Genomic DNA, 67,500 nt, shown 5'->3' with positions numbered 1-67,500 from the left:
AAAACATTAAAGACTTCAAAAATAAATGGATAAGAGCTACCAAGAAAGTCCAGCTGAAGACTGTGCAAAAGCTGATGTCAAGTGTAAAATGCAAAGTGCGTGCGTTCTCACGAAAAAAATTTAACAAAATTTCTTAAGTGAAATTTAAGAATATTAATATATGTACTTTCAAAATTTATATAACATTTAATATCGAAATACCGAAATACAATAGTTAAATAAATATCATCTAAAATGTCCGCGCAGATTTTTTCTGGTACATGTCTTAGTCGCAGAAAAGGATGAGATTTAATTAAATGACGAGTAACACAAGATTGAATTTTAGTAGATGGCACAAGAGACGCTAGCTCTTTAGAGCAGTTTATTGACTAATTGTTTTGTTCCTGATATTTCGTATGGTTCCTAGTATTTTAGAAAGTTATTTTACTTTGTGTATTTTATGTAGCTTCTGGTATTTAGTTATTAAGATTTTTACTTTTTTTTTTTACCCCCCCCCCCCCCCTAAGGTTGAGGAGACCACTACAGCAAAGAGACTACAAATTTTTTGTTGTTGTTGCTTACTTTACTTATTTACTTGACTGATTTATTTACTTTTTCCCTAGTATTTTGTACTGTTCTTGATGCTTCATATAGTTTCTGACATTTTGTATTTTTGTTTATTTTACAATATAGTTTCTAATATCTTTTTATCAGGTTTTAGGTCAGGTCAAGATCAGGATTATTATAATCAACCTGTGTAATATATAATACAGTATAACCTGGTAATATGTAATTTAATAGAACCTGCCACATTTCCTACTATCTTGCAAAACTCACATTTAAGCGAAGGCTAGCAGTAGTTAACCTTGACTGAAAATACTACCTTGTCTTAAAGCTCTTAGTTAAGTAAAAGCTACAGTATCTAAAAAAAAACACTTGAATGTAAACTGCATCCAACTACTATTTTATGGAAGCCTTGTAGCTGAAGACTTTAGGGTTAAGCTTAAAAATTTCTCTTGAGCAGCCTCGCATCTCTTAATCATCTAATAGACTTGTATAGATGTTTGTATAGATGTTTTGTATAGAAGTTTTTGCAGGCCTTGTTACGAGATTTCGCTGCGTAGAGAAAACGCGTAACGCATTTCTAAGTAACTCAACTCATCAAATATATTTTGCATCGTAGAAGTTATATTGTGTCACTCGCGTCTTTTCAAGTACCGCATTGTAATTAAAGTTATTTTATTAACGCGTTAAAAATCAGACAAACAGTTTGTTTTTTTCTCACTATAACAAAAGTTACAAATAAAATCTAAGTTCTTATTTAAAAATCATTTTTATTATTTTTTTCAAGTATGAACTAAATTTTATTTTGATAATAATATTTTTTTTCATGAAACGTAAAATAATGTTTGTTTATTTTCTTATGATTTTACAGTTGGTTTTTGGTTATTTTATTAACTGTTAATAAATTTTTTCTTATTTAATATGTGAACTCATTTTAATGTTTTTAAACAAGAAAGAGTTTTTTTTTGTTGTTTATCAGTTACCGATAACATATTCGTGATCATAATTTATTTTCATAAATTAAACGAACGTCATTAAATCTTTACGTTATTGAATTAACAATAAACAAAATATCTTATTAATAAAATATTTACATCAAAATAAATCGTGCATTTTTTAAACTATTATGACTAAAAATAAATTTTATATTTAAAAGAAATTTATATATTTAATTCCTTAAGATTCCTTAAAACACTTTATATATTTACAAACAATTTTATATATTTACAAACACTTTATACATTTACAAAAACTTTATATATTTACACATTTACAACTTTATACATTTACAAAAACTTTATATATTTACAAACAATTTATATATTTAATTCCTTAAGATTCCTTAAAACACTTAATTTTTTTTAACTAATTTTTAACAACAACAAAAAAATTATTTAACAAAACTGTTTCTTTAACAAAAAATATATTAGTTTACAATTGCGGTTAAATGCTTTTACTTACGACTTTATTTCTTCTGAATAAACTTCACGTTAACGACAATCAAAAGATAATTTAAATATTCTAAAAGATATAAGTTTTTGCGTAGCGCAAAACTGCTGAACGCGTAGGCAAATCGCCTTTTCGCAAGCAAAATGCGAGCTGCGTAACGCTTCTTAACAAGGCCTGTTTTTGTATAGAAGTTTTTATATAGATGTTTGTATAGATGTTTTTCAAGTTTCGTGTTTTGGAGTTATAGAGTTGAGAAAGGGTTGTAACCACAACTAAAAGAAGCCTCCTTGACTGTAGTGGCCTTCATTGCCTTGGGAAAGTGAAATGAAATAAAATTTAAAAAAAAAGATGTAAACCAATGCAACTGTTTCAATTATCTTCAAATAAAAGTACCTCTCTAAAATTTATTATAATGATTCCGAATCAAGTCAAGCCCAGCCCTCTATAATAAATAAAATCATATTTATATTACCTACAAATATTAAACATAAAAAGTAATCATTACCATTTTAAAATTACCACCAAAATTTTAAATTTACCTTTTATTGGGTGAGCGCAAAAACAACTAGACACTTGAGTTTTTAATATTTCAATAAAAAATTAGACTGTTTACACACAAAGAAAGGATGCTCTATGAAAAGAACACTTTGGGCTTAGAGACAAAAGAAAATTTAGATAAGCTTTGAGACTAGCGTCATTTAAGTCTTACACAACTTTTCTAATCAGATGCAAAAAAACACTTTTTGCAATATTATGTGGAATGTCTTTTCCACATAATATTGTAAAAAGTGCATTTTTTTGATGGAGACTATTATAACGAAAACAACCATGAGAATTTGTTTCCTCATAAACTTTTGTTATATTTATTATAGTAAAGAATAACAGAATCATCTAAAAAATTTATTATAAAAATTTTATTTTTCAATGATTTTTATACCGTGTAAAGCTAATTGATAATCTGGTGCAAAACTTGTGACCATGGTAATGTAATTTGTTGAAAGAATTGCCAAATCGTTCAGGTATTGAATCTTTAATTTATTCAACCTAGAACTTCAATACTTTTAAATCAAGATTGTGGGAAACAGTAGTGTAAAGAATACCAATTTAAATTTAAAAATTGTTTAGCTTGATAGCATGAATACTTTTCAAGCAACAGTTATTTTTCATAACTCACTTTTTTGAATTTTTAAATTGACTTTTGGATGATGTCTTTGTTTCTCTTTTGGATTTAGGGATGGAAGCTTTTATTCTTTTTCTTCTCTTTCAGGTAGAGACTTGTTCTACTTTAGATTTTCCTCTTCTTGCACAGCTGCTTCTTTAATAGCAATCATTTCTTTTATTATTTCACTGGAACAAGGGGAAAACCTTGTATAGTGTCATTAACAAAAGCAAGTCTAACATTTTATCTCTCATAAATTGCTCTTGACATATATTATATTTAAAATAAAATCAGGCATGGTGGTCTAGTTTGTAAACTCTTTTCATATAGGTATCATTCTAAAATAATATTTGTTCAAAATCAAATAAAGCTTAGGGAAACCCTAAGCTTTATTTGATTTTGAACTCTATAATAATCCCTATTAGTAAATACTATGATCTACTACCAATAACTACTATTAGTAAATACTATGATCTACACCACAAAAAAATCGCACAAAGAAAAGATTAAACAACTCTAAAATGTTTAACTCAAAACCAAAGTATGAGATTTATAATAAAAAACAGAGATTAAGGAGCAGCAAACAAACTGTATAAAAATGCTTTAATTTTTGAAATTTAAATATTACAACAATTACAAGCATACATCACAAAAAAAAGAAAAAACAAAAAAACACAGTAATCTCTTAATTATTGATATATTTCTATTATTTGGTTTTTGTATATATCAGACTCTACTTGCAGCTCAAATGCTACTCACCCATAAACTCAGTTTCAGAAAATTTAAAAAAAAGTTACTCAAAGCTTCACACATAAATATTCAATTTCAATCAATTAAAAAAAATGTAACACAAAAATAACTATGAACTTTAAACAAAAAACTTTAAACCTCATTTAATAAAAAAATTTATCATACTTGGGTTCAATAGAAGGTTGTTTGGTTTTTTTTACAGCATTAGGTGAAGTTGGTGCACTCGTAGAATTGAATGACTTTGATCTTTTTACAGTAGCAGAGCCATTTTTTTGCTTTAATTTACGTTCAACAGCTGAAAGTTGAACTGGAGTCGGCATTTTTAGAAATATTAGTACACTAAATACTTTATTAGAGTATAAAAAAAATATTAGTACACTAAATACTTTATTAGAGTATAAAAAAAATATTAGTACACTAAATACTTTATTAGAGTATAAAAAAAATATTAGTACACTAAATACTTTATTAGAGTATAAAAAAAATATTAGTACACTAAATACTTTATTAGAGTATAAAAAAAATATTAGTACACTAAATACTTTATTAGAGTATAAAAAAAATATTAGTACACTAAATACTTTATTAGAGTATAAAAAAAATATTAGTACACTAAATACTTTATTAGAGTATAAAAAAAATATTAGTACACTAAATTCTTTATTAGAGTATAAAAAAACAAATCAATAATAAGTAGTATTAAAAATTTAAACACAAACAAAATAATTTTTTATTGCAAATTCTATTGCAAAACACTTTAGAACAATTTGAAAAAAGCATTCACAACAAAAATGATAACTAAATAAAACTTCAACAAATATTAGGACATTAACAAACCAATTAATAAGTAAACATTAATAATTAAAATTTTTAAAAAAAACATATTTTTTTACAAATATATAAAGTAATTTAATGCATATACATAATGATTACAACACTATGATGTAATATAATAAATAATTTTAATAAATTGTAAATTTAATAAAATTATTTATTAACATAATGCAATGTGGCATATGCATTAAATAAATCAATATAAATATATCATAAATAGTTCTGATGTTTTAATTAGGCCTACACATTAACATTTTATTTGACACATGAAAAAATTAACATTTTGAATATTTAAACTTATGAACAACTGACTTCAAAAGGGTTTGAGTCAGGATCTCTGACAGAAAAAACTCCTCTAGTTTTTGTTCCAGAGGGGATAAAAATCAACTCAGAAGTTTATGTTGCATTTTTGAGTGAGCATTTGCTTCTCTTTCAAGTTCAAGCAAAAGCTTGAACATATCCTTCCAATATAATGTCGACCCTATTCTGATTTTTTATAATTTTTAACTTGTCTTGATGTTTAGTGCACCCTTGTATATATATATATATATATATATATATATATATATATATATATATATATATATATATATATATATATATATATATATATATATATATATATATATACCCATTTATTAAAGGCAAAACCCAAAACTTTGCAAGTTTTTTCATGCTGCATGTTGGTTATCCAAATATTTTGAATGGATTTATATCTAGTAAATTTCTAGACCATGAAAGATTTGAAATACTTTTTACAAAGGTTATCACTGACTTAATCATAAGACAGAGTTCTATAATATTACTAATTTTATTATAAATATTACTAATTTTAAAACTCAATCTAATTTCTAAAGATCTTGGTTGCATCTGTGAAAATATGACCAAAGATCAACAACCCAATAAAATGTGTACAATAAAATAATTTTATACACCTTCATTCACTGCAAGCAAAAACTGCTGTTTGGAGTGTAAAAATCTAATGGCAGTCTTTAGCCTATTAGAGAAAGATGGCTTTTTGATTTTCATTTAGCAGTGGCTTCTTGTTTAGATCCAAAAAAAAAATCTGATTTTTGATTTTCTTACATTAAATTAACTAAAATAGTATTGCAGATGCTATTATGACCAATTTTTCAACTAAAAGCCAAGCATTAAATTTTAGTCTTACAAAATTTTTGGGATGGTATAAACTGGTTACTGACTGTTACTTAATCGACAAACTTTATCTGAGAAAACTTTAACTTGACCTATAACTCAATATTAACTAGGGCATTGACATTGTTTATAAAAGAGTACTTGTTCTATACATCACATAAAACATCTATCTAAAATACAAATAAAAATGTACAAAGTGTTTTTATGTTGCTTGCCACACACATAATTTCCTATAATCATTAAACCAATCTAAGTACGAATAAAACTTGCCAAAATATAAGTACGAATAAAACTTCACCAAGCCATACTCAAGCCTCGGCAGGAGTAAGTGAGCATAAGAGTGGAGACAAGTTCTCCTAAAACGAACATGGCAAGCCATGCGAGCTGCTCCTCTAAACAGCTTCTTACAAGAGCTTTTGGTTTTTGCACAATCTGTCTGGTTATTCATTAAAAAAATTGCTTATTAAATACAAAATTTGGTTTTATACTTGTTACAAGTATATGTTAATAAAGTTAATATATGCTACATAATATATACAATATACATACAGCATTACCACTAAAAAAATGAGGGTAAAAATAAGGGTTTTAAGGAGATTAAAGGAGAAATTTCCCCAATTTTTAAGGAAATTTAACCCTAAACAGCAAAACTGTCAGTATAGCACAAAAATGCCATAACTTTTTGTAGAATTGTTTAATTTTGATAACTTATTCACCTTTAAAATACTATTAAAAACCTTTCCAATGATATATAACAATCTAGTGTTTGATTAATTTAAAAATTTCATGTCATGTACCTATATATATAGTTTAAAATTTTCTAAAACTTATGCATTATTTATCACCATTGTGATTAATAATGCATATGATCAACATCAATAATATTATCAATATCATCTATATACATCAATAATATCACCAATATATATATATATATATATATATATATATATATATATATATATATATATATATAATATATATATATACATATATATATATATATATATATTATATATATATATATATATATATTTATATATATATATTCATACATACATACATTTATATTCATACATACATACATTCATACATACATACATTTATATATATATATTCATACATACATACATACATACACATTATTGCTTCATACATGTTGAAAATATAGCATATTAAATGCTATTATTATGTGTATTAAAAACATAAGTTTTCATAAAAAATTCAAAATAAAATTATAAGCTTCCAAAAGAAAAAATTACCATAAAGCTATATTTGAAAATGTTAGTTATAACTGATGTAAACTTTTTTTTAATTAAGATTTAAAAACTGACATGTGTAGATGTAAAAGCTTTTGGCAATATAAACTCCCACTGGTCTTGACATATTTGTGAATCTTTTGTTTGTGTTGTTATGCCAACAATTCAAATTTAATACAAACATTAGATGCTTCTAACAATCACAGTTTGGACTAGAAGCTTATAGATTAAAAATTTGTTTCAAAATGCATTATTTTTTTTTTTGCTTTGCTTCATTGTTATGATTTCCGATATTTATTTATGAAAAAGTAATTACCAACTTTTTAAATTTTACTTGTTTTATTTACTTAACTTTACTTATTTATCAAATTTAACAGTCATGTGTTTATATATACACACATGTATATATATATATATAATATATATATATATATATATATATATATATATATATATATATATATATATATATATATATATATATATATACATATATATATATATATATATATATATATATATATATATATATATATATATATATATATATATATATATATATATATATATATATATATATATATATATATACATATATATATATATATATATATATATATATATATATATATATATATATATATAATATATTATATATTTTTAATTTACACACACTAATGAATTCTGATAAATATAATATAAACACTTTAAAGCTAAAAAAAATTATTATTAAGACCAATATGTAGACTTTAATAACAATTGGTTTTTAGAAAAGCTTTTTTTAAAGAACAATTATCAATTATAAAATAAAAAATCATTTTAAAATTATTATTATTTATGCTAGTATATTCAATAAATACAACTGTTCTTGTAATATTTGTAATTTATAATGATGCATATTGTATGTTAACAATGATGCATATTGATTTAAAAAATTAATTAACTGTTATAAATTATTAAAATAAATAACTATTTACATTAATAATTTAAATAAATTAGTATTAACAGCAAAATTTATTTATAAAAAAAATACAAACGAATAAAAAATATGTGGTTATCAAATCTTTTTTATTAATTACCTTTTTTTTATTTCTATCATCGATTAATTATACTATAAATTTATTTAAACAACGTGATTATTTCATTTGTGAAGCATAATCACTAAGTAACTCGAATGCTTTTTAGCAATATTGCATCAAGTATAAGAACTTTTAATTTGCATTAAATTATTGTTACATTCAAAATATTTTGTTTTTTTGTTAATAATTTATATTATATTATATGTAGTATTTAGTTATAATGTATTTAGCGAAACAAAAAAATTAGAATAATAAAACCATATAGACAAAACAGGCGAATCGCCAACTGACTTTCTTGAAAATATAATTGTATATAGTTATAAAAAAACGCTTTAACACTATAAATAACTCATTCTTTTATTTAATCCCGTCTATCGTAAAGACCCGGTTTCCTAAATCTTAAAGTATATAAAAACCTGGTTTCCTAACAGAGCTTTTTTAATGTATCTTGTAATTTTATATTCTAAACTATCAACAGTAATTATTATTAAAAGCATAAAAATTTTAATAATAAACAGTAGTTAATTATTACCGTTTTTATTTACTTGCTTATAATATAATTGGAGTAAATCTGATTTTTTTAGAGATTGGAAAATTTAATTTAGATTTCCCAGTAAGTATAAGACGTGTTTTAAGCGTCTAAAAAACGTATTAATATGTTTAAATACGTGTTTTAAACGTCTTTAATACTTTTTGTGCACACTGGGTTGGACCTACTTTAATCAGCATTTAATTTTCAAAAGTAGGTAATCTGGAGTATCTCTAGAAAATAAAAACACTGCAAAACTTGAACAGTCTAAGTACAGTTAATAAACTTTGCACAGAGTTTGGCCGATGAAAACTAATGATTTTTTCGTAAAAGTGAGATTTGACCGATAAAAACTTATGAAGTTTTCGTAAAAGCCAGAGTAAATCTGGCTTTTACGAAAACACCATTAGTTTTTATCTGCCAAACTTTGTGCAAGGTTTATTCAAGGCTGTTCAAGATTTTGCAGTTTTTTTTTAAATATGTCAAAATAGATATTTAGTAGTTAGATTAGAATGGATTTATTTTATTAATACCAAAAACTTTATACATTATAACTAACTTTATACATTATAACTGCCTAGCGCATAAAGATTAGTGTTGAAAAAATGCTGAGATAATTTTCTTGTCCAATCTCATATTTTTCCTTCTATCGGCCATATTAAATTACTACCATACATAAAAAGCTTGTCCAGGCACCTTACTAACACGCCCAACTTTAACAACGCTATATACTCAGGTGGCGGAGGAGGTCCATATTTTTTTATTATGATATTGATAGCATTGATACTATTAGTATTAAATCTTTAATTGACAGTCTTTCATTAAAGGCTTTCAATGATAATCAATGACAAGTTTTTGGCATTATTGAAGTCTCATTGAAGGTTTCAGGCGTGGACTGGCCCACGGGGAAACCGGGAAATTTCCCGGTGCGCCTCGCCATCCTTGATGCCCCCTCCACGCCATAATGTTATTACCATATGCTATATATAAATAATCACTATAAAACTATTTAGTGTTATCGCTCCAAGTGCAAATTTGAGATCCTTCAATTTCTGACAACGCAATTAAAGCATCACGTATATAAGGGGCGGATCCAGAAATATTATAGGGGATGGGGTCTCAATAATTTTTGAATATTTTTTGACTTATAACAAATACTCACGTGAATCTGTTTTTCTCATGCTGTTTACATTACTAAATGATAGTTGAAACTAGACCAAAAAAGAAACTTTATTATGTGCAAAATTAAAAATTTGAAAAAATTAATATTAGGAAAAGTTTGAGTGGAGTCTCAAGACCTTTAGAACCCCCAACCTCCCTAAATCCGCCCCTAATGTATATCCCAAACTTGATAGCAAACGCCTATGACACTTCTTATTTTTGATTCCAATGCGTGTCACAGAGTTTCTTAAAATGCAAAATTGCTGATTTTATTTGCATTAATTTGAATAGTTTGAAGCAAACTATAATGCACCGATGACGCTACAAAAAATATTGGAAAATCCTGCTCTAATTATATTATAAAGAAAATCTTATAATTATTTAAAAATCTAATGATTTTTAAGTATTTGCGGTCCTTCAAGCCAAAGAACTTTGTGTACATACACAACCTGAAGTATCCATTAAAGTCAATGACTGAAAATGTTGGGCGCCAATAGGAACAAGTTGTACTTAGTTCCTCAACATTTTCAGTCATTGACTTGAATGGATATTTCAGGTTGTATACGTACACAAAGTCCATGGGTCCCGTGAAATAGTTAATTTTTTACTTATTAGTCCGTTTTTAAAAGGGTTTTTTTTTAAAGTTTTTTTTGTATATTGATTTAAATTTGCAATTACATAATTGCGACGTGTGAAATAACAACATTTTCCGCAATTTACTTGCCGCCCACTTCTCTCTCTCTCTCTCTCTCTCTCTCTCTCTCTCTCTCTCTCTCTCTCTCTCTCTTTCTCTCTCTCTCTCTCTCTCTCTCTCTCCCTCTCTCTACATATATATATATATATATATATATATATATATATATATATATATATATATATATATACATATATATATATATATATATACATATATATATATATATATATATATATATATATATATATATATATATTTATATATATATATATATATATATATATATATATATATATATATGTATATATATATATATATATATGTGTATACATATATATATATTTATATATACCCCCAACCATATATATATTTTTATACGGTTGGGGGGGGGGGTTATTGCCTCCTCTGCCCTATTTCTACGCCAGTGTGTATATATTAGCAACCAGACAATCTCTAATGGACTTATTATAAAAGGACAAAAATAGACTTCGACAAAGCACTAATTGCAACAATTTTAATTACAACTATCAAAAATGAATTGTCTATAAAAAATGTTTGTCTTTCTAGACAATCATTTTAAAAACGGACACTAAATGAACAATCTCGATTTTTTAATGAGGTATAGAAGATCTATTTAATATATAATTTGGACTTATAACGAGTAATTAAATTTTCACTGCAGCATCGTTTCAAAAACTGAAAACGAGCACAAAATTAAAAATACAATTTTTCTAACAGAAGTTCATTTTTTAATTTTTTGTCCAGCGTGTGCTGTTGATTAAAAAGTTAATGTCTATTTAAAAACCTCAAAATGGGCTATTTTGTGCTCAATTGAAGTTCATTAATTACTCAGTTCAGTTGTTTTTCAATTCTCAGTGAATGTGCGTGAATATTTATTTTTAAAATGCCCTCTCCAGTTTGGGATTACTTCAAAAAAGTTAAAGGTAAGTTTATCATTTAAAAAATTTTCCTTAGTCACTAAAATCTTTATCACCTTCAATAAAATTATTTTAAAAATATGTGATCAAGGAGTTTTTTTGTTTCTAAGGGATTTTTTGGGTAATTTAGATTTTATTGGCAAAAATCAATATTTCTGGTTTTATGAAATCAAGTAAATTTAGACAAAATCATAGACACCAAATAGACAAAAAATTATGCTTTGTAGACTTATGAAGTGAAAATTATTTTTTAACTGAGCAATCTTAGGACACCATCAAAAATTTGATAGACACAACAAGGACAAAAAATTAAACATTTGTTGTGTCCATTACAACATACAGAATTGTCTATGCCTGTGTTGTAAGTCTATCCATAGACTAGTCTGGTTACTAGTATATATACAGTGGAATCCCATTAACTCGTTCCCTGGATAAGTCGGACGGATTTTTAATTCCCTTTGAACTTTCTCTATAAACTTACTATAAAATCATTTGCTTAAGTCTTTGTTGAAGTTGAACTATTCGCTTACTCAAACTGTTTTTTAGGGTTCTTTCGGAAAAAACTTCGCCTAACTAGAACTTTTACCTTGAGTTGCATACAAGTGCGTATAATTACAAAACTTTTAATACTGAAATAAATATTCTAAACTTTAAACGCTCAAAAATAAAGTACTTTTGCGTCAAATATAATTAAACATTTTCACCGATATCTTCGATTCTGTAAAGCTTCGGTTAAAATCTATTTGTAAATGACTAATATATTACAAATTCTCAAACATTAATTAAAATTAGATAAGTCTTAAAAATAGATAAGTCTCAAGTTCTCGATAAGTCCGACATTTTCAAAAAGTCCGATATAGCGAGAGCTTCGCATAATTCGGCCATATGCTAAGATAATATATACATACCCCTTAAGAGTCCGATTTAACGGGATTTTACTGTATATATAATCATTAAATATATCTATGTTACTAAAAGCTTACAAAATTTATGAATAATTAATTACTAACTGTTAGTGATAGTGATTTCATTGTACAATATGCAAGTTGCTTTAAAAACTTTGTTCGGAACTTCCCAGCAAGCAAATTCTTCAATGTCTAATAAACAGAAGACGGCCGCTGCAAAATCTGACACAAAACTATGTAAGGCTAAAAGAAAGTCTAACAGTGCCCATAGAGGACAAGAAAAGAAGAAGCGTGATTTGCTTCAATCAGGCCGTGATCCTAATCAACGCAAGCAGCTGTTAATTATAAACGTATTAATAATGTTGATGAAGAAGCAACTGTTCCCGAGTCAAACCCAGTGTTAATTGAGAAAAATGCTTTTTTTGTGGAATAGTACCGTGTCAATTACAGTGTCTTACAGTCTTCAACAACATAAGGAATTAGATTTTACCATTAGCAAATTGCCCGTAAAAACTATAACAGACTGTACGTCAGAACCTGCTGCAATAGTTACTGAAGAAAGTATATAAGATGTATATATAGGATTAAGAGCAGATATGCTAATTCAAATTGTCTCAACCATAAACATCAGTGTACCGAAACAACTAAATTGATTTATGAACGGCTTCCTGACAGTGCACCGCATAACCGAAGAATAGCATTAGTAAATAATAACATAATTCAGCTAAACCACACAGATGTAAAGCACTCGCCGTATTATCCAAAATGAGTGTACCAACAATTGATTTCAGATAATAAGTATTTACAAAGACGTAGGATAACCGCAAGAGTTGAAGACAATCAAATCGTGGCACTTTACTGTAATGCATTTATGGCATTTTCGAGAGAAGATTCTAGTTTTACTCTTGGGTTTAAAAAGTTCTACCACATATATCAAAGAATCAAACATCATGAAGAATCTAAATCACATAACGCTGCTGTAATTGCTCTATTATGTTGTAAAGCAAGGAAAGATATAATCCCAGTGGGCACAGGACCTAAATAAGACGTCTTTTGAACGTTCAAAAGACGTCCAAAACGTTCAAAAGAAGTTTAAAAGACGTCTTTTTTATGTCCTGTGCCCACTGGGAAGCTCTTTAATCAAAAAAAGTCTATTGGAAAAGCACAAGGCTCAAGTGAAAATAAAAAACATAGAAGTGTAACTAAATTTTAACATCAAAAATTATTATTGTTATTAAGAAGTAAATAAATACTATATCAGGTTTGCTATGTATAATATTTTAGTTAACAAGTTAGTATATTTTATTATTATTTATAACAACTTTTAATAATCAAATAACTAGATTAACAAGTTTTTTTTTCATAACTCGCAAATATTTATTCACTATTATCTTTAGCAATTTTAAATGAGAAAAAGTAAAACCCCCATAAATGCACTTTTATAGGGGTTTTGCACATTTATTGACAATAGCGCAATAGAAACTTTTTAAAAAAACCTTTTAAAGAAACAGTATTTTTTAAAAAACGTATCTTTAAAAATTTTTTTAAAAAGTTTCAATTGTGCTATTATCAATAAATGTGCAAAACCCCCATAAATGTGCTTTTATGGGGGTTTTGCTTTATCCTATTTAAAGTTGCTACAACTAATAGTTTATATACAATAAATTTTTGATCTACTTTAAGAAAGTTTAACTCTTTTGAAGTAGATCGAAATTTGTTGACAATTGATATTGCAATATTATATATACTTATGATTAAGTATAGATTGTAGGTTTGAGACAAATATTATTTTTAAACGCTTGAAGATTTTATTATGAAATTTGAAATCTTTTAATAAATTTTCTCTTATTTTAAAATCCCTACGGGCATCTTTTTTTAAAATTACATTCTAAATGTCTTTTAAACATTTATTAAAGTCTTCGAAATGTTCTTAACGTTAAAAAGACTTCAAAAGAAATTTGAAACGTAACTTTCAAAACAAATGGCCGATAGGACAGTTTAAAGACTTTTCTTAAAAACTTATGTTTTCTAACGGCGGTTGGGTTTTCTTTGTTTTAAGGCTTCAGCTTACCATAATTTGCACACACACACACTTCTATACCTCATTTATTTTAATTTGGTAATGCAAAAAAGTTCAAACAAATAGATCGTTAGCAAAACAATTTAATGAAAATAATTCGGTTTGTTTATGATGAATATCAAATAATTTGATTTTATTAGCGAATTTTTGAAAAGGAACAAAATGACATTTAAAAATCCAAATATTTTTTTTAATGAAGTTTTCTGTTTTAAAATACAGAAGTGCAAACATTTTTAAATATCATGACCATCTTTATACTAGCAGGCCGTGTAAACGGACAAAATTTCCAATACACTGGGGGCCATTAAAGAATATAGCTGTTTATGTCTTATATTTAATAAACATTTTCAATAAGTTTTTTTGAATGGGAAAACACCGATTTATCATTAGGGGAAAGTGGGGCACCATGACACACTTTTGGTTTTTGCTTCGTAACAATTTTTTTAGTCCGCCTTTTTTTTAGGCAATTGGTATAGCTTGTAGAAGAAATTTACGAAATTAAATTTATAAATTACAAAAATATAACAGGTTAAACTTGTGAAAATATTTAAAGAAAAATTAAAAGTTTGTTTCAAGGTACCCAATCCATGGGGTACTTTGATACACTCTATGAGCATCATTAAAAAAGTAAATAAAAAGTATAAAACATAGAGAAAAGACAGACTTTTACTTGAAATATAAACAAATTAATAATTATAACCCAAATAATGCATCCAATGGTCCAAATCACATTTCAAAAGACTAGATAATATGTCGTTTTAAGTGTCATACTTAAGCGTCATTAAATAATGGCTTTGTATCGGAATGGGATCTCCTTGTATTATATTAACATAAATCTTTTTAAAATTGACTATAAATATTAAAAAAAATGATTTTTAGATTTGTTTATGACACATTGAAATACTATTCTACAGTCTTATGGCCCCCCAAAAATGCTGTATTAAATTACCCCTTATTTGTTAATAGAAAATAATAGCTTTATTTTTAGTATCAGCTTGTTTTTTCAATGATTTTGTTTAATGAAGTAAAGAGCTTATGGACTGTAGTTTAAAAAATAATGTTACTTACCAATAGACACATTTAAAAAGATACGTTAAAACTTATGAGCTTTAAAAACTAATAAATTACTTTGTCATCAAAAAAGTACAAATTTTGACCCCTCGCAGGCCTGATGATATAAAATGATATAATTTTTTATTCAAAACTCAGCTATAGTAGTAACTGTTTCACTATATGAAAGTGGTTGTCACAACTCTTAAGATGCCTTCAGAATTACAATCTTTCATGGTGCCCCATGTATCATGGTCCCTTTCTCCAAACTTAGTAAAAACTACTGGTCCCCAACTTTAGTAAAAACTACGGTTTTTCGCCGATAGACAAAACTTAAGAAAAATTCGCAAATTCACTTTCCGTAACGAATTATACAAAAAAAAAAAAATATTAATAATTCCGTAATAACGCTTTACGAAAAGAAATTCGAGAAAAAAATCATTTCGAAACAATACTCGCGAAACTGTTCCTTACGGAATGAGCATTTCGGAATGTGCGTTTACGGAAAAGACTCGAAAGCATTCAGTAAGCTGTTATAAAAAAAAGAAAAATGTTATTATTTAAATAAGAATAATATTGTAAAATGATTTTTCAATAACTTATAAATATATATCTGGTATACATACATACATACATACATACATACATACATACATACATACATACATACATACATACATACATACATACATACATACATACATACATACATACATACATACATACATACATACATACATACATACATACATACATATATACCTGTATGTATGTATATATACATATATATATATATATATATATATATATATATATTATATATATATATATATATATATATATATATATAAATATATATATATACATATATATATATATATATATATGTATATATATATATATATATAAATTTTTTTTAAATATGCTTGTTGTTATTAAGGTAATAAAAGCGAAAGCTCATATAACAGAGCACCTCAAAATTAAATAAAATGAAACTGACTAAACATAAAATCATTCTAATTGAAAACAAGTGAAAGCTATTTTAATATATAATTAAGTTTTTGTATTCGTTACTTAAACTAGGTCTTTTTTATGATTTCAACAAAGACATTGTTTCCCGATTACGCGATTGCATTCTGATGTTAACGCTGTTCAAGTTATCTTCATTATTTAATTCTTATTCATAAAATGGCATTTTAAAAAGTATATTTTATGAAATTCTTGGTTTATTTATAAAAGTTTACATTTGAAACTTATCAATATCATATAATAACTAGTATTTTAGTTACTTAGTTAATTATACGCATTTGGTTCATAAAAGGTAGTTAAAATATTTATTAAGTTTTTTTTCCGCATTTCGTAATTTTTTTTCCGTAAAGAACTGTTTCGCAAGTTGTCGTGCGAAATAGTTTCGTTTCAAAAGAAACTTGGTTTTTTATCATTATTTCAAAAAATAAAACCGTAAAATGTTACTATGTTGCAATACTGAAAATAAAATTTTATTATAAACATTTTGGTAATTGAGAATTTTATTTTTTCTCAATTATTTCCGTTTGGCCAACAAACTTTCTTTACAGACTTCAAAACGTCGTTTAGCAAAAGAGCTCGCTTTGCCAGCGCGACTTCGGTAAGGGAAAGAATTTTATTTTTACGCAATTTTACGAAATCTTCCGGTTAACAACTCTTGTAAAAACTAAGTTTATAAAACCGTAATTGGCAATAAATACTTTTAATCTGCGAAGTAAATAGCTATTAAACAAAATATTACACAAAATTACTCCAAATTTCTTTGTCATCCTGAAACCATAAAAATCAGATATTGACATAAATATACTACATAATGAGTTTTGACATACTTTAAAAGTAAATGGATGAAATATGATATAACAAAACATGGTCCACTGACAGGCATTGTTGAACGGTATGTTGAGACCTCCACAATTAATCTCTTTAGCACCCCATATTTTCATAATAAAATTTTATTCCTGCGTCTGTTTAAGTTTTTGTAACATACCCAGAAATGAAAACTTGGACTATTTAACATTTGTATTATGCCTATAAAAATCTCTCTTATGTATTCAAAATTGTCAAGAAAAGAATTAATTTTTGATGTAATTTTTTGAAGAAGTGAAATACTTGGAAGTTGGTAGTCTTGTCTCAGTCTGTCATATAGCAATCTAGATAAAGAATAATACTCAAAACCACTAATAGTTATTTCAACATCTTTTTTTTTTTCTAATCATAAAAGGGCTCATTGCATCAAAATGTTCCTGAAGTACATTAACTTTGTTGCTTTTATCAAAGTATTAAGGTATTTCCTACATTCTTCAAGTTGTGAATATGATTTAAAGTTAGTTACTCTGTTTTTTGATAAACTTTGGATTGTATACTTTATGCCACAAGTAAAATCCTCCAAAAGTCAAATCTTTCTAAATTTTTATCAAATTTCTAGGTATTGATGCATTTTTTTCAAAATCAGTAGACTGTATGTATAATATATTGTTGTTAAAGTACTAAACAGAGTGGATCAAAAGTCAAGACTGCCAGTTTTAACCTTATTTTTTTAAAATTCTCATAATTAGCTACTTTATCTTGTTGATTGAAAAGATGAAGTTCATCTGGAACTTAATTGCGCACTTTAGACAAAGTTTTATTTGTTCGAGATGGACCAGGTTTTGTAGAAACAAGACTTGGCTTCACACAAGAAAATAGTGAAGGTGGGTCACGAGGACTCTTTGTACCATGCTCAATTATTGTAATATAATTGGGTGGAAAATTGGGTGACTCTCACATACAACAGTATTGTCACTATCACCCGGTGGGTATGCGTCGTCCGGAGCGTGCTTCAGACAACTCGCGGACTTCCAGACGGACGTCCCCCATACAACGCACGCCCACTGGGCAGGTATATTATCTCATGGTATTATAGAAATCCATCAAGCACGTCTTTTTTATCAGTTGGTAACCAAAACACATTATATTTTTATTGAAAAGAATTTTCTACCTCTGCAATAATTTTGTAATTGAGTAATAGTCAAAAGTAAATAGTAGTTTTCCTTTTCTTAAATATATAATAGTTAACTCCAACCTGTTAATTACTCGGTAAAGAAGGTATTAGGTAAACAAAATCCAAAATTCGCTTCACATAAAAACTTTATTCTATTTTAAATTAATCGTGTTTTGCATTTTTCTCGTAAAATGATTTGGTCCATTTAAGTTTTATTTTTATTACAAATTGAAATATAAAAATAAACGCAAACAAAGATAGCGACGAAAATTGTTTGTGTTCATTTAAACTTTTTAAGTTTTTAAGAATTTTAATAAAACCGTATACTCTTCGTATTTTACCATTTATTTTTATAATTTAAGTTTGTAGTTGACTAGTTTGTAAAAAAAGATATTCTTTAGTTTTTTTGAAAAATACACACACGCATATATACATATATATATATATATATATATATATATATATATATATATATATATATATATATATATATATATATATATATATATATATATATATATATATATATATATATATATATATATATATATATATATATATATATATATATATATATATATATATATGTATATATATATATATATATATATATATATATATATATATATATATATACATATATATATATATATATATATATATATATATATATATATATATATATATATATATATATATATATTAGGGTGGCCCTAAAAACAATTTTTTTGAAAAAAATCTGCTCCCACCCTTTAAATGTGTTCTATATAATACAAAAACACTAGGTTTAAAATTTTGTTGAATAAAAAATATTTTTAGAGGTCCCCCAAAACCCTTTAATATTTAACGGGTCCCTAATATTTAAAAAAAAAAAGTTTCTCGAAAATAGGTCAACCTGGTACTCAAATGAAACGAAATTATATAAAAATTTCAAAAATAACATTCATTTTAAAATAATAAAGTTATTTTAGGTTTTACTACGTAAAAATCTTGTTATTTAGCAAAAAATGAAATAAGTGAATTTTTCATGATAATTGTGATAAATAAGTTTAAACTTCAAATTTATTTTTCAAAATGAATAATATTTTTGAAATTTTTATATAATTGCGCTTCATTTGAGTACCAGGTTGACCTATTTTTGAGCAACTTTTTTTTTGAAAATATTAGGGACCCGTTAAATATAAAATGGTCTTGGGGGACCTCTATAAATATGTTTTTTTCAAAAAAAATTTAAACCTAGTGTTTTCGTATTATATAGAACACATTTAAGGGGTGGGAGCAGATTTTTTTAAAAAAAGTTGTTTTAAGGACCACCCTAATATATATATATATATATATATATATATATATATATATATATATATATATATATATATATATATATATATATATATATATATATATATATATATATATATATATGCTTGCTTACTACAATAAAACCTCGCATTTGGACAACGCGGCAACATCATTTTTTTTTTTTTTTGCCGCGTAAATATATACAATCCGTAATTTACTAACAAGATATATAGGTAGCAGAGGCGAAAATAAGAATAATATGTCTTGTCACCAAGCCCCTTTATAAATTCCGTAAATATAAAGTTTAATTAAAAAATAAGCAATTCCATTAACTATATAAAATAAACAAACGTAAAATCGGTAAAGAAATATCTAAAAGCACTGAGATATTTAATTTTTATTTATTTAAAAAGTATGAATTAATTATTATTTTTATAAATTAAACTTCAGAACCCAAGGCAAAAGTCTAAGAATCAAAAAATATAAAGAATAACAACACATATTAAACAACAAAGACATAAATAAATTTTAAAAGTTACCAAACGCATTTAACTCAATCTTTTCTTAAATTAATTTATTTTTCATTTATTTTCGATTTTTTTTTATTTATTTCAATTTAAAATATGTTTTTAATAAGGGAGTATTTAACTATTTTAACGCTTTTGTAACGTATCTCAACACTAGGTTGTAATTTTTGATTTAGGGTGTTTTACTTTGAGACAAGGTGAAAAAGCAGGAAACTTTATTACTTGCAGTAGACGCTTTTAGGTTCCTGAGGAAGAAAGAAAACATAGTTTTAACGATAATTTTTTAGTGGTACAATACACTGGTAAACAGTAAACCATGACAGTAAAAATCTTTTAAACTAGTTGAACAGACTAATAACCATACCATTAAAAGGGCGCTTTTTTATTTTTTTGTATGGTTATTAAGGTGCTCCCAGTAGTCCTTACGGTCTTATCACAAAGCAGCGCAAAAGTGGAGGGAACCAGGAATCAGGAATTTTGTGCCATCTTTCTTACCAATGTCGTTTATTGGGCTAGAACCAGCGTCAAACCTCAAACCTCTTGGTTCTGAACCAGTACTCTAACCACTGCGCCGCTGCTGCACAATCTAATGATTAATAAAATATTATATTTAATAGAATAGAATAAACAAAAAAAAAAGACAAAACATCAAAAACTAACTTTACAATGATAGATTCTCATATCTTTCATTGTAAAGTTTTTTACAATGAAAGATATTAGAATCTATCATTGAAAAGATTTTTTGCAGCGAGCAAAGAAATAGTTTCTCTCTCTCTCTCTCTCTCTCTCTCTCTCTCTCTCTCTCTCTCTCTCTATTTGATATTGTGTAAAAAGAAAAAGAGAAATGCAAAGGGTTGAAATTCACGCAACACTAACACGTATAGGCCAGATAAGGAATTAAGAAATGTTAGTTTGGTCTGGTCAAGGTAACACTGTCCCAGAAACGACACCTTCCCTACATATTTTAAACAAATAACCTTTTATAGGACTCTAAAATTCAAGATATTACACAAAATCACTTTTTTTATGTAATGAATTTATACTTTTTAATTTTTTTAGTTTCACTTTGAAAAAAATTAAATTGCACTAACATCATTAAATGAAATTAATTAAAATGTTTTTTAAATACGCTTACTGTTAATTAATAAAATCTTTTTCTACTGAGTATCAAATAGAGGAGAAAAAAATGGTCCATTGCAAATTGTGAAGAAATCATAAACGACGGCATGTAATGACAAAACTATTTCGAAATATACAACTGTAACGGTAACTGAACTGCAAACAAAAACGTCAAAAAAATAAATAAATAAATAAAAAGATTTCGTTTTTAGGTATTTTTGGTATGTCAGAGACTTCAAATTCATGTCACCGGCAATATACAAACATATTTTTCTTTATTTGCACTTTTTTTTTTAAAAACGCTTATAAAAATTTCAATTTTACCACTCCACCAACACATTCTGTTACAATGTTTTTTGTTTTTGTTTTCTGTCAGAATTAAAAGTCTATTTATTATTACAATGAATAGACTCTCATAATCCTAATTTTGATGAACATAATTTATTTTTTATTTTCTATGCATTTTTTTCTAAAAAATATACACCCAATATGTTTTATCTATTTCCTGGCAATCGACTAATTAATTTATAATTAGTGAAATTGTAATTAAAATTAGAATCAAATGAATTTTCTTGCCAAGTCTCAGAAAGAATGTATGACGTCATATCATATGACGTCAAACGTGTAATTAATTATATTTGAAAGAACTTTAAACTTTTAATATTAACATTTAAAATAAAAGAAAGACTTGATTTCTTTTGTTCCTTTAAGCTCATAAGGATCAAAATGCGGCGTGTTCGTTCAAGGAAGTATTTTGAAATTATTTTTCCATAATCTCCATTGAGTTTCTTGGAAAATGTTTGTGTTTGTAAAAAAATGTTTTCAAACAATGTCGTCAAAAGAGTCAAAACTTTAAATATGTATATAAATTGTTGATCTTAAGGCATTAAATTTGACATGTTTTCAGAGTTATATTTTTGGAACTTATCAACAAATAAGAAGCTTTTTAAACAAATTAGTGTATTATACATAACTTTAGATATAAATCATTTTTCTATGATTTTTTGTTTGCGAAAATAACTTTTTTCAATTTTGTTAGTAGCGTTGCATTAACTGTTGTAGCAGTTCTAAGAAAATACAAAAAGAGTTATTTTCTCAAACGAATTATAAACTTTATTAATAAAAATACCTTTTGTGTTCGATTCATTATCCTTTATTTTTTTATTTTACCATTCTTTTTCATCGTAGGTCTCGTTACTGAGAGCTAACTGCAGTTAATACATTAATACACAAGTTATTTTCTTTTTATTCGATTCACTAGGTCAACAAAATTTTCCTTGTATTTCTTTTTTCTTGTATCTTCAATTTCTTTAATAATCGTTTACAATTTCAATCTTTTTGTCGCAGGCATCAGTAAGAAATTTCAAGCCTGTTCGATCAAGCCATCGAGATCATTTTTAATGTCATAATTTTTTTTATTATTGATTCAATTTTTATATTAATATGTTAAGTGCTACTATAAAAAATAGTTTTCTTTTTGTAGGTTTAGAAGTTTTCTCAATATTGAAACAATTTTAACTTGGCTCATTTTTTTATTCAATAACTTTTTTATTTGACAAATTAAAACTTTTTGTAAAACAATTGTTTTTTTAATGACCGAGCGCTGAATAAACGCGTCTGATTGCTAATATTATAACATAATTTGTTGTAACTCATGGCTGTGACGTCTGTAATTAAGAGATTCGTCGGGACATTCTGCAGAATGTAATATTGACGAATTACCAGGAGATCTCCAAAGTATTAAGGCGCTTATTTGCGGAGCCAAAATTTCAACGAACGCGACCTTGCTTCTTTAAACGTTTAGTAATCAATTTCAAAGCGCACTACCCAATTGAGCAACCCCGCCATAACTTTAACGTTCGGCTCTATTTTTTGAAAGTTTTATTGATTATTATTATTTATTTCCATCATGAAAATAAAAATATTATTTTTAGTTTTTAACAGCATGTTGATTTGTTGTAAGGCTATATGAATTAGGCTGGAGCTATTTGAAAAATAGTTTCAGTTGCCTGAGTTAAGAGATCCTTATCTTTTAGTAAAAACAAAATCTTATTTTTTTATTTTTAAACGAGTTCATGGGGTTCTTCTAGAACCCAACTATTTTATGAGTCGTGTGAAATTTATTTTTCCAAACTGGGTCATCCTTGGTTTCTAAAGACTCGGAACAAAACTCTTGTTTTAAAAATATTGATTTTATTTAATAAAATTTTTTGATATAAAAAGTAGTGAAAATATACTTAAAAAACTTGCTTTTTTTTTAAATTTATTTATTAATATATTTTAGGTGCCCCAAGAAATTCTTACGATTTTTATCACAGAGCTCCGTGGAAGAGCATTTGAAAGGAAGTTCACGCCTTCTCCTTACCGATGTTATAAAATATAGTGGTTTTTTTCGCCAAAAACGTCTGCTTTTGGCGAAAAAAACCACTATATTTTAATGACTTTATTTTCCAATGAAATCAACATTATTTTCAAAATTAGTAAACAATTCTGCTTCTTTTGAGTCTCATTTGAGTTGATATTTTGAAAGAACCGCTCAAAATGCTTATATAGGTTCACTGCTAATCTACTTCAAAAATGTTTGCTGCCCAACAAACATTTTTGTTTGGGATTTGCATTAGACCTATTTTGGGTTAGGACCTGTCAAAATTGTAAGTTGTTATAGGAACCTCAAAAATTCATTTATCATAATCAAAAATAGTAGTTTATTACTTCCTAACATCAATTAAAAACAAACTGATAATACTTTGCTGAGTTGCGATTTTGTTTAGCGATTCCAACTCCGCTAAAAATGTCGCGATACCGACTCCACGACTCCGACTTCACAGCCCTGGTCACTCAGAGAAATTATAAAGAAACACACTAAAGCAATATAATTTTTAATTAAATTCTGTTGAGTAATAAGCAATCAGCAAGGAGATATTTTTCTCCAGACCTTTTATTTATTACAGGAATATACTAGTTCCATTGGGAGATATATTGGTGCTTTGTCGAAAACTTACCATATTTAATTGTATTGAAAAAAGAAAAGTAAAGATTGCATTTTCTGTTTTTTTGATGTAACATTTATATAATACATTTGTTTTAACTAAAAAACTAAATTAAGAGTTGGGTAGTTTATTTTAGTGCTTTAAATAAAAATAACATTTCATGACTATATATTTTACGTCTTTTTTTTATATTAATGGTTATAATTTAAAGTTTGTGTTGGTTTTGGTTTAAAGTTAGTTTCAAATTAAGTTTTTAGTTTAATATACTTTTTGTTGTTGTTGTTGCTGTTATTGTTGTTGTTGTTGTTGTTGTTGTTGGTATCGTTGTTGTTGTTGTTGTTGTTGTTGTTATTACAGTGTTAGCTTAAGTCCTTAAGGTTTTATCACAGAGCACTGCGGAAGAGCATTTAATTAGGAAGATCACGCCTCCTTCTTTACGAATGTCGCTTATTAGGCTAGAGTCTGTATTGAATCTTTCCGTTTCCGAAACAAGTTCCGTGTAAGACGTTTTAAAGTCTCATGCTTGTTACTAAAAAGTTACTTTAAAAAGGAACTTGTTACTAAAAAGTTAAAATGTTGTGACGTAGGAGGAGGGGAGGGGGAGGGGAGGGGAGGGGGATGGACGTGATGGCAAGACGAAAATTGTGGACGACCCCTTAAACTGAAAGTTTTATTTATTTATATTAGTTAAAAGTTAAAAATAAAAATGATATTGCAAATTAAAGCCGAATACTTTATTGAACTGTGTACTGCTACTTTAATTGAACAAGTGTACAACTATTGTAATTTGCGGTGCTCTGTGATAAGACCGTAAGGACTTCTTGGGGCACCTAAAAATACAATAATAAAAAAAATTAATAAGCAAATAAATATTTGTTACTTAAAGAAAAACAATTCTTGATTGTACTTATAAACAGTTACAGCAGTAGCTACTGAAGTGCAAAAAAATTTGTCACAAGTTCAGACACCGTGAATTTGTCATTGATGATAAGTTGTATTTTACTTTTAAAGAAATTTTTTTTGATTCTTGTGTGATTTAAAATATCCCCACGTGGAATCTGAAAAAAGAAAAGTAAAGATTGTGTTATTTACGCGCGTGTTAAGCATCAAAAATAACTTAAATTACAAATTTGGATTTCGATTTTGCCATGCATTTAAAAATATATATATTTTAGGGGCACCAAAGATGCGTATTACACACACGTATTTATGTTATTTGCGTTTACAAAGACTAAGGTTCTTCAAACCAAAACGTGCATATATACTAATTACAATAAAAAATTTCAATACCGTATATAATAATTATTAACTTATCTTACTTCTATAAACAAAACAAAAAATACAAAATATCATAACAAGAAAGCTTTAATTCTTTATTAATAAAGAACGGCAAGATAGTTTTAGTTCTTTATTAATAAAAAATTAAAACTATCTTGCCGTAATAAAGTATTTATTCTTGCCGAATTAAAACTTTCTTAGCCGTAATATATTACGGCTAATTTTTGGGGTAGCGGTTTTGCATTTATATTTTTTGAAACTTTCAAATTTGTATTTTTTGAAACTAATGTTTGATATTTTTGGATTACTTCTAGTGAAAAGATGTTAGTACTGGTTCATTATAACATTCTTTCTAACGTTATCTCTGCTGTATGGTTGAATAAAGCTTTGAGAAATTCCTTATTCAGAGCCAATAGTTAGTTAGCCTGAGTAGTAACAAATAGGGAGTTCAAGTGCCTTAGATATCTGCACCCAAGTTTCAAAAGTTTATTAACAGTTGGAGAAGTCACATACCAATAGTAATAGTAGTAATCTTTGAGTATACTGGCTATAACTTTCAGAGTTTAACTCATTATAGGTGCATACTAAATGTCTTAGAATTGTCTTCAACCAGATAATTTATCTGTCAGCTTTCTCAAATGCTTTCAAATTCCAAAACCTGCTTGGGCATATCAACTATAAGATTTATTAACCCTCTGGTAAACTTTTTTTCTGTCTTATACTGATGCTTTTATAGCAAAGGATTTGGCAAAGTTTTTTTAAATGTCCATCTTGTATCCTAAATGTTAAATATTCTCAAAAGATCTGTGCTAGTAATTCAAAGTAGAAAGCTTCAAAGATATAGCTTTTTTAATGACTAGGTTAGATCTGATCAATGCTTAATTATTAGATTTACTGGGCTAGCTCTATAAACATTACATGATTGATGATAATGATGATTGGGAAGACAGAGTGTTAGTGAGAGCATCCATCACGTTACCATCTGTCGTGGTTAAATCTAGTTTGAATTTAAATGTGATGCATCACGTTTGTTTTCTGCTACTTCTAACTTTACCTCAAACTTGACCAGTCTATTTATTCCTGCTTTAAGACGTTCAGCTTCAATTCTTCTTAGTTCTTTTGTTTCCTTTAGATATTGGAGATGTATAGGTCTACCGTAATGTGTACTAGAGGGCATCTTAATTAATCGTACATTTTCCTTCTTGATGGGTAATTTAAGTGAAACAATAGCTGTTAGAAAAAGACTTTATTACTGATACGATGATTGACCTTGCCAATACTTGTACCAGTATACCTTTGTTTATTCATACGTTGACTGGAGGCACCAGCAAAACCACCTTTATAGTGAACTATACCTTTAAACCTTTCCCCACCCTCAGCAAATATTCTCAAATAGTCTTGGCAGTTAGAGTTAATATCCTTGTTAGAGTATTATTAAACATGCTCAATAGAGACGTTGAAGCAGATGTTTCTTTCACAATTGCAACTTAGGATAGCATTTCTCTCTTTTATCATTAATTTCATAAAGTAAAAGAGAATTATCTACATTCTGTAATACTGATGATTTTTAATTTTTTTTTTTTTTTACTTTTATTTTCGGTCTTTTACAATTCAAATTCGTAGTATAAAAAACTTATATTCAAAATTAAACAAATTATATATATGTGAGCAATAAGAAGTGTACCGTATAAAAGTTACAAATTTTCATAAAATAACAGTGTTGTTGCTTAAAAATAAGCACGGGAAACTTGAAGAAGACAGAAGAAAATGTCTTATCATCAAGAACCGCTGTGTGGCGTTCTTGTTTTTACAATTTTAAGTTATTTACAACGATGTTAAAAACAAAAGTTAAAAAAGTTAGAATATGAGCGTAATATAAAATAAATAGTATTAGGAACAAAAAAACTCTCAAAGTTGTAACTAAAATGAAAAAAAAAAGTAATTAAAAAAAATCATTAATGAGATTTGTATGCTCTAAATTATTCTTTTTAATTAATTTTTGAAAGCAATTTATATTTTCTACACCTCTTATAAAATTATCTTATTATTCCAAGATTTTGCAATGTAATTGAGAATGGTAAATTTTTACCATTCTCAATGTAATTGAGAATGGTAAAAATTTGCATTAATACGACTCTTAACATAAACTGCTACGCCCCCTACACGACCATGGTCGTGGAAGACTATAACTACGACATCATTTTTATCACTAAAACTTGGTTTAATGAATTCTTAGTACCTGCTCTTTCAAACTACAACGTATATAGAAAAGATCAAAATGCTCCTTTACTTAACATTTTCGCTTTCTCTTGAGATTTTGATAACTATTTTTGTTCTTTCAAAAAGTTTTTCATAAGAATTTCTCAGTTTCCGGCGGCTTAGCGTTGTAATGCTAAAAGAATTTAGTGATAATCGTAGAAAATTACACATTGACGGAAATAAACACATTAACATACGAAAAAAAAACGCCTTTACAACTCTTGTTTTATTGTGTTAATAAGATAATAATTATGGATATAAATAAAAAAACTGAAGAAATTTAGAAAAAAAATGCTGGAATAGCAAAAAATATTATATTAAAGGAGACCTAGAGACTTCTCAAAGAACAAGAAAAAAATTTCGCAAGAATAATAAGCGCAAATGTAAAGATTTTTACTGAAAGGTTGGATAAATTAGAAATTGATCTATCTACAAACAAAACAAAAACTTCTAATATTGAAAACGATCAAGAAGGTATAAAAGAGAGTCTAAACTTCCAAGAAGAGATAACTAAACGAAAGATTACAGAAATGAATAAACGAACAGAAAGTGAAATTAAACATCTTTATAAGTAGAAACGTTTCGAATCTATAAAAAAAAACAAATACCATTAAAAACATAATTGAGAAACTGGTTAATTTTGAAAATCGGTCACAAAGGAACAACCTGAATATTGAAGGTGTAAATGAATTACCTTGTGAAACCTGGAATGACTGTGAAAAAGTTGTGAAAGACATCTTTTCAAAAAATCTGAAAATCTCGATTAAAATAATAATTGAACAAGCTCATCAATCAGGTCCAATAAGTAGTATAAGTAGATAAACACCGAACAATCTTCATAAAACTATTAAATTACGGGGGAATTTTTTCTCAGGAGGATTTTATCCCAGGGGATTTTTTCCTGGAAGATGTTTTTCTAAAACCTAAATTATAACGATAAAAGAAGAATTCTCGTAAACAGTAAAAGTTTACGTAGAACCAGTATTTTTATCAATGATGATTTTGCTAAAGAAACAATCGAAATGCGAAAAAGACTCTGGGGTGAAGTACTAAACTTTCGTAAAAAAGGTAAGTATGCTATTTTAAAGTTTGATAAGATCTATTGCAGAGAACTCAACAAATAAGCTTTTATCAAAAGAAATTCTTCTATATGTGCACTTGTTAAAAATGAACGACATTAATAATTTTGAAAACCAAATTTTAAATTTTTTAAAAATAGATTGCATCTCAAATGAATTTTCATATCTTAACACTAACTATTGTTGTGATTTGCTTAGTGATTGTTGCTTAGTGATTGCTCATATCATTATCCAAGTGAACTACCAGAGTTTCTTTTGAAGGATAATTTTAAAGCAAGCGATAAAATTAAAATCCTTCACGTAAATATTAGAAGCTTAAATCGCAATTTTGAAAATCTACTTAATCTATAGGAAGAAACTAAAAATGTTTTTGATATACTTTGCTTAACAGAAATATGGATAACTAACCTAATAAATAGGTATGGATAAATGACCTAAAAAATAGTTCAAATTTTAACCGTCCACATTTTAAATTAAGATCTCGAGAAAGGCAAACTAATAATCGTGGCGGTGGAGTTTTTATTTACGTGAAAAAGAATATAATGCATTACGTTATGAATAATTCATGACAAATCATTTTCTGACAAAGATAATGAAATTTTAACGATTGAAATTGTAAACAATCAAACAAAAAACATTTTATTAAGCTGCTGTTATCGACCACCTGATAGCCTAAGTAAAAACTTGAGCATTTTTTTTTTACAAAACATATTCAAAAAAAGGCATAAAAGAAAAAGTTTTTGTTATTATATCACTGGAGAAAATGTTGTTTGTTGAGACTTCAACTTAAATACTTTTTCTTATTATAAGGATTTTAAAGTTAAAAAGTTTTATGACGCATTATTTGCATTAGGAGCAGTTCCGTTAATTAATCGACCGACAAGAGTAACATTAAACACAACTACTCTTATCGATAATATTATTATCACTGATATCCTTAATAAAAACATACAAAGGTATTTTAAAAACTGATATTTCCGATCACTTCCCTATATTCTTAACATTTAACTGCAACCCCGAAACTATGATTAAGTCAAACAAAAATAATAGACATCATTGGAAACATGTGTGGCCGAGGTTCGAAACGAGCTCTGGACAAATTTTAGCGTCACGGTAAGGAAGGAGGCCTGAACCTCCCGGTTAAATGCACTTCCGCGGTGCTCTGTGACAAGACCGTTAGGACTTCTTGGGGCATCTAAACAAAAAAAACAAAAAAAAACAACATATAAACTTTAACGATGACACAAACTTTATATATGATAACTCTACAACACATTACATTTTATCTACGATGCAAATTTTCTATTCTTGGAAAAGACAATCCAAAATCAAAAAAAAACTAAATCCAAAAAAATCCAAAAAAGATCAAACAGAAACTGTATTAAAGTATTTAAAAACAAAGTCCCCAGAAAATGAAAAAATATACAAAAATTTTTAATATCAGTTGGAAAAAACTCAAAAAATTTGAAAAAAAAATTATTTCTCTAACTTAATTGATAAGTATAAAAATAACTCTAAACGTACATGGGAAATAACAAAAGAAATAAGCGGAAAAGAAAAAGATTGCTCAAGTTCCCTTCCCCAGGTTATCAGAGTTGATAACAGAATCATCTATGAACAAAAAGAAATGGCTTCCGAATTTTTATTTGTTAAAATTAGTCCTTAACTGGTCAAAAAGATTCAAATGACGCAAGCTATGTTTAGAATTTTTCGTACGATGAGTGATTACATTAGGATGAATGATTGCATTACATATAAAAAGTTGTCTTTTAAATTTTTATTTGAAAAGTTTGAAATAGCATTTAAAACTCTAAAAAACTTAAAAAAAATGGAGCAGATGACATTAATGGTAGTATAATTCTAAACTGTTTTGAACAATTAAAAGATATTAAGTTTTCAGAGCGTTAATTGATCAAGGAATTTTACCTGAACAACTAAAACTTAAAAAAATTACTCCAGTTTTTAAAAAAGGTGATAGGGCTAGTATTTCTATCTTGCCTATATTTTCAAAAATATTAGAATGAGTTTTGTATAATAGATTCTATAATTATTTTCAATTCAATATTCTACAATATAACAACCAACTTGACTTTAAAAAATACAACTCCACAGAACATGGAGCTATTCAATTTGTACGCGAAATTTCAAAATCCTTTGATAATTTCCAACGTACAATAGGTATCTTTATTGACCTATCTAAGACTTTTGATACAATAGATCACACTATCTTACTCCATAAGCTTAAGTATTATGGTATAAACAAAGAAACTTTAAAGTGGTTTGAAAGCTACCTATAAAACCGTAAACAATTTGTTTCTTGTAATGATGATTATCAAAAAAATTTATTAGATATATCTTGCCTCAAGACTCTATATTGGGTCCCCTCCTATTCTTGATTAACATTAACGACTTAAATAAAGCTTCAAACCTACTTAGTATTATGTTTGCTGATGATACTAACCTTTTCCTTTCTAATACTGACATCTGCAAACTGTTTTGTAATATGAATGACGAACTTAAAAAATATCTAGCTGAAACAAGTGTAACGAATTAATTCTTAATGTTAATAAAATAAAATGGATCATTTTCCACCCGCTTCAAATAACAATTATCTACCCATAAATCCGCCTAAAATAATTATTTATAAAATTAAGATAAAGAGGTACTCTCTCATAAAGTTTTTTGGGGGTTTATCTTGATGAGCACATTACTCGGAAACAGCATATTGATTAATTTTTTCGATCGTTTTACTCATTCAAAACCATTATTTAACAAAATGAGAATACTTAATATTTATAAAGTAAATTTATATAATACTCAATGTTTTGTATATATGTGGAAAAATAAATCTCCTGACGTTTTTAAAAATATTTTTACTTTGAAGCCGGAAAATAAGTATGCACTGAGAAATAATAATTTGCTAAATCAACTTTTTTGTCGAACCAAGTATAATCAGCTTTGTATTGATTATCGTACACCTAATCTTTGAAATAAAGTTATTTTGCAAAATTTTGATCTGCCTCCCTCTTTATCTGTTTTTAAATAAACAGAGGTATTCCATGAGAAAGTGGGACAGGCATGTAACCTGCCATCTCAGATTTTCTTCACACTTTATAAAAATGGTCACCTATATAACATAGAATACCTTGCAGAATTTTAGCACTGATATCAAATGGGTTCTGGAGATATTATTACTTTAAAATCAGCTATTTTTAGCAGTTTTTTTTGTTCGGCGGCCATTTTGATTTTACTAAAGTTTTAGTTTTACAAGTTACTGTTCAACTAAACATGCGATTAAGCTGAAAATTACACCAGTAATTAAGCTGAAAATTATACCAGTATAGTTTTTAAGACAAGGAATCAGAATATGATATTTATTTTTAATAAAAACATTTAGAACTATATCAATATGGGACTGTACTTCACCTATAGCTATTTTTAAAATTTAAACAATGGCGGAAAGGAGGCCTGGTATCCATGATAGCATTAATTTTTTTTGAATTTTTTTCTTTTTTATTAAAGTAGATATATTAACAAGTGTTTTGGAGGAAAATTTAGAGGTGGGTTTTTGAAATTTTTGGTAAAAAATATAGGAGTATTATTTGAAAAAATAAGTAATATAGGTGTGTGTTCATGATTTCTTTTTAATATGATTGACATTAATAATTTTCATTAGTCATCAAAAATTATACAATAGAAAACTCAACTAACCTATTATTTAAAGAAACTTTAATTCAAACAAATATTTCTTTTTTAAATAATCTTATGCTTTATAATAAATGACATAATTATGTTATCTTTTACTAAAACAAAAGAAACACTCAATATTAAAACGCTAAGACTTGGTATTAGCCAGAAATATTAGCAGCTGTTGCTCTTTCTCTGTAGTTAATCATTAAAATCAAAAAAAAGTTATAATCAAAATTTAAAAAATATTTAATATTTAATATCATATTTAAAAATGCTAAGGATGAAAGTCTGTGTAGTTTGTGTTTATTTATAGTTAAATAAAAAATTAAAAGAAAAAAATGAACGAGATTTTGTGTACAGTTGGTATTTTATTAAATGATCGATGTCATAAAATGGTGTGCACTAAATCAATAGGATTGAAAAATTTATCATGGTATTCAGAGAAAGATAGAAATTTATTATTATGGAAATCTGGGCTATCAATATTAAACGTTAATGTTAAAATCTGTTTACATCATGAGCAACTGTTACTTCACCGTTTTGCTAACTCCCCCAAAAAATTGCATTGACCCATTTATATGGCATAAAACTAATATAAAAGGTAAATTTATACGTTCTTATTGTGCTGTCTATTTACAAAAAATACACCTAGTACACTTTCAACTAGTTTGAAAAATTTTTTTTATTTATTTCTAAAATTATTTAATTACCTAAATTATTATTTGTTAATTTTGGCAAATTTTTTTCATTTATAATATATTTGTAGGTGGTTTGCGAGAAATTGATATTCAACTGGCAAAAGATATGTGTTCAACATGTATTGAATTAACACATAGTTTTAAGATGTGTTCTTTATGTCGAAAAGAAGTGGTTAAAAAAATATATTTAGTCTTCCTTACAGGACCACAAAGGTGAAGACGATTTCCTGGAGCAAACATTTTTTGATGAAGATATAGAAACTGCACAAGAAAAAGAACTTATAAATACCAGTTTTGATAAATTAGATATATGACCAGTAAAATTTCATGGGGTTTCACAACATGCTAAAATTTCTCTAGGGAAAAGTAAGTTAATGAAAGTTACTGATTTTATGTCAAAAAAGCTATCAGTTATCCTCAATGTTAACGCAACAGACCTGAAAAATGATGTTACTGAGGAGCCCAATTTTGAACATCAGAAGAAAGCTGAAGATCTAGATAAGTTTATACTTTCAATGCAAAAAAAGTTGAAAACGGCAAACAGAAGAGAAAAGATTCAGATTTTAACATTGGTTCCAGATTCATGGTCTTTAAGGAAAGGAGCTGAAGTATTTAATATTTCAAAGTCAACGATAACTAAAGCAAGAAACATAAATTTGAAAAAGGAATATTAACAATTCCAGAAAAAACTAACATTGTTATAATTGAATCAGATATCATTGATAAAGCGGAAAGCTTCTATTGTAATGATCAGTTCAGTCGGCAGTTGCCAGGTATAAAAGATTTTGTAAGTGTATCAAAAAATAAACATGTATCAAAGCGATTACTTCTTTTAATTTAAAGGAATTATTTATTGAATTCAAACTAGAGCACCCTCAATCCAAAATCGGATTTTCTATATTTGCTCAGTTAAAGCCATTAAGGTGTATTTACGCTGGTCAATAAGGAACTCATGCTGTTTGTATAAGTGCAATACACCAAAACCTAAAGCTTATGCTTAGCGAAGTTAAACTGGAAAAAATTTACCATGAACTTATTGAGAAAATTGTTTGTAGCAGAGAGTCAAGGTAATGCATGGTCCATAGATGTAATCGTTGACTTGGAATTCAAAAATTATCAGTTATATAACTGCAAATCTATTGCAAAAAGAAGGATCATTTGAAGAGAATGACAAAGTTGATGAAGATGAAATAATTGAATACAAAAAGTGGAGTACAACACATAGAGCAGAGCTTCTAAGTTATACTTCTTCAATAGGCGAATTCATTGAAAGTCTTAGTGAAAAACTTAATAGCATAATATCTTAATCTTATATTGCTAGAGCACTATACCCATAAATGAAATTATTGTTTTAGTTGATTTTGCAGAAAACTTTAAATTTGTCATACAAGACAAAATCCAGAGTTACCACTATATCCTGTAGTTACTTATAACAAAAATGATAAGAGTGCTACTAAAAGTCAAGCAACGTCTTTATGTTTTATATTTGATGACTCAACACTTGATGTTGAATTTATTTATTGTATAGTAAAAAGAACTGTCCTATTTGTACAAGAAATGTTTCCAAATCCCACAAAAATCCATTATTTCTCTGATGGTTGTGCTGGCCAGTACAAAAGTTGCAACATTTTTTAAATTTATGCCATCATGTTGAAGATTTTGGGATGCAATGTGAATAGAATTTCTTTGCAACGTCTCATGGAAAGTCATGTGATGGTATTGATGGAACAGTTAAAAGACTTTTTTGAGTGCTAGTCTTCAACGTCCAATTGACTTACAAACTCAGAACGCTGAAGAAATGTTCAATTTTTCAAAAGATAACATATTTGGCATCCACTTCTTTTTTTTTAAAAGTCGAAGATATTTTATTACTCCGTAAATCTTTGATTCTCCAATTGAATAATGCAAAGACTTTACCTGGTACAAGAAGTTTCCACCAATTTATTCCACAGGATGCAACAAGCATAAATGTCAAAAGAGTCTCTGAGTAGGAGGAATTTAATCTAACATTCAACCTTACTGGCTAAATGCAATTTCTTTAAGAAATCATTGCAGAAAAATATTATATCTGCAAATATGATTTGTTTAACTGGGTTGGTTTGGTATTTGAATTTAATGAAAGAAATGAAGGCGCCCTTGTAAAATTCATGCATCTTCATTTATCTAACACTTTATTACACTGACCAAGTAGAGTTGGTTGTTGTAGGGTTTCTGAGCCCCATATTTTAATTATGATAAAAAAACCAATACCTTTAAGAACAGGGCGCATATGCTAGATAGACGCAGATGATTTGCAAAAAATCCAATCTTTAAATTAGCTCAATCATATTACACCAGTTTTCTTTTATAAGGTCAAAATTTTCACAAAATTTTCCATTAGGTATTACTAGAAGAGAGAAAAAAAAGCTCCTTACATTTGCAAAAGGGCCCCGAATATTCACCACTTTACTATCAAACATGCTTAAATCTAATTTGAACTTAATTATGATAGTTGTATCAGATTTGTCATCTGCTACTTCTAACTTTATCTCAAACTCAACCAAGATATTTATTTCTTCTTTAAGACATTCAGCTTTATTTCTTCTCAGTTCTTTGATTTCCTTTAAACATTTGAGATGTATAGGTCTACAGTGATGTGTACCAGAGGGCTTCTTATTTAACCGTAGATTTTATTAAATCCTAGTTGACTTGGGCTTTGATAATGTTTGTATCAATATATCTTTTTTAACCCACACTATGACTGAAGGCACAACAAATCTACCTTTACATTGAAGTATACCTTTAAACCTTTCCCCATTCTCAGCGAATGTTCTCATAGAGTCTTGATATTTAGCTAAGTTTTGTATTCTTGCCAGAGTACGGTTAAATATACTCTGTAGAGGTGTTGGAGCACTTACACCCTTAGGATAACATTTCTGTCTTTCCATAATTTCGACCTTTAAATGAAAAATCACAACTTTTAAACTCAACACCTTTTCGGTTTTCATTTTTATTGGAAAACTCGCATTCATCTTCTTAACTTTATCAGGATTTATATCATTTTTCTTAAGAACAACTAAATCATATTTGATAGAATCTCCAGGTTTTTTTTATTAAAACCAATGCTAGAGTTTCAGCAGGATCTTTAGACAATTTCGCAACCTTAAATAAGATAATATTTAATATTTAGGCGTGAAAACTTTTTTTTAATTTGGCCTAAATTCTTTTGTTTTATAATTACCCTAGATCTTCTGCTTCTAGGACTTCTACACACTAAAAAAAAAGGTAGAAATTTCTACCTTTGGGTAGGATATGTGATATACCCTTAGTAAGGTATAATTTTCTACCTTTTAGGGTAGAAAATTATATTAAAAACAATTATTTGTCATACAATTTTCTAACTTAAAGGTATAATTTTCTACAATATAAGGTAGAAAATTATACCTTACTAAGGGTATATCACATATCCTACCTTAACTAAAAATTTCTACCTTTAATTTTTAGTGTGTAGGACTATTTTTTCTACCTGCTGCAACGTCTTTTTTCAACTGTTATAACTTTGTTCCATTAAGTTTGCTCATGTTCCAGAAGTCTTGAGAAGTTCTTGAATATTTTTGCTATTTAAATTAGAACTTACATTTAAATAATAAAAGATAGAGTAATCATAAAGTTTATCATTTCAGATTTATCAATGCTTTCATGAAATAAATTCTCCAACCTATAAGACTTGTGTACAAGGGCCCGTGGTTTACTTAAATTACACGGCCATTTGTTGCATTTTCCGTAAAAATTAGGGTATCAGTATTTAACAGTTTATGTATAAAAGCTTGAGTTCTTGTAAAATTTCTTAAAGATAGCTATCTAATCCGATTTCATTTGTCATCTTTTTTTTAATACTCTAGATGTGATTTATTGAATTCTAATGGAAAATTGCAGTTATTCCTTTACAATTAAAAAGTTTTGTAGGACAAGTATTTAAAATTATTATAGGATTGTTAAAAATATCTTTTGTAATAATTTGCTCAAAGAAAATATATATTCAGTAAAGATCAAATGAAAAAATTTAAAAAAAGGCACAATAATTGTTCTTAATATAAAGCTATTTTTTTGTTTCTTTTATTTTCAATTATAATAAAAACAAAATAACAAACCTTTGATTTTATTTTCAATGGAGAACTTCAGGCAGTCTTAGCAACATGTAAAGTTAATTATAGTAGTACGTTAATATATAACTATCTGAAAACTATCTGATGTCAGTGTTCTGTATTACTGGAATAAACTGAAGCAGTCAATCAGTTAGTAAGATAACAATGTAATGTAAGTACTCAAAGAAAATTATTTAATAAAATGAAAATAAAATATCTATACAATACAGGCCTCCTAATTTTTTACGAAAAACATAACAGGCCGTGTAACTTAAGTAGGCCGTGAAGGAAATCAAGTAAGTTTTTGTGATTTATTTTTAAATATTGAATGATAGGAACTAAATGCATTCTTTTAATGATGAATATAAGCAATTAATCTTTATTTTATACGCAAGTTTTAATAAATTTGGAAACGGTACCAAAACAATTTTAAATAAGATAAAAGTGTCCTATTTTAAATTACAGCAAGTTCAGGCAAGTAACTTTTTTTTTCTTTTCTTTTTATATATGCCAAACAACGAGAAAATTTTAAAATTACGATGAAAAAAACGCGGTGATTGGAGCTAGGGATCAAAATACCCCAAAAAGATAGCTCCGCTGAACGCGAGGGCGCTGAGTTAATAGTAAATATATTTTTGGTTTATTAAAATAAAATAAAATTCATTCATCAAATAATCTTTTTGTGTTCAAAATTCAATGAGCAATTTTCAAGAGAAACTTTACATGGTCATAACATTCAAACGTTAAAGAAGATGAAACTTGATATTTGCCAATTAATTTAAGTCTAATATAATATGATTGAAAATTTATTTTATAAGTTCATTGCTCTCATATTTGGGGAATTTTTTGAAATACATTTTTTCTTAAGGTTCCAAACACCACGATTTTTTGCGAAACATTTTTAAACATGAACATTTAAGTCGTCTTATTGAAGAAAGTAAAGCTAATTTCTTAACAATTTAGAGATAATTTATTTGAACCTAAAAATAATTTTCAAGTTCAATATTCACAGTTCCGAACACAGTCTTTGCATCAAAATAAATAAATAAATTTGTATGGTAAACATACATAGCTGTAACTTTTGAGAAACTTTCTATGCATGTTAATGATATTAAAATTAATAAAAGAACTAAGATTAAACTTCAAAATTGAAAATTTTCAAGGTCAATTCGAACATTTTTTAAAGTTCAAACCGCGCACCTATTTTCTTGTGCTCGTGATTTTTCTGGTATTACATAATGCTTTCTGTTAGATAAATTTGCTTTGGTCATCGATATATAGTCACATACACAACACCGCAATATTAGTATATTAAAATCTACTGTGTACTGACGCGCTCTTAGAACGAAAAAGATAAATCTTCTAAACGATAAACTTGTTAAACCTAAAGTTTAGAGTACTCTTAAAGCAATTTATACTGATTAAACTAAAGAAGCTATGCAATTTTAAATGTTATAAAAATATTAATTGAGTGAAAATATAGAATATGCAAAGTATCAATCATAATATTCCGAAGCGATTGGCTGGAAGTGCAAGGTATTGTTTTCCACCACCAGAAGAGCAATCTATCATCAGATTTAATTCACATATTAATATACCACATTTTTATGTAAATAATTAACTTTTTATTGATTAAAGATACATTTTTATTTACAATAGTTACTGAAAAAAAATATGTCTAAAACTTTAATTCATTGGTTTTAAAACTAGTATTTGTGAAGGAGGTACGAACAAGTGAGTCCAAATAATCGTATTTTTACGTTATCCGGGTAATCGAGTATTTATTTTTTTAATTACCCGGGTACCCAGGTATCCGGGTAAAGGAAAAAAAATTTACCCACACCATGTTGTGTTAATTAAATTTAAAATAAAATGCAACAATTTTAGTTTTAAATCTATTTTTTATTTAAAAAATAATACTTTAAAAATACAAGTTTGTCAACCGTTTCCATTTTCAACTGATTTCGGGTTTTTGTGACAAAAGCTGAAGCTACCGAAAACACTCTTTCACTTACTGTTGACGTTGGTTGTATTGTCAATAATGCTGTAAAAAGTTTTCCAATAGAGTCACCTCGTTTTGAACAATCTTTCTCCCACAACTTCATTTCTTTTTCCAATGTGGATTTTCTCTCATTATTTTCTTTCGGAACAATCATAATTAATTCAATTGTTTTTTGGAGTTCATCATAATTTGAAACCAAACCATTATTTGAAATTATTTCTTCATTTTCAATTGTTAACTCTGTATCCATCTGTGTGTTTGCAGGATCTTCATTGAACAGCCTTTTGAAGGTTTCTTTAGCCAATAAATGAATAGAACTTTTCTTTAAATAAGTAAAATGGCAGGTAATCTCTGGTTTAGGATTATTTCCAGATTGTAAAAAACGCAAGAGTGATACAACATCCTCATTTCGTCTTTCTTCAATTCTTTTCTTCAAAGCAGTGAACATTTCCATGGCTAACTGCGTATTTGTTTCTTTTAGTTTGTTTAGCAAAAAAATGCATACTCCTTCAGCTTTTAAAAGATTATTATTATCTTTACTGAGCTCTTTAACAGCAAGCTCAACCGGTTGTAAAACATGTGATATGTCTTCTAAAACTTTGATATTTTTTTGTGAACATTTTTGCTGACCTTATTCCATTAGAGCCTTTTGTATACAATCGTATATTTTTATGAAACGATTTACCATTGGTATTATTGAGTTCCATCTTGTTTTGCAATCGAGTAGCAATCGTAACTTTTTGCCTTCTTGATCTATTATATGCTTTTCAAGAACACTGCTTCGAACTGAAGAATATTTGAAAAATTTAATAATTTTTCGTGTTTCATCAAGAATTTTGCTAATGTCTTCACGAAAGATTGGTAATTGTCTAACTAAATCATTTTGGAAATTTAAGTTACCATCAAAAGCAAATGCATCAGCTACCTCATCATTTTGTTCGGTAGTTTTAACACAATCATCATCTGCTAATTTTCATCATATTCTAAATTCTCATCATCTTGGAAATTTGTATCAATTACCGCATCATCATTCGTAATTAAACTCCCACTTTTTTTATAAAATTCATCAAGTACAGCAAGATGTATAGCATGGTTGTAGCATAACTGAGAAAATGGTAAAATATTTTTCCCATATTTTACCATGACTGATGCTCCATCATGTGTGGATCCGACGATATCATTATCCATTTCAATTCCATAATCTTTAAGTTTTGCTTTTACCAAATCGATAGTGGCATTTGAATCACAAGAACCTATTATTGCAGATAGACCCAAGACTACAGATGGCTTTGTTGCTGAATGAAGAGTGATACTCATGAACCTTCTAACGTTTATATCACTCCATTCATCGACAGTAATACTAAATCTCTCTCCAGAATTTTTTTGCTCTAATAACGACGCCATTAATTCTTCTTTTTTTTCTTTGTAAAAATCCATTATATATTTCATTACCGTTGTTTCACTTTTTGGCATTTTATAATTACGACTTGCTACGAAACCCCTAATGGCTTCAGATGAAGTAATTCCTTTGATGCTAAATCCATCTTTTGTCGCACATTTCGCCAATATTTCATTCAATGATTCTCGACTTATGAAATTTATTATTCCATTTCCAACTGATTTTGTTTTTTTCATTTAAGACGCATCAGTTTCATTTGTGTCGCCCAAATTTCATTTTTGCAAAGATATGCTATGTAATTTTAAATGATTAATCATTCCAGTAGTATTAGATCCCGGACGTTGAATTATAGATTTGCATATGTTACAAACTGACTCCGATTTCTCTTTGTTTGTAAAATATTTCCATACCTCTAATTTTTTCGAAGACATTTCTGGGCATATGGAAATAAATCACTAAAATAAAAAATCACAACATAAAAATTGAAAATTGAAATTTATACGTATTTAAATATGCATTTATTACTTGAAATTTAGTACATTTTACTCAAAACACTTCACTTACCAAAGGCAGCTATATATATTAGAAAATTAAGTATTTATTTTATTTATTTCACAAATTTTTTTTTAAATAGTTCACTTTCTTGCAAATTTTACGTCGTACAACTTCAAATTACAAATGTTATTTATTTTATGTAACTTAGTTAAAAAAAAACTTTTGAAACTTAGTTAAAAATCAACGGTTGCTAAGCAACTTTATTATAGAAGTAAAAGAAGAAAAAACGGTAGAATACCGATACTCGATTGATTAATAGTTAAATGAATGTGCAATATTTACATTTTTATGTTTAAATATTATACCCGATACTCGAAAAAAATATTCCGAGTAGTCGACTACTCGGAACTTGCTTATAAAGTATCAATTACTCGGGTACTCGGGTAATCGATAATCGTAATAGGATTCCCTAGTACGAACGGAAGGTATCGGACACATTTTGGAGGAGTTTGGAGGGTGGTTTCGGGAAAACTAAATCCGTTTACATATTAAAAATTAACAACTTTTTTTATATAAATATTAATACGTTTACTATAATACACAAACCTATGATTGTAATTCATTTAATTCCAATAAAAAGATCTTAAATTTAAAAAAAGTGTTTGTAAATTGTTGTATATTTTCATCAGTAAAAAACTAATGTTTATATTTCTAAATGATGACATTTTCATTCCCATTCCTTACATAACAAAGGCAATTTTTAAAGACGATTTTTTTATTAAATGTTAAATGTGTTGAGAACAGTCCAATTCTAAATTATAATATATTACATTTGTGTCACACTGGGAAAAAAGAGGTAAAAATCATTGTTAAACTATGTGTCCGGGGCTACCCTCCAATTTTGAAACATGCCTTTTTGCTAACATTTTTTCTTTTCTTTTTTATATATTATCAAGGTACACAATTTGATAGATAAATATTTATACTTTTAAAAAAGTGTTTTGACACTTTGCTTTCTGTTAGTTTATGTGTACAATTTATATTTTTCTTAAATGTTCCGAGCCACCTGACTTTTCCCAAATAATAAGTGATATCAATGATACTAATTATAATAACAATAATGACAATAATGATAGAAGAACTTCATTAATAAAGACAATAACAACAACAACAAAATTTTTGTAAATGATGACAGCAACAACAAAAAATTTAGTAAGAAGTACAGAATAGATAGTTGAATGAAAAGAGATAAATAAATAGATATATAAATAAGAATGTCAAAATAATATACCAACAGCAAATTAGATTTAATAAATATATTAAAAACTGCAGATAAATTAGATGTAGAGAGATAAATAAAGAATTTCATAATGTTAAAAATATCAAATTAAAAACTGAAGGATCATAAATTGATAGATACACTGTTAAAACATTCGCCGTAGATTCAACGGAGAATGTCCGGCAGCAAAGTGATAGCACTTTCTCCGTAAAAATTAACGGTTTCCGCAGTTTTTATTTTCCCTAATATCAACGGAAAAAGTCCGTTAAAAAAGGTACAGAACTTTTTCCGTAAAATTCACGGTTTCCGTATTTCATTTTTTCCGTACAAATTAACGGAGAAAGTCATGCAGCAGAGACAGCACTTTCTCCGTAAAACTTATGGTTTCCGTATTTCATTTTTTCCGTTCAAATTAACGGAAAAACTCCATTAATTTAGCAAATAGACAGTTACTTAACTCATCTTACAGAGTTTACGCGAAATTCAAAATAAGTGAATAGAATTTACGTTGTTATAAAAACGCAATTCGATTATTAAGAAACTACTCGTATTCTAAATGATTAAAAATTATAATATAATACACATCAAACACAACATAAAAAAACTCAGTAGTTTTGAGTATTCTAGCTACTTACAAAACATTTAAAGAAAATTTAATTCAATTTTAATCATATAGACCATATGCAAAACGTGCTGAGTCTAAAGTATATCAATTTCTGTTGATGCACAACTATGAATAGCTCAGTTTTTACTCGTTTTAAATTCAATTTCCAGATGAACTCCTCTTATGTTGATAAAATAATTATTATAGGTAATAATAGTTATAATAAATATAAACAAATTATATTCCATTATAGCAATTATTATATACACACATATATACATATATATATATATATATATATATATATATATATATATATATATATATATATATATATATATATATATATATATATATATATATATATATATATATATATATATATATATATATATATATATATATATATATATATATATACATACATATATATATATATATATATATATATATATATATATATACATATATATATATATATATATATATATATATATATATATATATATATATATATACATATATATATATATACATATATATATACATATATATATATATACATATATATATATATATGTATATATATATATATACATATACATATATATATATATATATATATATATATATATATATATATATATATGTATATATATATATATGTAAACTATATCAGTGTATTTTACAAATAGAGTGCTCAATGTTCTTAAACAACGCACCAATAATAAATTAGTAAAAAACACTTATCTTTTTTCTTCAACTTGAAGTTTCACCATTGCTGGATCACCAGGAAGAGCCCTCTTCCTGAGAGAACTCTTCCTCATGATCCAGCAATGGTGAAACTTCAAGTTGAAGAAAAAAGTTAGATAAGTGTTTTTTACTAATTTATATACAGTATTGGACAAAACATTTGCAACCAACATCGAACAATGCTAAAAGGTGTTCCTAATTTTACATGTCGTAAAAACGAAACGAACTATACTACCACGGCAAACAGTTCAGGAGTCTGGAGTCATAGCATGCCATGACATGAACAATCAGCTGACAGGTGACAGCACACAGGCAGAATTTCGTTGACAAGTGCCATTTTGCAGCGGACAAAACAAATGCAACTTTTTTGGTTTGTTTCATTTTCTTAAGTCTGGTCCGTGTCAACGTCACAGAAGTTTTTTAATAATTATAGGAAGTATCCAGAAGTTTCCAGAATGCAGAAGCTTCCAGAAGTTTCCGGAAGAAGCATCTGGAAGCATCCAGAAGCTTCCAGAAGCATCGAAAAGAAGCATCTAGAATCTTCCAGAACAGGTTCACACAGGTTCATTTTACTATATAAGAGACATGTAAATCGACATGTAATTCAGTCAGTATATGGAAGTCAATCAGTCAGTATTATCAACACAGTTTATCGAAGTGAGTTTTATCAAAGTGTTTTATCGAAGAACATCAATACAAGAAGTGAAATACAACAAGTGTTTCATTGCATCAATACAGTCCACATCCAACCAAGACGTTGTGTTCCACAGAGCATTATTGTATCATCACAAGGTAAATGTAACACGGTAAGCCTTGAGAAGCGTAATTATCTATTTTTATTATTTTTATGACTTCAAGTGCAAAAATGGCTCCCGACAGTCTTGAATTGGAACTAAGAAAGAAAATTATTGGCGATTACGTAAGTGGAATGTCACAAAAAAGTATTTGTGATAAATATCGCGTGAAAAAATGGACCGTATCAAGACTATGTTCCAAATATCGTTCTGCGGGGGAAGTTGGCAGCAAATAGCAAAGGTGGAAGACCGCGTTTCACCACTTTTAGAGAGGATTCTATGATCGTCAGATCCGTTAAGAAGGATCCCTGGATATCATCAGTCGAGATACAAAAGCAATTAGAGCTGCCTGTATCGGACCGAACAATTAGACAACGTGCTGTTGAAGCCGGATTGTTTTCTCGACGCCCTGCAAAGAAACCGCTGATTTCACTAAAAAACCAGAAGAAAAGACTCCTGTTTGTATTAATCGTGACGGTGTTCGTAATATGGATCAACTGTTTGAACAAATCCAAAAGGCCTGGGCAGCGATTCAACAAAGTTTCATTGATCACCTGATCGAATCTATGCCTCGTTGCACTTGTTTTGTCCGATACTGTACATATTTATATACATATATATATATATATATATATATATATATATATATATATATATATATATATATATATATGAAGATATATATATATGAAGATATATATATATATATATATATATATATATATATATATATATATATATATATATATATATATATATATATATATATATATATATATATATATATATATACATGAAGACCTCAGTGGAAAAACCGGCGTTGTCACATTTAAAAAATATTGAGAAAGTATTTATTGATCATTAATAAAAGTCTTTATTTTAAGCAAATGAAACTTAGCAATTTATAAAAATTTATATTATAATTATTTTATTTAAAATTTATTCAAAACAAAACATTTTGTAATTTTTTATACAAAAAATTTTTTTCTTTGCTTTAAATAAAGACATTTATTAATGATCAACAAATACTTTCTCAATACTTTTTTAATGTGACAACGCCGGTTTTTCCACTGAGGTCTTCATATATATATATATATATATATATATATATATATATATATATATATATATATATATATATATATATATATATATATATATATATATATATATATATATATATATATATATATTATATATGTATATATATATTTATATATATATATATATATATATATATATATATATATATATATATATATATATATATATATATATATATATATATATATATATTATATATATATTATGTAATATTTATGATGACAAATCACACTATAAAATAATTGTTATAATATATATTATATTATAATAGTTTATATATATAAAATACTATAATAATTATAATCTAAATATTAACACGCTAATTTAATAGCAGTAGTAGTGTTGTTTCACTTTCGTTTTTTAAAGTAGTTTCAAAACGCGTTTCTTGATTCCGTGCGGTATTTCAAGCAAAGTCTGCAAGCAAACTAGTGCTGATAAATTGATGTTGTTCAAGAATTGATGTCGTTTATTGTTTAAAAACTAAAATAAAAATTTAAATAATTATTTGTTTGTTGTTCTTATTTTTCTAATTTTATGGCATGTTTTCTTTTTTTAGAAGAAGTTAGAACTAAAATGACTGGCAAAATAGTTTTTTTAGTACAATGTTTCTTTTTTAGTAAAGTGTTTCAGTTTAGTCTTTAGTCTTTTTATGACATTTTCAGCAAGTATTGTTTTTTTTTAGAGCAGTTAGAAGGAGATGAAAGCCTTTTTAGTAAGTTCGGTTCATTTTATTATTTATAGGTTAAGATTTTTAAAAGTTTGTAGAAGGATTAATAAGTATAAAATTTAATTTATGTAATAAACATGAAAAGTTGAATAAAATAAGACTGTTGTTTGTGGACATGTAAGTTTATATACATAAATTTATGTATATTTTAGTATGTTTGATATTTCTCTGTATCTGTATGCATATTTTCTCTTAGAAAAAGTAATATGGAACAGACAAAGTAAAAAAATTCTGCTAGAAGTTGTCAAAAGATTGTTGTGTTATGCTTAATTTTAAAGTATCTGAATATATATATTTAATAGAAATTTTTAATTTTGTTCTTAAATGGCTTCATCTTTTTCATTACTTTAGATAAATATTTACTGACTGACATAACTTCATTTTTGTTAACAATGTTGTGTATTGTAGTCTGAATTCATTGTTACATTAAAAATAATTGATTTTAATAAATGCTGTTTAATATATTAAATTTAAGCTCATATCATAAACATTTTATATTTTTTATTTAGTAAATTATATATACTTATATATCTATATAAACTTATAAAAAGCTATGGATTTCAATAAATCTTCAATTAAAATGTTATAGGTTTTTCTTTTAAAAATTATTATTAAATATTGTTTAATAATAAAATTGTTTTAATTTCTCTTTTTTAAATTTTGACCTCATTGGTAAACCAGTGGTTAAATTAATGAGTTAAATTGTAGAGGTTTATATATCATATAAATTCTGAAGTAATTGCATTTGATTTTTTTTTTTTTAATATATTGCTTTACAAATGGCATTATGATTTTTATATTTTTGCTCTTTTTAAATAATTTTAGATAGTTGAATAAAATTGTTTTATAGATAAAAATTTAGCATGGTGTTATTGTTTTATTTCGAAATAATATCTTTGTTATAAGGATTGCAGGTTTTTGTTGATTTTTCACAACTTTTGACAATTAATAATTTGAAATTTTTATTTCTTTTCTTTTAAATAACAGCAACTTATCAAAGTTGTTTATTTTATTCTTATGTTCACTTAAAATTAAAGTAAATAGTTTTATAGAAAAGATCATAATTCTTAAGATTCTTTTGCGTTTATTTGTTACCAAAGTAGTAATACTACAGTTAATAAGTTTATTGATAATAGTGAAGTTAAAAATGGATGATATAAGGCTTAAATACATTATTAAAAGAAATACTATCAACTTAAAAATAATTGATGCTTGAAATGATTAGAATTAGGCAAGCTGAAATTAATTGTTGTCAAAATGCAAGAAACGCTGCTTAGCATGAAGAAATTAATTTATACCTAAATTAGTACATTATGGTTAGGCAAATTTGATGAAATACATTTTTATGTTGCATTAATGGGAAGGTAGTTTTGCTTATTTTCATTATTTCCGCAAGCTTTATAAGATTAACAGGAAGTTATATATATCATAATTCCAATATCAATTTTTTTAAATATATTAGAATTTATAATGCCTGTTTTGTTTTGCTTTATTTTCTGATAATGTGGTTTAACCTATGAATCATAGGCTGCCATGTGTTAAAACATGTGGTCAAGTTTTTCTGTTGTGTAGGTAATCTTAGGCCAGATCAAGATATTCCCCCAACATTATCAACTGTAAATCTCTGACCCACTTGCAGCAGCTAGTTTTTAAAAAACAATAAAGAAGCAATCAACTTTGTTTACATAATTAAATGTTTTATTTGTGAAGTATTTATGAATATTTGTTGGAGAAGATGGTGTTCATCCTGCTTCTAAAAAAAGTATAAAAATAGCTTAAAAATTTACGAAACAGCTTGTAATCAGATACAAATTATTATGCTTTGTGAAACCTGGTGGACTGATAAATCAGCAACAAATATTGAAGGTTTTAACTTGTATAGAAAAGATAGTGGACATATTAGAGGTGGAGGAGTTTGTATATACATAAAAAATACAATAAAATCTTATCCTGTGACAGAAAACTGTTTAGTTGATAATGCCATCGAACAAGTATGATGTTTAGTTGAGATTGGTCTGGAAAATATCGTATGTGGATGTATATATAGAACAGATGCTGGTGATATGTCAAGTTGCAAGAAAATAACTAAATCTATTCGACATGCTTATAAAGCTTGGAAAAATGGTAAATCACTTACCTCCCCAAGGTGGAATTGAACATGGACATCATATCTTGAATTTCAAATATTTTTATAAAAACAACAATATTGATCAAAAACCAAAAATAAAAACAAAATTATTATATATTAAAGGAATTTAAGAAGAACTTTCAAAATGTATTACAAGTTTTGATTGGGAAAATGAGTTTAAATATTTAAATGATAGTCAAGCTTATAAAAAATGGCTAAATATATATCATACTAGATGTGGTAAATTAATTCCAATTATTAGTTACGATACAAGTAAAAAATATGCTCCATGGATGACTAAAGAACTTCAAAAAATGATTAAGTTAAAGAAAAGGTTATGGTGCAAATGCAGGCATTCAAGATTTAAACAAACTGACATGATAAATAAATATAAAACATTGAACAAAAATGTAAAAAAAAGAGTCGATAAAGATATAAGAGCTTTTGTATTAAATCTGGTTGAAAACTCAAAGAACAATCCTATAAGTGTTTATGCATATTTAAATGGTAAATAGTTATAAAAGATTCAAATAAAGCACTCAAAATTTTTGAAGGTTCAATTATAACAAATGAAGTAGATATTGCAAATTGTTTAAATGAGTATTTTGTTTCAGTATTTTTCAAAGATGAGGTATTAGACCATATAACTTTTCCTTCAAAATGTAATTTTTATTGTAGCGATCCAAGTTTTAATGACACTCATGTTAAATATCAGTTAGTAAACCCTAATGTTAACAAAAAAATCGGTGTTGACATAGTTCATTCTCGTGTTTTCAAAAAATGTTCAAAATCACTTTCTCATCCTTTATCACTGATCTTTAAAATGTCATTTTATAGTGGTGTTATAACAAACGAATGGTTAACTGAAAACATATCTCCACTCTTCAAGAAAGGAGATAAGTTAGATCCTTCAAATTGTCGACCAATATCAATAACATCAATACTATGCAAGCAGGCGCGTAGCTACCCTATAGCAAGAGTAGGCACAGCCTAAGGGCCCGTCGATAAAGGGGCCCAAACGTTGACATTACTCAAAATTCATAAATCGAAATTGAGATGTTGAAATTTTCAATAGAGCTGGCAAGTTTTTTTTTTTAATTTGAATTTTTTTTTATCTAAGTAACGTTTGTAATATTTTGCGCTAAAATATTTATAAACTATTGTAGTTCAATGAGAATCCTTAAAGAATATATATTTGTGTTTAATTAAGTCATCGTTTTTTATATTTGTGAACTTATACGTTGTTTATTTAGTCATATGTATATTAATATACATATGTATTTTTTTCTTATTACCGAAAGTAAGTAAGCACTATTGCATTATTTCATTTGTAATATACTACTAGTGTGCTAACCCGTTTTAAAAAACGGGTTTAATATGTATAATATTTAGAGGTTTTTAAAATGGATCATTATGTCAACATATACCTATGTGTTAACGTCAAGAACATTGTTTGAACTCAATTAATTTATTGGATTGCCTCAACAATACGTGTTTCTGACATTTATAAAATTTATGTATTGTTTTTATAGGGGAAAAAATTAATTCATAAAAATAATAAAACTTTTATATATACTTTGATTTCACCAGTTTTTGGATTTTATAAGTGTAAGACCCTTTTTTATCATGGCGGAATCTACATCTAAAGTTAAAAGTGGCGCTAAAAAGCGTAAAATTAGAAAGGAAATAGAAAAATAATTGCAAAAATTGCCCAAGCTCGACATTTTTTTAAAAAATAGTAAAAATGATATTCACCAATCTGATAATATAGATTCTGCGGATATAAATGAATTTCCGAAAACTGAAGAATCGCAGACTACTGATACTTCTACTGAAAATGCAATACAAATTTAAGGAGCAAATAAAGAAACAGCAGTAGAAACTAATATTTACCCTATGGGACTAACTAATGATTTGAGTAAATATTTAAATCAAATTATATCTGATGACGAAAAACGTTTATTAGGACGTATTCCACCGCATCGGCCAAAAGGACCATTTCTCAAAGATTATAATCAACAGAACAGGAGTTTTAGTGAAATTTATTATTACTACATATCAATATATGGTCCAGTTCTACGTATTTGGCTATGTTATTCCATAGTTTTAGATGCTGTCTACTGTGAGCCATGCTGTTTATTTTCAAATCAAAATAGCCAATCGAAAACTGGTCTGAAAGATTGGAAAAATTTATCAACACGTATAAGTTTTCATACCTCTTCACAAGCTCATGTTAATGTTTGTGCAGTATATGAACTATGGAAAACTAATTAGACAATTGATGAAACACAGGAGGAACAGTTACGTTATAAAGCATCCTTTTGAAAATGGCATTAGAGCGTTTAATTCGTATAACGCTTATGTTCGCCAAAAATTCTTTAGTCTTTCGCGGCCATCGAGAAGGATTTACAGGAGATTATAACGGAAATTTTTTGTCGCATGTAGAACTACTTGCTCATTATGATGATGTGATAAAACAAATTATTTCAATGTCTTCCGGATCCATTACGTATCTTAGTCCAGATATACAACATGAATTAATAACAATTTTGGGAGTAAGATTATTGGAAGAACTAACTACGAAAATCAATAAATCGCGATTTTATTCTTTAATGTTAGATACGACACAAGATATCACTAAGAAAGATCAATTGAGCATTGTTATAAAACATGTACACATAGATCGCAGTGAAAACGAAAAAGCAACACATTTTAATATTATTGAAACCTTCTTAGGATTTTTTGAATTAACGGATCATTCAGCCAAATGAATTACTGATGAGGTTCTGCGTATACTTAGTGAATTAAATATTCCAATTGAAAAGTACAATGGTCAAGGTTATGATGGTGCCAGTGTTATGAGTGGAATTTACAATGGACTACAGTCTAAAATTAAACAAATGCAACCAAATGCTGAATATGTGCACTGTAACAGTCACAACTTGAAGTTAGTTGTTAATGATAGCGTATCTGGCTGCCATGATGTAATGTCATTTTATACCACACTTCAAAATATATATTATTTCATTGGAAACAGTATCAATCGGTGGGATCTGCTGTCACAGTTTTCTGGGAATCGGAAAAAACTTTAAAAAAAACTTAACCTACGCGTTGGTCAGGGAGATTACAATCTATTGCAGCTATTAAAGTTCGTTTCGTTGAAATTTTAAAAGCAGTTATAAATTAAATACTGCAATCCAATAAGGTGGATGAATGAAATGAAGCAGCCAATATTAAAAAACAAATCAAAAATTTTGAGTTTGTATTTATTACTGTATTTTTATTCAAAATCATAACTGAAATCAATTATGTATCTAAAATTTTACAAAAAAAAGATGTGGATTTAAGTACGATAGTTTCTGTATTAGAAAATTTAAATATTAAACTAAAAATATTTCGAGACTCATATGAAGAATTTAAAATGGAAGCTAAAGTGCTAGCAAACTTGTGGAAAGTTAATCCGCGTTTTACGTGTAAACGACGAAGATTTGTTAAACGTCATTTTGATGAATTATCATCAGATTATCGTTTTAGTAATAGTCAAGGTAAATGTTTTTTAATATACACTTGACAAAATAATTGTCAAAATCGATTATTTTGCATTTCTTCAACCTAAGAATATATTAACGATGTCGCAACAAAATATGGTAAAAGCTTGTGATACACTTTGCCGCAAATATCCAGAAATATTTACATCCAACCTCGCTAATCAATTTGTCCAACTTACCACATTATTAAAATTAGATTTAAACCACACAATGACAATTGAACAGCTCGCTGAAACAATGACAATCAAATATAGTGTATTGGAAAGTGATTTTTCCGAAATTTACATGACAGTTCTTTTATTTTTCACATTACCCGTATCGGTTATATCGGTTACCATACCATATCGGTTGCGAGTGTGGAGAGAAGTTTTAATAAAATAAAAATAATTAAAGATTACAAAACAAATGCAACCACTCAAAGCAGACTACATCATCTTGCATTACTAGCCATAGAGCATAAAACAGCATCAACAATGAATGTTAAAGAAGTTGTGAATATCTTTGCAAATGCAAAAGCTAGAAAAAAAGTTTTTTAATATTATGTACTTTGTAAGTGTTTTTCATACTGTGTTCTTTTCTGTAATAATAATAAACTACTGAATTTATAATATATTTACTGAATTTACTTTTTTTATAAAATAAATTTACCTTAAGGGGGCCCCTCAGGGGATCTTGCCTATGAGCCCAAAACTTTTAGCTACGCTACTGTATGCAAGGTTATGGAGAATATTATTCGCAATGTTATGATGTATCATTTGGCTTAAAATAAGTTAATATCAAGTGAACAGCATGGATTTGTTAATGGTAAAAATTGTTGCTCCAATTTATTAGAGATTTTAGATTTTATAACAAGCAAAATTGAAACTGGTAATAATATTGATATAATATTTTTGGACTTTGCAAAAGCCTTTGATTCAGTTTCTTTATCAAAATTATTCTGCAAGCTTTATGGTAATGGTTTTCAATCCTATATCCTACAATGGCGTAAATCATTTCTCAGTAATCGAAAACAGCGAGTAGTATTGGGTGAGTTTGTTTCAGATTGGCAGGAAGTCACAAATGGAGTTTCCCAAGGTTCTGTCCTTGGTCCACTCCTGTTTATCATATTTATAAATGACTTAAAAGTAAACATACTAAATAAATTAGAATTATTTGCAGATGATACAAAAATAATGTCAGTAATTAATAAAGAAAGTAACAACAATGCTCATCAAGAAGACTTAAATAAGTTATTAGGCTGGTCAAATAAGTGATCTATTAAATTTAACAGAGAAAAGTGTAAAACAATGCACATTTGTAACTCGAATCCTCAATATAGTTACAAATTAGGAGATCACATTTTGCAAAAAACAGAAGTTGAAAGAGATTTAGGTGTGATAATATCAAATGACCTCAAATGAGAAAATCATGTCATCAGTGTAGCAAATAAGGCAAATCGAACACTGGGTCTTTTTAAACACGGATTTAAATATTTTGATGTTTCCAAATTAAAGTTGTTTTACAAGTCAAATATTAGGCCACAGCTTGAATATGCAGCATTTGTATGGAGCCCATTTTGTACTAAAGATGTTACGAGACTCGAAAATGTATAGCGTAGATCGACAAGGATTGAATCACTGAAAGGTATCTGTTATGAAGAAAGGAGAAAAGTATTAAGTTTACCAACCTTACAAGAAAGAAGAAGAAAAGACGACTTAATAGAAATGTTTAAAATATTAAATTCAACCAAATATATTAGATTTGAAAAGCCTTTGAGTTTTTATAACAGCATGTCCAGATATCGTCATAATAAAAGACTTCATCGACAATATACTAAGAAATTATGCAGGTATTATTATTTAACTAACAGAGTGGTCGACGATTGGAATTTACTGTCACAGGATGCAATCAATTCTGCAAACAAAAACACGTTTAAAAAAAGAGTAGACAAAATTTTGATACCAAACTCTATTTACGAACTTCTTTTTTTATTTTATTTACGAAATTTTACATTTAACGGCTGTTACAGTCAAAACTCTACGTGGTCTTGACTCTCCGAACTTAATTAGTTTATACAGCAGTTTTTTTATTAAATTATTATATTATTATTTATCATTATATACTTATCATGTTTAAATATAAGCTAAATCTGGTTCTAGAACATTTTACGGCACACTTTTTAAAAACAATATAAATAAATATAATGCAAGAGCACTATATTTATATATATTTATATAAATTTGAAATTATAAATTGCCGTTTGAAACAAAAAGGCTCTCAAAATTGTCAATAACTTATCGTGGTGCTTATTTATTTGACAAAATAATTTCCAGAAACGAATCTCTAATAAATTTAAACAACGAACACTCTCTGAAAATAAAGCTAAAATCTACAATAATCAAATTAAATAACTCGTTATTTTTACAACCCACAACAAATTTTTTTATTTATTTTTTATCTTTGCTGAATGAAATTAAGGAGTCAACTGTTTTTTTTCTTCATCCAACTGCATTAAGGCCAGAGTAAGCTCTTGCTGGTTTGTTATTGAAGATTTCTTGTTAGTAGAAAATATGATTTGTTTAATGTATTTATGTTAAAGCATAATTTATCTAAATTCGAAATAACTATCTAGAATTTAAAATACCTTTTTATTAGTTGTCAAATTATTTAATAAACCGAATGTCAGATTAGTTGCGTAAATTGTACCTCAAGGCAGACCCTAAATTGTACCGACATTACCATTTTGACCGCTAAAAACACGAGTGTAAAGTTTAACAAGTTCCTTTTAAAAAAAAAAAATTTGAATCGTCAAAACAGAGATATGGATCATGGAGAGAAGAGAATATGGAAAAAGCTATTTTGCTTATCGTAATAGCGATATCGAATTAAATGTCGTTTGTTTAAAATATGGAATTCCTAAACCAACCTTCAAAAGACATGTGGAACATAAAAATGTATATGCAAATGACTCAACTATAATTGTTTTAAAACAGATATAGTATATATTGTTTTACATTATTTAGTATAACTATCTTTAATACCTGCCTTCCTCCTCTTTCCTTATCCTAGCTAACCCATTGGTAAGCATACAATTTAAATAAAAATTGTATCATGTTTAATGATAACTGTTTTTGGCATTTTCCAAAAGAAAAAAAAATTCAAGTTGCATAGAGTTTATTAAATAAAAAACTTCATTTCATTAGATTATGGGCAGTTAGGTGTTATGTTATGTTATATCAGAATATTTCCAATTGCTGGTTTTACAAAAACCATTCGTTTTAATCAGTTCTTTTAATCCATTAAATCTAAAATCATAAAATATTTGCGAAGTTATAAAGTATTCGAAATCAAGAAAGTGGTCCAATATTGGATTACAATGGTACAATTAAGGATTTAGTTTCCTTAATTTTACTCTTAGCGCTATTTTTTTAATTTGATTCTTTGGAACTTAAAGCTTTTTAAATTATAAGTTTTTTTAACATCTTTACAACAAACTATCCCTAAATTATGAAATACAACTGAATATTCACGTTTAAACTCAGTAGATGGCCTACATTTTTAAATTTGGTCTTAGGGGGTACAATATTACCAACCTTACCCTAAATGGATGACTTTTACGGATTATCTTATTTAAATAGTTTTTAGAATTTTACTTCTAAATTCCGAAATTCCTAAAATTTTTTAGGGATTCCGTTTCAGCAAGTATTCTGGCCGGAATTTATGACTATTAGTTTATTCCGGTTCCGACCGTGAAATACAAAATTTTGGTCGGAATGCTGAAATTAATTTTTACCTAATTTTTTAAGATATGTGGACACAGATGGGGTTTCCAATTACCCGACAGCAATAACTATCCGGATATCGAATACTTAAAATTCAAATTATTCGGATATATCCGGATATCCGGATACCAATTTAAAAAAAATGAAGATGGTAGATTGAACTTAATACACTTGGTGTTTTTTTGCAATATTTATTTTTATTTTTCATTTTTTCTTATTTATTTATTTATTTATTTGTCATATCTAAACATTTTGCAACGTTTTTTTTTACAAGCTTCAAAATAAAATATAAAATAAAAGAATGACAGGAGCAAGTAGAAGACTGTAGTCTTATCATCAAATCCCTGTAGTAAACAAAAAGTTTTTTTTTTTCTTTTAAAAGTTCACTTTATATGAATATTTACTTTCTCATATTATAAAACAATATAAATCAACTACAATAGAATAAATAGATAAAAAAATAAAATACAAAAAGGAATTTTAATAAAACAAGATTTTATAGTATAATAAGAATTAATAAAAGAAAATCCCGAAAATCCAAAATAATATAAGAACTTTTATTTTTTTTTTTTGAATTTTTATTTTTCTGTTAAAAATACAAAAATATGTTTATGTCTGGTGAGTCAAGCAAATACATTTTAACAACATTTAAAAAAAGTTTAATTGAGGTTATACTTTTTATATTTTCATCAAGAACTGTATTCCATAAAAAAGGTCCTCGATATGAAATTGAATGATCTGTTTTTTTAAGATTAGACTTTGGCAGAAAGTCTGTTAAAACCGATAAATATAAAATACATTTTATATATGTAAATGTAATGTTTATATATATTTTTTATATAGCATACAAAAATATGCTATATATTTTTTATATAGCATACAGAAATAATAAAAGATTTAAGGTTTACATTTTTTACAACAAAAAAAATCTGAACCCATTACAAAATTTTTTGGCAAACTTGTTTTGTTGCAGAGCCAAGTATTGCAATTTGGATTCTCGCATGACATCATGTCCGAATGTAATTCTTTTTTACTCTTTCTGCATTTAATAACTTTTCTTCTTTTGGCTTAAGGTGTTGTAATCGGTTCTATATTTTGAGTTACTTCTTTTTCTGCAGGGTTTGGCAATGGCATTATGAGTTTGCCGACGGTTTTACGCTTTTTAGATTGTTTTTCAGCTAATTTGAGTTGCTTAACTTCTTCTCTTTTTTTGAGATGACACCTCTGTCCAGTGGCTAAAGAATGTGAGATGAGTGGGCTGGTAGACAAATCAAAATTGTAGTGTTTTCCCGACATAGCAATACAGCTGTTTAGCTGACGTGAGACGTATGTCCATCAAGATGTAAAATATAAGTACCACAAATAGCTTGACATTCTGGTATATACACTTTCTTCAACCATTCAATAAATGTGTCATGCTCCATCCAACCAGATTTAGATATTGAATATTTGGTGCCAGTCGAACCACCTAAAACCCACTCAGCTCTAAAGTTTCGTTTTGCTTTGTATACCACGAATGGTGCTGTAAAGTATCCATCAGCATTACAGCAATTGTTCACTGTATTATGGATTTTTTCATTGTTTCCAGTGAGTTTCAAAACACGTTTTGTACCTTTTCGACATACTACAGTTGCTTTGCCTTGATCACCACAGAAACTCGTTTCGTCGCAATTCCAAATGTGACAACCATAAGTTATTTCAGACAATTGATATTGTTTAGTGACAACTTCAAAATAATTATCAATTATTTCTTGCGTACAAGAAGCGGCTCTGGCAGATGCTAAAGAGTGAGTTTTTCTTGTGGAAATTTCTTTAAACCATCGGTTTATAAATGCATAAAACCAGTCTGTGCCAGACCTGCCGTTTTTAAATAGGCCTGATTGATTTGTACGAAGAAGGTAACCGCATACGAAGTTCATGGCATCATTTCGCGTTAAACCATAACCCCAATCACATAGGAACTTAAACGCATGCACCATAATTGACTCTGTTTGCTGTGAGAATACGGTTGTTGATCCTGATCCCTTGAAGCTAGCATTGTTGTTGTTCTTGTGACCTATTAGAGTTGAGAATGGAATGCCATATTTGAATGCAGCTTTTCTGATTGAAGTATTTTTTTTCTTTTATATCATTTAACGAGGCTTCTATCTCTTCTTTATTGTATGACTTTTTACTTGTTGTCATCTTGAAAGTGAATAATTAATAAATATCATTGAGTCATTTTTGTAAAATAACATTATATAGGAAGAACCCGGAACTAACACATGAGAAAATCCAATAATTTAATTCACCTAGATACCCAATTTAAAATTTCACATACTACATGTTAATAAAGGAATTTAAAGTAAATATGTGAATGATCGGTTTTACCAGAAAAAATTTAGTAATAATTTTTCTTACTTTTTTGTCTAATTTTTAACTATAAAACGAAAATAAATTATGTAATCGGTATTAAAATTAAATTTTCTACAAGATAGAGGTAAAATTATTTTCAAATGAATTATGGTTCCCGAATTATTAAGATAGCAAATAAAAGAAAAACGCAACTTTTTACGACTCTTTCTTTTAAACTTTTATAAAAATAAAATGACTGAAAAATTACTTGGATTTTATTTTGACATATTTGAAAAGAGGAGATGATTCTCTTTTTTCTGGTGTTTTTATTTTTTAAATATTTCTATCAGTTACGGTTTTATTTAAATTTTTCGATCAGTGATCGAAAAAATAGTATGATCGGTTTAACCCGCTTTCACTCTATATAGTCCGTTATACATAATGCGCTCGAGCAGCTTTGAAAAATAGAGAATGGATATTGCCTTGTAGTTAGATGGTATAGAATCATCGCCATTTATGTATACAAGGACTACTATTGCTATTTTTAATTGACCAGGAAAAATACCAGTTGCTAATGACAACTTAGAGATTAAATACAGAGGTAATTCAACAATACCAAAAACAGCTTTTAGAACATCAACGTCAATATCGTTAAACCCTGTATTCTTATTTGTTTTAAGTGCATTAAAAGAAATTCGAAGTTTATTTACTGATAATTCAGACTCATCCATTACAGAGTGAGTTTTTTTTTTTAAATAGAATTGGAATTTTTTTTTTCCCGGAGTTATATCTGCTTGCTAGTTTATCCTTATATTTAAAAATAATTTATTTAAATTTTCATCAATTTCTTTCATATCAAATAAATTTTTATTTATATTAGATTTCAACCTCTTTGAAATTGTGGCGTTTTTGATAAATTTTTTTTTTCCTATTACTTCTTTAATAACTTCCTATTATTTGTCTACTATTTCCTATTGAATGTTCTAAGAAATTAGAACAAAAATTTTTTTAAATTTTTTATTTAATCGTTCAAAATAATTTTTATATTTTTTGTATTTGATTTCATTGCTACAAGTTTTGTTTTTTAAGAATGTTTCATGAAGCTTTTGTTTTTTTCTGAATGATTTTTTAAGGTCATTTATCATCCATGGGTTATTAAATTAGTTTTTTCAAGTTTTAGAAAAGATATTTCATATTGTTTAGAAAACAATCATATTAACAAGTCGCATACATCATTTGCATCACTGTACTTAGTTAAAAATTCCCGATCAATTTTCGCTAACAATTCACGAAATTTGTTCATGGACTGACTGTTTATTTGCCTTACAAATGTTGTAGAAGACGCGATAGCGTCAGGAATCACAGAGTAATTTATGAGAAAATTTGGAAAGTGATCGCTAACATCAGTTTTTAAGATGCCACTTTTCACTTGAGAAACCATGTAGTTGTTAGTCATAATATTATCAATAATTGAAGAAGTATTGTGCTTTACAGGCGTTTTTTTTTTTTTCCTTTTATTTATCCGTACAAATATTGACAAGTTCCCTGTTTTATAATATATATAAAAATGGCAAGGACGAGAAGAAGACAGATTTGCCTTATAACCAAGTCCCTTGTTTTTTCTAGACATTTATATAAATACGTTGTAACTAAAATTAAAAATCAGAGAAATAAGCAAAATTTTTCAAAGAAGTTTATATAAAATGCAAAATAGTTAAAGTCTTTCAAAGTTGTTTTTAATAAAAGTTAAAGAAGTAATTTATTCTCAAAAACATGAAGATTAACTTATGGTCATGCAATGCTATATATATTCAAATTTCAAAGTTATTCATTAAAGTAAAATTTTAATAAATCATTCAAGAAAACCAAAACCAACAGCAAAAAAAGAAAACATGAAAAATGAAAACATAAAGGTTAATTTATAATCAGAAAACACAATATATATATATATATATATAAATATATATATATATATATATATATATAAATATATATATATATATATAAATATATATATATATATATATATTTATATATATATATATGTGTGTGTATGTATATATATATATATATATATATATATATATATATATATACACACATACACACACGTATATACTTATACATACACACACATATACACACCCATACACATATACACACATATGTATATATATATATATACATATATATATATATATATATATATATATATATATATATATAATATATATATATATATATATATACATATATATATATACGTATATACACACATACACATACATACATACGGATACACATATATACATACACACACATACACATACATACATACACACATACACATATACATACACACACATATACATACATACACACACACACACACACACACACACACACACACACACACACACACACACACACACACACACACACACACATAAACAGGTACACATGTATGTACACATGTATATATATGCACACATGCGCATGTACACATATACATACATGCGCACATAAATGCTGTAAATCTATATAATTACTTTTTCATAATATAATTGAATATAATTTATATAATTAAAGAATTTAGACCTTTCCAGACAAACAAAGCATGCACTAATAGATAATTTTCAAATATAACATTTTTATAGATAGATTTAAAAATAATTCTCTGATTTTTCATTATTTAAAAGTAACAGTTTTAGCTTTTGTTTAAACAGTTCAAGAGTTGTAAGTGTTTTAATATCATTACTAATCATCTTATTCTATATAATAGGTCCTCTAATAGTTATTGAAAACTTGGTTGACTTATATATAGTTTTGGGTTGTACAAAGTTGTTACTTGATAATTTAGTCAGGTATTTGTGTTGAATTTTATTAAATAATAGTTTAAAGGTATTTGGTAATGTATTATTATTAGTTTCATACATAAAAATTAGAAGATGATATATATTTATTTGGTACAAGTTTGATATTTCTAGATTGTTGAACAATGGTCCAGAATGTAAGAAGCGGTGTGTATTTGATAATAATCTAATTGCATGTTTTTGTTTGCTAAATAAGTTTTTTGTTTTTGTCTTATTGGTGCTGCACCAGGCAATGTTTGCATAATTCAGATAGGAATGAATAAATAAGTAATTTATGTATTTTAAACATGAAACACAAAGACCACATAAAAATTTTCAATCATGTTTATGTGGTCTTTCCAATTTATGTTGTCATCTAGAATTACACTTAGAAATTTCATTGAACACTCTCTTTTTACGATGTATTCTCCAATAATAAGTTTTGGAAGTGCAAGAGGGGTTTTATCTTTTTTATGGAGGCGATGAAAAATAGTGTAATTAGTTTTAGTTAAATTAATTGTAAGTTTATTCATATTTAACCATTCGGTTAGTTTTAGAAGTTCAATGTTGACCGTTTTAAATAATGTTGTTACATCACTGTGAGAATAAAATAAATTTTTCATCAGCAAATAAAATAGAATCTAGAATATTAGAAGCTTTGCTTAAATCAATAATATAGATTAAAAATAAAAGTGGTCCTAATATAGATCCTTGAGGAACGCCGCAAGTGGTTGACATATTGTTAGTTAACCAAGCTATGTTTATATTTTTGATTCCGTAGTTTTCTAATTTTTTAATTAAAATACTATGATCAACAGTGTCGAACGCCTTACTAAGATCTATGAAAACACCTAAAGTGAACTTGTTTTTGTCAAAACCTTGAAAAATAATCTTAATAAGATGAAGAACTGCATGATCAGTAGAGTGCCCTGTTTTGAAGCCAAATTGTTTCTTATAAAGAGTATTATTTTTTTTCTAAAAATGAGTATAATTTGTTATACATAATGCGTTCTAGTATTTTCGAGAAGCATGGAAGAATGGAAATAGGTCTATAGTTAGAAATATTAGCATCATCTCCAAACTTAAAAACTGGTATTACCTTTGCAATTTTAAGTTTTTTTGGAAAGACTCCTTGTTTAAACGAAGATTAAATATATGCAAAAGATTAAATATATGCAAAAGAACTTTTTTAATATAGAAAATAAATTTAATTACGACATTACTACTAACATTATCAAATCCTTGTGGTTTGTTTTATTTTAATGAACTCACAGCATCTAATAATTCTTTTTCAGTTAACTTAGCATTTTCCATAATTGAATTGCAAGGAGTCAAGTATTTCTCCTTGTTAAACTCACTGTGTTTTAATTTTGATGCTAAATTTAAACCTGCATTGACAAACACTTCATTAAATGTTTTAGCAATTATCGATTCTTTTGTAATATCTTGATGATGATAGTTTAGTTTTTTTTGGAAGATCATTTAGCTTAAATGTTTTTTTCCAATTAATTCTTTGATGACTTGCCACGTTTTTTGAGTATCGTCTTTAAATTTTATTATTTTATTTGAATAGTATAACTTCTTTAAAAGCTTTATGATTGATTCAAAGTGATCTTTATATTTTTTCATACCTTAATACATTTTCATAAGTTCTTTTTTTCAAAAACGCTTCATACAATCGCTTTTTTTTTCTTTTTTTTTTGATGATTTTATTATTCCTGATGTAATCCAAGGGTTTATAAATGTTTTCGTTTTAATAATTTTTGTTACCACCGGGAAAGCTTTATCATAGTGTTTTTTGAATATTCGAAGAAAACTGTAATAAGCAGTCTTTGCGATTTGAATTTGTAGAATTTCATCCCAGTTTTCAGAAAATAGAGAATTATTAAAAAGTTCCATAGAAATGTCATTATATATTCGATTTGTAATAATTATTTTTTTTTGAAGGGTGTGTTCGACAACTTTATGCGCGATTATAAATATAGGGAAATGATCCGATATATCAGATATTATTATTCCAGTTTTTATTTTATTTTTTGTATATTCATTTATTATTATTTGATCAATTGAGGTTGCGCTATTCCTAGTAATTCGTGTTGGTTTATTTATTGTTGGATGTTCATAAATTTTTTTTACATTTTTATTTGTGTCGTAAATCAAGCGTATTATAATTAAAATCCCCAACAAAAAAGACACGTTTGTCACATAAAATTTTGTTTTTGATTAAATTTTCAAAGTGTTTTTCAAAAAATTTGTTATTGCCAGATGGCGGTCTGTACACAACATGTACAATGATGTTTTTAGTGATTTTATTTATAACTTCGATCGTTAATGATTCGCAATCATTACTAATTGCACTAAATTCGGTTAGCGGTTTAAAATTTAAAGAGTTGTGGATAAAAATTCATACTCCTCCACCTATTGTCCATTGTTATTGTCTTGTTGAATTTCTGACTTGATGAATAACTTTATAGTTTTGTAGTTGAAAAATTGAATCTTTTTCAACTTGCTTATCTCGACACCAGGTCTCTGTGAGACAAATAATTTTAAAATTAATTTCAACACTATATAAAAAATCTTTAAACTTATCAAAATTTTTTTGAAAGTTCCTAATATTTAGGTGTAAAATAGAGAACTCATTAATATCTATATCAGCAGAAAGATTAAAAATATCGGAATTATAATAAGAAGGGCATATGTTGCTAATTATTTCATCAGTGTTAAAAAATTAACGTCTGGATCTGAATGATTCTCTAAAAGTATATTTTTATTTGTCTGGAATACCCTAAAGCTTAATTCACGAAAATTCATACCTTCCATAATAACAAGAAAGGTTATACTACAAAATATTTAAAGTATAAAATAAAATAATTAAAGTTTAGAAGGTAATTTCTTGAATTCTTTTACTATTAATTTATCGTAAATTCCAACCTAAAACATACCATTTTTCTTATGTATCTTCATTTGCTCGAATAGTTTTTTCCTGATAGATGCAGTTTCCGATGAATAATCCTCATTGATATATATTCCCAATCCTTTTGGCGTTGGTTTATTTATTATGTGTATTACCCTATTCTGAAGAAAAGTATTTACAAACCGTTTAGCGTAGCAATCATCATTTATTTTTTGAATATCTATGTTAAAACCACCTGGTAAATAAACGTGCTTTTTAATGACATTTAATAATATATCCATTCTGATCAAGTTATAAACACAGAATAGAATTTTACAGTTGTGCTATTAGATCAAACTTTTCAGATTTTATAGTAATTGTTTAAATTGGTTTTTGGCATCCTGGCATTATTTTGGTAAAAAATGGAAAAAAAAATTTAGACAATTGAACCTTGTAGAATTTAATATTATTTAACAATACTGCAAAAAATTTTGCGCTGGCGATTTTTGATGATTTAACTGAGTAGTGTACATGACTTTTGATTTTAAAATTGATTTTTCTGAGTTTCTTTGTTTTATGAGTAGCTAATAGTTATGTGAATACTTTTCTGCAATTAAAAGACACCTTGAAACAAAAAACCTGCATTATTAGGTTATTACTCTAATTATTTTCAGACATTTTTTTTTTTTGTATTTTTTGTCGTTAAAAATTTAAAAGACATTTTTAAAAACAAATATTTTATAAAATAATTTTTTCAGTTAAGTACCACCTTAAAAGTTAAACAAATTGTAATTTTGGTATTCAACGAGACAATTTCAAATTTTAGTAATCAGCGAGACATTTTCAAATTTTGGTAATCAAAAAGACATTTTCAAATCTACAATTTTTTTCTCGAAAGAGCTCGGGGCAACCAATTTTTGTTGCACTTAATTATCGACATGTTGAACTCTTGTTTAGATTTTCAAAGTTTTATTAAAATTATTTTTATTGTCATTGAAAAGTAAATTTAAATAGCCTTCAAACTATATATAATAACCCACTCTTTATTTTACTAGATCATTTTAGGGTTGTCCATAAATTACGACCGTTTTTGACCTCCCCCCACCCCATCGTCACAAAATCGCAACACTTCGGTAGCAAGTTATGTATAAATCGTCACAAAATCATTAAGCTTGCCCCCTCCCCCTTAGAGCGTGGCGTTATTTATGGACAACCCCTTAGCAAAACGTTTCAAAAAAACAACGAAATGAGGCAAAAACTGTTTTTTTAAATCTACATATGTAACTTTCAATACCGATATCTTTGGAACTACTACTCATACAAGACTAATATTCTAGGATTTCATCATCTATAGTGCACCCTTTTAATTTGCCTTGTTTCATCGAAATTAAGGCCAATGATTTTCTGATTTTTGGCCACACTTTGTCCCACTGTGCAACCATTGAGATTTTTGATTAAAGAAAAAATCAGAAAATTCTAGTTTAAAGTAATTTTTTATTCCGTATGTTTATGAAATAAAATGTGCGTCCATTGACATTTTTGATTAAAGAAAAATATTAGATAATTCTAGATTAAAGTAATTCGTATTTTTATTCTCATATAATTATGAAATAAAATCACTTTTAATGATTGCATACTATATAAATCAACTTTATTAGAACACAAATAATTTTATAAAAAAAACAACAACTCGTTAAACCTATTAAATACTTTTTAAAATAAATTAAAAATGTCAAAAACACAATATAAAAATTATGCCACTTAACTGAATAGTTCAATTTTCATGTTTTTAAAAGTTTTGAAACTCGCTATTCATTTGTCTGTAATACAATAAAAAACAAAAAAATAGCAACATAATGTGATATTATATTTAAATATAAATTTTACATATTTAGTTTTTTCAAATTGAAAATTCGGCGATTTTGAATATTATCAAAAAAAACTGATTCATTGTTTTGCAATAATGATTTTCAGCATAGTAAACCAAACAATTTATTTAATGTGTAATTTATTTAATGTGCGCTCAATTGGAAAAAATTTCAGATTATTATTGAGGAATTTGTCAGCTACAGTAGACAAATTCCTCAATAATAGTTTCAATAATTCTAGACACGGATATCGATGCTGAATAAAATTATTTATAAATAAAGGAACCTAGTTATCTTGCTCGTTAAAGTACAGATCTTATTTGTGATTGTAATTTTCTTGAACGTCATATTCGAAATAAGTCTATATACCATCCAATATAAAAAAACAGCAAAATATAAAAAAAAAAAAGGTTTAAAGGACTCCAAACGCCGTTACTCAAAAAACCAACACCAACCACCATTACTAGAAACGAGTTTTCAAAAATGTAGATTTTAAGCTAAGAAAAAAAAAAAAGAATTTAATTGAAGCTCATTACATACAAATAGGGTTCGGACAGTTGTGATTGTAAAAATTCAATACAATAACACATTACAACACAATAATATTATATTGTAATACCAGAGAAGTAATTAAAACATTATTGTTATTGTATTGCTGTGATTAAAAACAGTTACAAAAACTACTGTTTTTTTTTTTCTAACAATAAAGCAATAAAACAATGAAGCTCTAAAACTATTGTAATGTATTGCTGTGATTAAAAACAGTTACAAAAACTACTGTTTTTTTTTTCTAACAATACATTGAAGTTCTAAAACTATTGTAATGTATTGCTGTGATTAAAAATAGTTACAATAACTACTGTTTTTTTTTTTCTAACAATAAAGCAATAAAACAATGAAGCTCTAAAACTATTGTAATGTATTGCTGGGATTAAAAACTACAATAACTATTATGGTGTATTGTATTACTATTTCAAATCTCGATAGCTATTGTATTTTAAAGTATTTAGTTTCATTTTCCGCGCATTTGTTATTATTTGGGCACTAGAAAATTCAGAGGTGCCCGTGACGCTCGTTTTTAGCAGCCATTTATATATATAAATTTTATTTATTTTGAGAAGTGAAGCGAAGCCAGGAAAGCCAAAGAAGTATATATATATTACGTTTACTTAATAAGTATTAGGTTCAGGGGCGCTCGTGGCATCCGTTTCTAGCATTACAAAATTTTTTGGCAAACATGTTTTGTTGCAGAGCCAAGTATTGCAATTTCGATTCTCGCATGACATCATGTCCAAATGTAA

At 27.0% G+C, this 67,500-nt stretch overlaps 2 protein-coding genes and 1 long non-coding RNA gene across 6 annotated transcripts in view; 1 reads left to right on the top strand and 2 right to left on the bottom strand.

Moving 5' to 3' along the window:
- LOC101241059 (ras association domain-containing protein 4) overlaps positions 1-4,263 on the bottom strand; it is a 42,284-nt gene extending 38,021 nt beyond the window's left edge. The window contains exon 1 of the mRNA XM_065795806.1: positions 4,067-4,263. Within this exon, the coding sequence (XP_065651878.1) occupies positions 4,067-4,221 (155 nt within the window). The 5' untranslated portion in view covers positions 4,222-4,263. The remainder of the gene's footprint in view (positions 1-4,066) is intronic.
- A 23,986-nt stretch (positions 4,264-28,249) lies between these two features.
- On the top strand, positions 28,250-47,220 carry LOC136079652 (uncharacterized). The gene is made up of 3 exons (XR_010638109.1): positions 28,250-29,135; positions 46,771-46,800; positions 47,012-47,220. It is a non-coding gene; the product is annotated as an uncharacterized LOC136079652 (long non-coding RNA).
- Positions 47,221-66,177: 18,957 nt separating this feature from the next.
- Positions 66,178-67,500, bottom strand: part of LOC136079651 (uncharacterized) — a 103,789-nt gene continuing 102,466 nt past the window's right edge. For all 4 annotated transcript variants that reach the window (XM_065795798.1, XM_065795800.1, XM_065795799.1 and 1 more), the window contains one exon: positions 66,178-66,696. In XM_065795798.1, coding sequence (XP_065651870.1) covers positions 66,692-66,696 — 5 coding nt within the window. In that variant the 3' untranslated portion in view covers positions 66,178-66,691. The remainder of the gene's footprint in view (positions 66,697-67,500) is intronic.

The sequence above is a fragment of the Hydra vulgaris genome, chromosome 04 (genome assembly GCF_038396675.1).
Source record: "Hydra vulgaris chromosome 04, alternate assembly HydraT2T_AEP".
Lineage (NCBI taxonomy): Eukaryota > Metazoa > Cnidaria > Hydrozoa > Anthoathecata > Hydridae > Hydra > Hydra vulgaris.
This window is presented reverse-complemented; position numbering and strand designations above follow the sequence as displayed.